General features: G+C 31.2%; 4 protein-coding genes across 8 annotated transcripts; 3 read left to right on the top strand and 1 right to left on the bottom strand.

Annotated features, from left to right (window-relative positions):
• Positions 1-1,146: 1,146 nt before the first annotated feature.
• On the top strand, positions 1,147-10,111 carry LOC110411680 (uncharacterized). Of its 3 annotated transcripts, none has more exons than XR_002444806.1 (17): positions 1,147-1,373; positions 1,925-2,052; positions 2,219-2,290; positions 2,369-2,482; positions 3,383-3,451; positions 3,527-3,583; positions 5,583-5,636; positions 5,708-5,770; positions 5,955-6,017; positions 6,123-6,182; positions 6,367-6,429; positions 7,247-7,411; positions 7,496-7,651; positions 8,692-8,760; positions 8,915-8,977; positions 9,121-9,203; positions 9,417-10,110. XR_002444806.1 is itself a non-coding variant. In XM_021421939.2 (17 exons), the coding sequence occupies exons 1-16, from the start codon at positions 1,205-1,207 to the stop codon at positions 9,199-9,201; spliced, it is 1,443 nt and encodes a 480-aa protein (XP_021277614.1). In that variant the 5' UTR covers positions 1,147-1,204; the 3' UTR covers positions 9,202-9,203; positions 9,417-10,111. The 3 variants fall into 3 exon arrangements, 2 of the variants coding, with proteins under 2 accessions (XP_021277614.1, XP_021277616.1); XM_021421939.2 differs by having other exon boundaries at positions 9,124-9,203; positions 9,417-10,111; XM_021421941.1 differs by lacking the exon at positions 9,417-10,110 and having other exon boundaries at positions 9,121-9,359.
• A 24,298-nt stretch (positions 10,112-34,409) lies between these two features.
• LOC110410947 (glycosyltransferase BC10-like) lies at positions 34,410-41,492 on the top strand. 3 transcript variants are annotated; one of them, XM_021420903.2, is made up of 12 exons: positions 34,410-34,796; positions 34,983-35,201; positions 35,492-35,998; positions 37,663-37,761; positions 38,441-38,541; positions 38,650-38,721; positions 38,911-39,001; positions 39,374-39,454; positions 40,313-40,372; positions 40,452-40,574; positions 40,893-40,931; positions 41,013-41,492. In XM_021420903.2, the coding sequence occupies exons 3-12, from the start codon at positions 35,612-35,614 to the stop codon at positions 41,127-41,129; spliced, it is 1,170 nt and encodes a 389-aa protein (XP_021276578.1). In that variant the 5' UTR covers positions 34,410-34,796; positions 34,983-35,201; positions 35,492-35,611; the 3' UTR covers positions 41,130-41,492. The 3 variants fall into 3 exon arrangements, with proteins under 3 accessions (XP_021276578.1, XP_021276579.1, XP_021276577.1); XM_021420904.2 differs by lacking the exon at positions 34,983-35,201 and having other exon boundaries at positions 35,612-35,998; XM_021420902.2 differs by lacking the exon at positions 34,983-35,201.
• A 909-nt stretch (positions 41,493-42,401) lies between these two features.
• Positions 42,402-43,715, top strand: LOC110411545 (aspartic proteinase CDR1-like). Its single transcript, XM_021421749.2, has one exon. The coding sequence runs from the start codon at positions 42,402-42,404 to the stop codon at positions 43,713-43,715; it is 1,314 nt and encodes a 437-aa protein (XP_021277424.2).
• Positions 43,716-43,848: 133 nt separating this feature from the next.
• LOC110411207 (Pentatricopeptide repeat (PPR) superfamily protein) lies at positions 43,849-52,850 on the bottom strand. Its single transcript, XM_021421259.1, has 2 exons — positions 49,366-52,850; positions 43,849-44,754 (listed from the first exon to the last, which is right to left on the bottom strand). Exon 1 carries the CDS (start codon positions 52,749-52,751, stop codon positions 49,488-49,490), a length of 3,264 nt encoding a protein of 1,087 aa, XP_021276934.1. The 5' UTR covers positions 52,752-52,850; the 3' UTR covers positions 43,849-44,754; positions 49,366-49,487.
• Positions 52,851-72,089: the final 19,239 nt, after the last annotated feature.

Raw genomic sequence — 72,089 nt, 5'->3', positions numbered from 1 at the left:
TATATATATAGATATAAAAGATTATTAAGAGTCGCGTGGGAGATAATTACTCCCATTCCTTCACCTTAGATACGTCTCTGATGTCGACGTAGTTATTCCATATCTTCTTTATTCTATTTTGAGAGTCAAAAAATGTTTTATCATTTAATTTAACATAACTCGTAATCCAAAAGAAATAAGTTCAAGAAGAATATTTTAGGTCCAAATCGCACATTTGGTTTATGGAATAAAATTGACTAAAATAGAATAAGTATTTCTTTGATAATGGAATAGAATATTTTATTATTAAATTTTAATAATTTAATATATTAATAATTGATAATTTAATTATTAATATTTTAGATATTAATATTTTATTTATAATTTCAATGTTATTATGATTAAAATATTAATAATTTTTATTAATTTTTAAATTTAAAATATTATTTTTATAAAAAATAATTAAAAATTAAAAATTTCTCTTTGGTATAATAAAATTAATAATTGATAATTTGTATATTAATATTTCACATATAATTAAATTATTAATATTTTTAATGTAATTACATTATTTAAAATTTAAATGTTATTATGATTAAAATATTAATAATTTTAATTAACATTTAAATTTAAAATACATTTTATAACATATCATTAAAAATTTAAACGTTTTTCTTTTTACAATAATATTAAATACTTGAATCATTTAAATATTAATATTTTATTAATAATTTAATCATTAACATTTTAAAATATTAACATTTTATTTGTAATTTCAATGTTATTATGATTAAAATATTAATAATTTTAATTAATTTTTAAATTTAAAATATTATATTTTTATAATATATAATTAAAATTTCAAACTTTTTTATAATAATATTAATATTTTATTGATAATTTAATCATAACATTTTAAAATATTAATATTTTATTTATAATTTAAATATTATTATGATTATTTGATTTTAACGAACAAAGAAACAAATGTTCCTTATACAGGGAATGGCTAGGTGGCACCGAAATGAAATTACTACCCACACTACGTTTCGTTCTAAGGTCCAGTAAAAATCCTGGAATGAACAGAATACACGGCAGTAAAACTTACCTGGAGATAGCTATTTATAGCTGGTCGTAGTACGGAAAAAGACTAGACATTCGCTTTCAAAGAGAGACGGAGAGCGGTTTCATCCTCTGTCATCTATTGTCTCTTTGGTTCTCTCTAATGGCCACCTCGAAAAAGCCATTACTCTTCTTAGTACTCTTACCCCTAATTTTCACGCAAATTACAGCTGACCCATCACCTGGAAACGTCGAGACTCTCTCGTCGGAACATGGAGACTCTGCTCTTAAGCATGAAGTCGACTACCTCGGCTCCAAGATTTCAGTTTTAGGTACATTTACACTTAACACACATATATATTTGCTATAACTCAACTAGATTTGTTCTAATTAATGCTTTTTTACACTGCTTTTGTAACTATTTTCTTTGTTTGGTTGCTGGGTAAGTTTAAGAAAGAAAGAGTGTAACATAGGAGGAAAATATAAGATTATTGGCAAAATGCTAAGTCTTCTATCCGTAAAGATTCTTCTAGATTCCTTTGAAGCTCATTGTGTCTACAAAGGTTTTTTCTTTTGGTTTAGATAGTGTTACAGTTTGATTAAGTTCATATAATGGTAAGAAATTGCACCCTTTTGGTTAAGTACTGTTTTCTGCAAATTCTTAATTACCTGGATTTTGCATTCAATTTTCCCTGTCAAACCCCTGCTTTTGTGGTCAAGCACTAGGTTCTTGTATTCTCTTTAATAATTTCTCTTTAAGCCGCTCTTTACCAAGAGTCTAAGACTATTGGATTATCAGACTATCAATATATAGTCAGCACCTTAGTTCGAGATATACACCTCGGTCGAATAACACCCATCCTTTTCTTCATATTTTTCTAAGAATCAAGTGTTGATGAAAGAATCCGTGAATTGAGGAGAAAGGATGAGAGTATTAGACAATTGGATACCATCATTCGAGAGAAATCAGACACGATCTCATCGTTGAAGATTGAGATAGAATATTTCGAGGTAAGGTTACAGTCTTTTCCCTTCTGTTTGTTTCTTCATCGTCAGAAATAGGTTGGAATGTTGACTGATTTCTACTGAGTTTTTCAGGAGTTATATTTTTAGTTAAAAGATAAACCATGTATAATTCCTTGACAGAAAACTTTTTCTGCGCATTTTTCTTTATTAGCAAAAAGCATCTCTAGATGCTAAGGAGAAGATGAGAAACACGCATTTACAAGCTGCTGAACTTGAAAAGCAGGTTGGTTAGTCATGGATTAACTTTTGTAGTTACTGTTTTTGAGCTTCTGTGTTCATTGAGGGCCACCCTTTCTAACAGGTTGACAATGTTAGAAAGGAAATAGAAATGCAGAATAAGAAAAAAGTGGCACTGGAAGTTCGATTAAATGTAGCTGAGGAAAAGATTGGGGGACTAAATGTGAAACTAGAAGATGTAAGTAATGCTTTTTTCTAATTGCCTTTTAAGTTCCTTATCTTTGGTGCGGTGGTTTTATCATTGCACATAGGTCCTGCTGATTTCTGATGCCATAGCGTAGCAGTTTCACAGACAGTTAATCTTCCCTTCTGTTCTACAAAATGGTTTCTTTTTTTATATATTCTAATGGGCAAGATTCTCCAACTATATGATATTTAATCTTTAAGAAGATGGAAAATTTTATTCTGTATTCCAGTACTTTGTAAATTTGCAGTTAACAGGTTGCTAGTGTTTAAACCTACTGTGACACAAGTTTGAATGTCTTATCTTTTTCTTTTTTCTCCTTCTGTCATTGGCCCTATTGAATCAGCCAGGCAGTTAGGATCATAGTAGAGCTTTGAGTGTTTGGTAAGCCCAAGGGATTTATGTTGCTCCAACCATCTTTCGGATGTAGTAAATTATGTTTGAGCTGGTGAGCTGTCAAGGGTAGAGGTCAAGTATTTATCTTAACAATTTTTTTTCATAATTCCTTCTTCGAAAGATCCTTGAGTCCCAATTTTTCATTGTCTACATTTCTTTCTTTTCTTTTCTTGGTTGTTCTAAAATACAAATTCCACCTTGAAGAGTTTGATTACCAAGCACTATATTAAGTTTCCAACTCTGTGTGTGATAAGGACATGAACTACAAAATATTTCTTATCATCTTTTTCAATTTCATGACATGCCATAAATACACCATTTCCTTAAAATTTATCTGTTCATAAAGACTACTATAAAAGTAGGATTTCTTTTGTGAGAAGGATTGGGTTATTTGTTGCCTTCACTGCCAAGTTTCTTAGCATTCTTCTTATATTATTCTCCACTGTTATATGCAACATAAGAATCCTCACTTCTTTCTGTTTGTTCTTCCTTGTCCAGCTTCAAAGGATTAACAGTGAACAGAAATCCAAAATTCAAAAGGCTGAATGGGCACTTCAACTAGCACAGGTTTAAATGAACTTACTGGTGATATTCATTGCTGCTATGTTCTAGAGAATAGAACTAACTTTGTGGTATTTGTAGGAAGAAATGATGAAAGCAATATTAAGGGCAGCTTCAGTATCTAAAGCGGTAACTGAGGTGAGGAATCTGAATTTTTAAGGTATGGCAGTTCAGGCAGCTTTGTGGACAACCTTATTGACTATTTTTTTAAAGAGGTCCAGTGTTTTATTTAGTTTCAAACTTTCAGAGAAATTGAATAAATTAAGTTTGGAATTTGACCACTAATGCTAGAGTAGTGATACTTTTCAAATCACACCATTAGTGGTGAAAACTTGTCCAATGTTTTTTGGGATAGGTCTCTAGATAGCTCAAAGTGTTTAGTTGAGAACATAGGTAGAAATGAATGCAAATCATGTTGAGTTTTTTCTTGCAGGGACAAATTTTCAGTTACATCTGCCATTTAAGACTCAATACTTGTTGTAACATTGACCAGTCTCAATGAGGTTAAATGTGGAATGGAATGAATATACCATTTTGATTACGAATGAGAGATGTTTTAGGTTGACATGATTTAGCCATCCCAATATCTATCATGAGTTTGTGGCAAAGAGTGAAAGTAGATTTAACCAATTAGGTAGAGCCAAAGTTTTTGGTCCTTCCTTTCAGTTTGGTATGACTGTCATACTGTTAGCAGCAAGCGTATTGCACAAACATAAATATAAATAATGAATATAACTAGTTTGTTGATTTTTTTTATCAAATAAGGGACCATTTTACTTGTTCATCTCTGAAGTTAAGGCCAGTTTGAGCTAAACCTGGAGTTTTGATGCCAAATTCAGAATGGCCTCTAATGTGACCTGTGTACCTTTCACACATGGATATCACAACAGTTAAAACTTTATCAAAAGTTGAAATAATTGATGGCCACCAACCAAAATTATCAAAACTGTAGGTACTGGTTATTAATTTGAGCTGTATGTATTTCAGGCATTCATTTTGAATTCGCTTAAATTAGAATGAAGGCATCCTTCAATGCTTTATTTTGAAATTTACTCTATACTTTGTTACTTATATGTTCCTAGTTGTACGGGTAGAGATGGCTGTGAGTTGGGTACCGCCAATTTTGCCTGACCTGAGCCTGTTTAGGAGTATTACGTATGTTTCTCTCAGTCCCAAAAGGTCTATACTTGTCCACTACCTGAACCCACCATCTTATCTGAAAAACGAGTTGAAGACACTCAAGTACCCTACCTGTCTGAACTCAAAGTGAGATTTAGAAAAAGAAAATTGAAAAACTACTAAACATTCTTCAGAATCTCACCATCTCATTGCTATAACAAGATCACGAATTTTGCCATCAAACTTTTAGGCACTAATGCTCTATTATGGAAAAGGGAAAATGTAATATAAAAATGACAGGTGGTCGCATAATATTTTATGAATTTATATCACAGTTTCATTCCAAGATAATTGCAAAGAGTAAGGGGCATGATTAAGTATGGTGTTTCCAAATCTATGGTAGAAGGAAAATATTGGGGGAAAAAAGGCTGGTACGAAAGTGAGACAAGATGGAAATTGAAAAGAATGGAAGAGAAAAGTGTGAGATATGCTATAGTAAAAGGAGATCAAAGAGGGAGAGAATATTTGAGACCATAAGAGCTCAAGCAAAGGAAGAGGAAAGTGAGAGAGAGAAAGAGAAACAAAGGAATAAAAAATTTAAGATAGAGGAATGAGAAGTTTGCCCATGTAGCTGTTGATTTTTGAGAAGAGTAATGGGAAGAAATGAGCCACAGAAAGAGATGTTGAAGACATCAAGAAGAAAACAGTTTGATAGCAACACTAACTGAGAACAAATAAATGGTAAAGGGTTAGAGAAATTGAGAAGAACTAAAATTTTGTTTTGCTCATTACAGCAATAAGCATCTAGGTATTTAGAGGGACTATCTTTGGCTTTCCTACCAGTATCTTGTAGTAAGCCAAAACTAGTTTGGATAAGGCTTGATTGAATTGAGTTGAATTGAGTTTCTATATTTTGTCCTACATCATCAAAGCTCCTATTTTGATGATTTTTTATTTGATTCTCATGTTCATCTGTGCTGAATTAACTTTGATTTTATTGATCGTAACCTTCAATCAGGTCCATGGAGAGTGGCTTCCACATTGGTTAGCAGTTCATTTATATCATTTTCAGGTATATTTTGTGAGTCAGTGGCAATATTTATAGTAGATATCTTTTTATCATTGATTGTTTGTTATATGCAGGCCTTCTTGGTGTCTCATTGGAATGAACTCGGGAGACCTGCTTTGGACATTACTATCCAAAAGGTCTAGTTTTTGGCCTCTTAAGATCTAAAACTCTAAAGCTGTAGTATATACTACATGCTAACTTTTGCGATTAAATATGCTTTTGGCAAGAAATTATTTTATATTTATCTGATGACCATTCTATTGCTCCAATCAATCAGTTTGGAATCTCATTACTTTTTATTTGTTTAACAATATTCTTCAGGTAGTGGAAAAGAAAGATCAACTTAAAAGGTGGGCTGAGCCCCACATTAGAAATGTTGATGTGGTAAGTCTGAACTACAGTCTTTCATAATTCCCAGGTATATTTTGTGGGTTAGAGGCAATACTTATAGCAGACATCCTTTTATGATTGATTGTTTGTTATATGCAGTCCTTGGTGTCTCATTGGAATGAACATGGGAGACCTGCTTTGGACATCACTATCCAAAAGGTCTAGTTTTTGGCCTCTTAAGATCTAAAACTCTAAAGCTGTAGCGTGTACTACATGCAAACTTCTGTGATTAAATATGTGTTTTGCAAGAATTAATTTTATATTAATATGATGACCATTCTATTGCTCCAATCAATCAGTTGGGAATCTCATTCCTTTTTATTTCCTTAACAATATTCTTCAGGCATTGGAAAAGAAAGATCAACTTAAAAGGTGGGCTGAGCCCCACATTAGAAATGTTAATACAGTAAGTCTGAACTATAGTCTTTCATACTTTTCAAGGATGTTGTATTTGCATCAGCACTCTCAAGGTTGACCCTAAGGTTTTATTACATTTTCAAGTGTCTTATGAACTATTATTTCAAAAGAGTATTTGCTGCTAAATTTAGTCTCATATCTTGAATGGTTCAGTCCATTCACACTTTAAATGAACTTGGTTTGAGATTAGAGCTTTTACTATTGCTTTCTTCAATTATACTATGTTGGACGAAATTTTGCGCATGCATAATAGGTTGGGTTGTTCATGCAGCTGTCTCATTTCTACGTAGGCCTTATGGAGACACCGGTGTAAAACATGCTCTGCTTCTTTATTGCCTAGTAATGTAAAATAATATGCACACCAGTGTCAAATGTGCACTGCTTCTCTATTGCCTAGCAGGTTAAAATAGTTTCCACAAGCATAATTTGGTAACAATGATTCCTGCTTTTGATTAATTGCCTCATTTTGGAGCTTCTATTGGATTGGGCCACTTAAAATATAATGAAATTAACTTCCTCATTTGGTTTATTTATTTATTAATATAAGTAGTCTTTCTTTTGTCTCTTCAGCTGGTTGAATTTTATTAGATAAGCAATGTCTTCTTCTCTATGTTTGGTTGCACCTTTAAAGCATATGTCATACAGTAAAAATCTTAGGCTCAATCCATGTGTATAATCTCATTTCCTCACACTTAAAACCATTGTAAGGTACCCCTGGCGTGTGTGATGATGTTTGAAGCATTTTTCTAACTTCTGTGGATTGATATGTTGAATTATAAACTGATCACAAGTTATATTTTGTGAAGCATTGGATCCCAGCGATGAAGGAAGAATGGTCAACTTTCATAAACTATCTTGAACCTCTTTGTCAGTCACTGCTTTCTAAAAGTAATGAGGTCTATCATGCATCAATGAACTCAATGGCACCACATGTGGTCAAGGCACGCATGTTAACAGATCCTTACATTCAGGTAAATTAGCATCAAGGTCAAACATATCTTGCACAGTCAACTCTATGACATTCTCTCTAATGGAAATTGCATATCTTTTGGTAGGAGGTGAAGAAGTTTGCCGAGCCATATGTCAATCAGGTTGTGATGGTGACAAGACTTCATTATGAAACAATGGAAGTTGCTTTGAAGCCCTACACCAAAAAGATGATTCACACTTATAGGAAACTTGTCAATTCTGCTAGTCTATACCACCATCAGGTAACATGTCTCATGTCTTCTATTTTTATGTTGGTGTGTACAAATTTGACCACTGGGGATTGCCATGCCTTCTGATTTTATTTCTGTTGTTATGGGTTCATGGCCTTTTGAGGAATAAGCTGATGGGAATTTTCCAATATCAATCTACATGGCTACAATACACAAAATAATGTGCTATATAATTCTGTTAATAAGCATTAATGAGTTTGCTCCATTCCACTGCCTCAAGTGTGCCAAAGATCAAACATTATAATTATTAACCAAAAGTCATCGACATACACTAGCTCAATGTTTCCTTCACTTTCATTGTCACAAAAAGTTGTGCATGAAGTATAATCCTGTAAAGAGAAATGTTATTGTCCTTTTTTGACTGTTAAAAGACAACTAATAAAAGGAAATTAAAGACTAAAGAAACAAAAGGGACACTTAAGCATGCTTTCTATGCACTTTTTACCTTAAAAAAAGGCATGCTAGGCACGAAAGGCATCTGCCTGATCAAAGGTGCCACAGCCCAAGAGGTGCAATGTGCTGCTATACTGCCTTACGTTCACACAGATAACACTTAATTGAATTGGAAGAGACAGTAGAAACCAATTTTTATTTTCTAGTGAGAGGAAGTTGGCAATTTTGGAAGTTTCACATACTATATAAATGAGTTGCTTATTAGGCTCTCGGAATATCTAGGTTCTGCTTGTTGGGTGGTGAAATTTTGTTTTTGTGGTATATAGAGTCTGATTTCTTAATTTTGAATGGTTTCAAGTGTTTCAAATAAAAAAATTTATAGCTTTGACATGTACTAAGATTTCTGAGAAACTAATTTTAGAAGTATCATTAAATTTTAATGGAGAAAATCACAGATGTGTTTGATTATGAAGGAAAATGTAATAAGTTTTCATACTTTGGGAAGGTCTGAGCACAGTAAGGTGCCTGTTAGCTTGAGCAGGTCTATTTATTACTAGAGTGAATGTCTAACAACTGTGTGAGTATATAGCTAGATCAGTGTGTTTTCTGCAAATTTCTGACACATTTTTTGTACTCAGGTCCAAGAAACTCTTAAAAGCCATGAATTAACAAGAACACTTGCAAATATGGATCTAGCATGGCTTTTGGTATGTGCTTTTTAATCATAACTTACCACCCTTTTGCTCTGTCTGTTGTGAATTTTAAACAGGAATAGTTTGGCTTTGGTATGATCCTTTATTGGTAAGTTTTCATGCTTGATGTTTATGAGTTAGCTAAACGTTCTTTCTCCAATTGTCACAGGCGATTGCTGTATTGATTCTACCCGTTATAGTTCTCTTTCAGCTGTTTTCAGTCATCTTCAGGGTAGGTTTTTTCTTTTTTTTCTTTGTGACAAAAATATTGCACGATTCAACTTTTTCTTAGATTTTCCGCCCCTAACAAAGATTCAGATAATTAAATAATTTCATCTATCATAATGCATTAAAATTTGGTTTGGCCTTTTGCAGTAGAAAGACAAAAATGCATGGTCGTGTTGCCCACACACGACAGAGGGTCAAGAGACGTCATCCTCACAAATGAATCAGTGAAGGTGAAGTACTCCCAACAATTTTGGCTCCTTGAAATTGAGTTGCTCCCAAATGTTATAGTTAGCAAGTATTGACCGAAAAAGGGCACAGCTGTTCATTTTTTATGTGCCGAAATGTAGATATTAATGAGCTCATCTATAGAAAGTTTATAATTTAAAGATTTCTTGGTTTCATGGTATTTTAGGTTTAGTCAAATTCACTTTGATTTTGTTCAGGTTAGCTGGAGTCAGGAATTCTTGGGAAATGACCTGAGTTAGATGAATCAACAGAATGCTCCACAAGTCATAAAAAGGAATCATTTTAGTAGCAATCGAGCTGGTTGAAACCATGAATTGCAATCAAATACAGCAATTGAGTTAATGTCAGCATCTGGTTCCTATCTCTCAGTGCCTCAAACAACATTATCATACAACTTTCTTCTTTAGGTTGCTTGTCTTTTTGCATATAGAAAATGAGTCTTAACACTAATCTCTTCCAGCAAAAGGGGGTGACCTAGTTAAGGGTCAAGAGAGTTGGGATTTTCTCTGCAATGGGTTTGTTTTGTTTCAGAGAGGATCTCCTAGTCTCTTTCATTTCATATTACAAAGGTAATCTCAAAAAATTAGGTAGTGAAATAAGGAGTTGGACAACATTCTGCTCAAGTCGATACTTGATCTTTACTAAATTATCTAAGTAGCGTGTCGTCATTCGCGTATGTATATGTGTGTGTTCGTGTATGTATGTGTGTATTCATCTCCGTTAGTAGTGTAGCATACTGTGAGAGAACCAAGGTGGGCTAGTGAGCACTTTATGAGATATGCATGGATAGGCTGGGAGGCACACGCTGTTGAAGTTGATCCCAACCTGAAAATTTTGTTCCACTTGCTTCATTCTGTATCCGAGGCCGATCCAACTTGATTTAAACTTGAATGCAGTTTACCTTGATTTAACTTGAAATGATCTAAACTAAACTTAAATTGAGTTTAATTTTATTTGTCAAAATATCAATTTAATTAAATATAATATATAACACATATTTAATAACTAACTATTTTCTAAAATTTCTTTCCTTTGCTCTTGTATTTTTGTATTATTTTGGATGTTATTCTTAGTGGAGTTTAAGGGATTTTAGAGAAAAAAAAATCAAATTCTTTGTGTTATTATAATTGAATTTAAATTTTACAGATACACATCATAAATAAGTCCCTTTTTTTTCACTCTTAAAAAAAAATAATTAAAATAGATAATAATAGCTTTAAAAACAAAAAGTAATTCATTAAGTGATGGGCAATCAATAATAATAAGCAGTGCAATGAAAATGGAAATTAAATATCAATCAATATAAAATTATTAATTGTTATATTCAATTATATCAGGTTTTCCTGCCTACACCCACAGCCTTCCATCCTCACACTTGTCATCATTTATCCAACAGTGGCAGGCATAAATTTGCGTGGGGAAACAGGGAGTGAGGCTTAAGTAAGGAAGTAGGAAGCATGATCGTTCTCCTTTGTTTTTAAGTTATTTGCCATGCATGCAAGTGCAACTTATGATATGATCGTTTCAACCATAACAACTTAAAATTTTTAATTTTAGATAAAAAAAATCAAATTTGAGAAAAAAAATAATCTATTTATCTTAATCTTATGTTACATGTATTAAAAAAATAAATAATAATGTATTTATCACATAAACATATAAATATTTATCTTTTTGATTGATATATGATCTCTTATTTAGAAAGTAAAATTCGAATTTTTCTTTTATCACTTTTCTATGATTGAACTGTCTAATACTAGTAATAAAAGTATAATAATTTGACCCTTAATTTTCACAAGGTTTAGCAGGGCCGGGCTCACGTTAGATTGACCCCAGACTTGTGACAAGAGCCCTAAAATTGTATCTTTACTTCCCATGCCAGAGACAAATGTGTTGTTTGCCAGAATGAGCATTTTCGTTGGTTGACTTGTATAATTGTCAATGGCTTAGGCTACAAAATGACATGGATCTAGAACATTGATTTGGGAGGCAACATTAAAACTGGAAAGAACATGAATTGGTCTGGAAATGAATATAGTAATTAGGTTTTGGGCACCCCCCATTGGCCATTCATTTGGAATAAATTGCCAACAATTGCTAACTCAAGAGACACAATCCATTGGTATTGGCAAATGCGAAGGGATGAACCAGCTCAGCTCTCACGTGAAGAAATGTGCCTTACCTGGGTTTCATCATCTACCTCCAATCATGAATTTATCCTTTTTCCATTTGTGATGAAAGGCCAGTTGTGCTGATGTTATAATAATGGGATTAACTTAGACCATTCAGATTGGATCATGGGCGCAGCCATCTAATTTATAACTTGTCTATCATCCCAACACCCTAATCCCATCATCAAAAGATGAAACATAAAATAGAATATAAGCTAAAATATAAAATCAGCACTTAAATATTTTGTTTAATGATAAACATATGTATCTCTTTTAAGAAGTTGGTTTCGAATCCTCATCTTCAAAAGTTATATTTAATAAACAACATAAAGTTAAGTATGAGTATAATTTTAAGGCATCTTATCGCTTCTCGTAAAATAAGTAAATATTTTAAATGTCTTATTTAATCAAATATGTTAATTTTATGTTACACATTTTTCTTTTTCATTTCTTTCTTTTTGAAATTATAAAAATAATAGTATGACTTTTAATAATACATAAATTGACTTTTAATATTGTTAAAAAATGAGATGAACTATGAGCAACCATAAATTGACTAGCTAAATGAACAAAATAAGCAATATCAAGCTAAGTCACTATGAGATTAGACTAAACTTCCAACAATTTAGTGGTATAAAGTAGGATTAGGGAGAGAAGTACTATCCATAGAAGTAAGTTTAACATTAGGCTCCAATAGAGTAAAGATAGACTCGTTGTCGTTAATACCAACCCAAGAAAGTAAAGCAGATGCATACTTAACTTGAGAAAGATAATAGTCATTAAAGTTGGAGAAGACTTCAAGCTCCAAGAAATGACTAAGAAACCCAAGATCTTTCATTTCAAACTGTTGATTAAGATTTTTAATTTTGGAATGCAATTTTTATCATCACTAGTGATGGTCACATGATCAATATAGGGAAGAGGTAGAACAATTCCATAAGTAATAATCCGAATAAATAACAAAATCATGAGGGTTAGAAATAAAACAAAACTAAGAAATAGTGGAACTAAATTTTGCAAACTAGCCTCTTAATGCTTGTTTCAAGCTGTATAAGGCTCATTAAAACTTAGACTTTAATAAAGAAAATGAAATAACCAGGTGGAGACAGCATGTTCACTTTTTCCCATAAATCAAGATTGAGAAATACGTTCTTGATATACATTTAAACAAGTGTCCAATGTTTGGTAGTAGCAATAGCTAAAAAACTGTGCACAGAAGTTATGTGAGCTGCTTACGTTGGAATAACACTGATGCTGCATATGGGGATTTGGAAGGTTTGATGAACTCGATATTGATCAACTCTATAAGTTGCTTCTTAACTCGGCCAACTCTAAAGAGGACATCCGATAAGGGGCTTGAGGTGGTGGTTGTGCCCTTGGCACCACCTCAACGTGATGATCAATTTCCCTCTTAGGAGGCAAGCCTAGTAAGTAGACTTGTTGGCATCACATCCTTAAACTCATCCAATACCGTAAAACTTGAAGACAGTAACAAATGTCTCCTCGTTTCATCGAGCACCATTGGCTCGTTGCATGGTTGAAAGTAGCTTGGCATCTCGGCTACTCTCGTCTCATTAACATGACATATTGGCCCTTGGCATCCAACACACAAATGCAATTTGCAAAGAGCACAAGTAAAACATTAATCTGATCAAGGAATCCAATGCCAATGACAATCATAATCATCCAAAGGGATTACATAGATAGGTTGTTTACTTTTTCAAGCACCTAAGTGTACCTCTACTGTTGTTGAGCCCATGGTTGGAACATTTTTTAAGTTCACCGTCTTGATGAAACCAACCTTTTTTGTGGGATTCAAGATCCCTCTACCATAAATAAGTCTAAAGCCCTTGTGTCAACAAGAGCCTCCACTCTTTGTCCATTCACCATTATGTCAGTAAGCATGAGTCCCCTTGCTTGAGCAAATAGTTTGGCCTTGCTTACGCCCAGCATCAAGTAAACTTGGAAATTTTGGACACGACACAAAAAGACACGGAGTTAAACAAATTCGGCGGTGCTAGTTGTGCTGGTTTTGTAGCATTCTCAGGTCTAATAGAGAAGTTTTTTGAAAGACATACTTGAGGTAACAGTTAACCTGCTTTAGTTTTGCAGACATCAATTTCTTTACAATTTAGACAAAAGTCATAGTTCACCTTCTGAATTCATCATACTTTAAGCAATTTTACTTGATTCACCAACAATAATGGTAGAGGCATATTCTGAAGAGCTCCCTTGTTAAAATCTTGTGGTTTTTTATTTTTGATTCACCATTTTTCAATAAAAGGATATAAACTCAAATGTAATTAATTATGTCTTGGAGATATTTATGTTGCTTGATGATTGATTTAAAGCTCAACTTAATGGCAGCAGCAATGGCATTTCAAAAAAAAATTATTTTATTTAAATAGAGTTATTGTCTAGTTTTGAGGTGAATTATGTTTCTGATTTTGTTGAGCATACTCTTTTGTTTATTATCTAGATTCGAAAATGTCAAACTCATTTTGTTAAGCATAAAAAATATTTTCAAATGTTATTTATATTGTTAATGTTTGCAAATAGAATCTAACAATATCAATATTTCCCTTGAATCAAATCTTCATTTTGTAGAGAAATCTGATGACTGTGTACAAATAGATAAGGTAAGACAGACAGAAGAAAAGAAGACATGCCAACGCAAAACATGAAAGTTAACTTCAAAAGTTTGGAGATTTTGTGAACATTTTTCTGAGGAGAACACAAGTGATGGAAAGCCAAAAGTGAAGTGCAAGCTTTATAGTTTGTTTTGAATTGTGAAAGCAAGTTGGGACAAGTTGATACATCATAATGAAAATTGTATCAAGAAAGACAAACGTGATATAAGTCAGATGATTTTTTTCTAAAAAAACATAGTTTAATGTTAATAAGGATTTGAAAGTTTAATCTTGAAAAGTTTTATGAATTAATTTACACCCAATTAGAAAACTTTTCATTCCTTGGATCCATGTATTATAGTTTTTTTCTATCACAACGATTGAAATTAGCCTAGAAACTTCATATTTCTCCATCTTATAATCAAAATTAGTAGAAATAATGATTTTGGGAAAATGTTGACGTGACAAATGACGTGGTCAAGACATTGCAATGTGTTGATGTAGCAGATGAAATGGTAGGTTGCTGTGGACTTGCAAGATGATATGGACAATAGAAGAGAAATACAGCAAGTTTGCCGACACATGGGGGCACACACGACATCTGATGGAGCTCCAACAAATGGTGATCGATCGATCGAGAAGAGATAAGGTGGTTGGTGGCAATGGTGTTGTGATTTGGTGGTTGTAGAGTGACATGGATTCAACACAACGTGAAATGGTGTAAGGCAAGTACGACGATCTTTCACAATTTCAACTAGCAAGGTTACACCGAATTTCTCTTTCAATGATGGATAATGGCACTGTAGTGGCTAATGATGCTAGTTGGGGGTAGTTTTTGTTAGAACTAGGTATGACTTAAATAATATGCATGCAAAGTTTTTGAAAAATAGACAAGGTGATTTTGATACTATATTATAAGAAAAGAAATTTTGTATTTTAAATTATGAATTTTATAAAGATATATATATATATATATATAATTATATTGTAATCTAAAAGAATTCCATTGATTTAATGTACAAATTGTATAATTATTATAATTATGTTAACACATAAAATCTAGTAATTTGTTACCTAGTGACTGATATAAAATATTCATAAAAAGCAGAAAGAGAAATAAAATGGCATGACTTACTTTAAAACACTCTCAGATGAAAAACAGCTTGACAAATTAAATCAAAAACAAAATTTACTCTGAAAAGAAACCAAATCCAAGAAGAAAATTGAAAGTAAATAAAAGGGAAAATCGAAATTTTAGACAAAACATCAGAAATAAGAAACATGAAGCTCAAAAATTACTAAACGAGAAATAGGAATGAGAGAGAGCTAATAAAACCAAAAACCAATTGAGAAAAAACAAAAGAATGCAACAATTACTTCTTCAAAGGAACGAAATTAGAGAATAATATTGAAGAAAAATAAAAATGGAAGTTAAATTTTCTGAAAAAATAAAAAATTAGCAAATTGAACCTAAAGAAATTTATATGAATATATTGAAGCAAGATGAAGCAAAGCAACCTGATAGAAAAAAATCAGGGAAGCATCTGAGTCAGAAAAAAGCCTTTTTCATATTAAAGCCTATTTAGCTTGATTTTTTTTTTTTTAGTTTAAAAGCTATTACCAAGCTTTTAGGAAAGTTTTTAAAATTAAACTAAATTTGTTTAGTAAATTTACTTTAATAAGTTCTTTTTTATAGATAAGCTGTTTGATAAAATAATTTATATAAATTTTAATTTTGATTAAAATTATCATTCAAATATTTAATAAATAATTTTTTATTAATCACAAATTCCTTTATTCACAATTGAAAAAAGTTAAATTTTTTTATTTATTTAAAACAAATTTTTAAAAATATAAAATGTATTTTTACTAAACATAAAATTTATTAGTAATAATAAATCATATAAAATAGAAATGGATAATGTTGAAATTATTTTTAATAGATAAAAATATTTTTGAAACAAAAAAAAAAACTTCTTCTGGAGGTGTACTTTAAAAAAAAGAGAAGCAAAAGCTGTTAGAGATTTTTTGGAAACTTTTTTTTATAAATTTTATTTTTTAAAAAAAATTTTAAAAAAATTTTTTTAAAAAAAATTCTCAAAATCTCTATTTTGCCTGATTTCTACTTTTAAAACGTAAATACGCTGAAAAAAAAAACAAACAAACAAACAGTTAATCACTATCCTAATCTTTCAACTTTCTCCCCAAAATAATCATGCTAATGACCCAGTTATTCCCTGACTACTGCAATCAAAGCTCAATTTGGCAAACTGTAGTTAATTCTAATCGCAGTTATTATGGGGAAAAATTAATTATACCGGCTAATCATGTTCAAATATTAAATTTTATATTAATTATCATCATTTTACACATTCTGTTGCTATAAGCTTGGAACACTAATCCTCATAGGCCTGGCTTTTTTTTTTAGAAAATTGCTAATTGTCCAACCCATGCTTCCTAATCGTTTTATTCTCTGCTATCCCTCTTTGACCAATCTAACCTAGCCATAGAAAGGTTTTAATCCCTCGTACCTCAAATCACCTTACTATTCTGTCCCTTTCATAGTTATAGTTTACAGATTGAACCATGTAAAAATATATTGGTAATTAATCTATCCTTCATTTACTGATAAAATTGTTAGGAATTTGCAAAATTTGATAAATTAATAATTGTTTTTCACACGTTTATTTGAATTACACGATACAAATTGCCTCTCTTGAAAGAACATGCCTCGTATGAACATAAAAAAAAAAAGCTCATTCATTGGTCTTATTTCCACTAACCAAACATTTACTTTTATAATTATAATTATAATAATAATAATAATTTTTATAACAGAGTGTAATCCACGAAACCAAAAAAAAAAATAGACAACTAATTTGACGGTCCATGTTTGTTTTTTAATAAATGGAGTCCGTGGTCCATATATTCTTCCTATACCGAAATAAAAGCCTTTACCTAACCTAATCTAATCCAGGATGATGCTGTACATGTTTTGTACGAAAAAAAGAGAAATGAGTAAGGGTATTTATGTCAATCCGTTTTCTTAATTCTCCCGCTCTCCTGGAAGTAAAATGGATACTTTGGTAATTAAGCGACCGCCTGCAACAACGTTATCTACATATTTTCAGGTAAACCTACGCGCCTCGCAACTGGCTAGTCATACGGTAGGAAGGATAGTTTTGTCATACTCCCCCTTTTGGGCAGCGCACCAGTTGATCCGCTCCAAGCCTCCTAGTACATGCTTCGTTTCTACATTACAGGAGGTTACGAGCTAGCAATGTTGAAGCCCATAGAAAGATATTTCCACGCCCCTTGGTCTCACGTGAGTGTGATCCCTTATACTACTCTTCTGTTCCATACCATTATAAAGAAATGTTTCTGTATTTCATTATGGAAAATTACAAAAAGGATAACAGACCGAAAACAATTATTAAGAAGGAAATGATATTTTTTTATTTCTTTTACCTTTTTTATTTCTTAACGCATTGAAATTTATCGCATTAAATAATTGACTATTATATTTAGCATAGAAACATTATTAGAAATAAATTAAATTCAAAAGCATTTAAATCATAATTTTTTTAAAAAAAATTAAACTTTTAATATAAATCTATATTAAAATTAAACTTTTTTCTTTAATTTTCGTGACGATCAAATGGAATCAAACAAAAAGAGGTATGGAAATTATCTATTTACATCTATACCATTTATGAGTAGCCCTAAGAATTTTCATTGGGAAGTTAAAAATACAATTTCTCTATCAATGCTCCATTAATTAGATTCTAATAAGGAGCATTTTTGTATGGTATTTTTTAAATTTGCTTTTGTGTTTGATGTAGTGGCTTGATCAAAAGAATTTTTATGTAGGAATTGATTTAAAAGATATATTAAGACTTTATTTTTAAAACATAAGTTTTTTTCCTCTCCATGATTAACCTATTAACTATAACTACAATGGGCCTTTCTTTTAAACGTGACCAAATTTTCGGATAATTGAGCATAGGCATTTTTTTGAAAATGAAAATTATAACTATATTAAAACAAATTTTAACTTCCTTTCAATAGAAAAGTCGATGAAAATGTAAAATAAAAACAAATTAATATAAAATTAAATAAATTCACACAGAATAAGATTTTGAGAGAATTAATTAGCAACTAATTGTAATAGAAATTACAAAAAAATGTAAAATCTTAAAATACGCAATAGTTATTAAAAAAAATCTTTATTTTATACTTGAAACGTAATCAAAATTATTTATGTAATTTTTACATAAATTTTTTAATTTAAATTATTTTTACATTTTTGTTAAATATTAAATTTTTAATATGATTATTTTATAAATATTAGGTTGATCTCAAACGCGAAAACCTGATTTAGCAGACAATAATAAAACTAAAACAACACTTTCTTATGATCGAAACAAAGGAAGACTTAATGGACCGCAGTAAAGAGGAATTAAAATTGCCTGTAATGATGATTCTTTGTATCTTTACGAAGTTTCTTATGAGTTGCGGGTTATTAGTTTCCGAAAATGTTTATTCTTTAAAATTATTGTTTCGGGTCTGTTTGCGTGGGATTTGGGTTGGATCTTCCTCCTATTTTTGTTCTTTCTCATGTGTTTCCAGTCTTCGTGATTTTCAAGTCAAATTTTCTAGAAGCGACAAATGAAACAAAATAAAGTTCCAACCCTCCAATTTTGAACAACCCCTTGTACCTATATTGACAACCTTCTTTTGTTTCTTACAACACAAAAAATTAAAAAAAAAAAAATTAATTCTACTAATCTTAGAAATTACTTTTATTTTGGCACCTGATAAAGATATCAAAATAAATTATTCATATTTAGGTAGTTAAATAAGCTCGACATATTTTTAGGGAAGAGAATGTGTTAGCCGACCGCATGGCTATCATATAGTTGATGACTATATGTTTTATATTGAGAATATGTTTCCTTTGTTTGATTAGAATTTAATAAAATTTGATTTTGAAAAAAAAATATTAAAAAAAGCTTTGAATATGGATATTAACTTATTGGGTATGTCAATGTAAAATTAATTATTTGATAAAGTAATTAAATCTTTTAAATATTCCATTAAATTATTTAATTATGACTTGAACTCGTTTCCAGCTGCTCTATAAATGAGAATTGAGATTTAATTTGACAATGATATTTTATGGTTGAATTGAATTTAGAGTCAACGAGCGTGACGTTCACGAATGAGAAAGAGCAGAGCAGGGATATCGTTGGAATTGAAAAGCCGAGAAGAGTGCATAATTAGGGCAACTGTTTGACTCTTGTCCTAACCTAAAGACAAAGTGGAGGCGGTTACATGCTGTATCCTTCAAATCGGATTTCCTTTACATGAGTTGTGTCTACTTGTTACTTTTCTTTTCAACAAAGTTAAGTTTCACCACTCCGTGCCCATCACTCCATTCATCAGACAAACACAGTGTTGACAGGACACTACAAGAAAAAAAATAACTGTAGCTTTTTTTTTATTTCTATTTGTAAATTTCATTAATTTTCTTTTATTTTTTATAAACCAATGAAAATCTAATGTGTTATTTAATAAATTGAATTTTCAATGCTTAAAAATTTAAATGTTGAATTTTAGTCCTAATATATGTTACTTTAAAAATCGTTTGGTATACCATTGAAAATTATATGTTGTGCCGATTTTTATTGAATTCATTTTTGTGAAAGAGAATATATGATTTTATAGAGATTTTACGTTGATAAAAAATTAAAAGATTTAATTAAATAAAACAGTTTTCTTAAATAAGATTGAATTAACATTTGTATTTTTTTAATAGTATCAAATGATATTATATATATTTTTATTTCTAATAGTATTAAATAATTAATATTTCTGAATTTCAATTATTTATGCTTCAAATATTATTCTTTAGAAACATTTTTATATATAATAATTTAAAAATAAATAAAATAATTCACATGTAACACATGTGAACTCAAGTGCTAATTATGCTTGAATTCATAGATCCTTTAAAAGGAACTAAATTTTTCTTAAACTATAAATTTAAGATACTTGAATGAAATAGTTTATCCACTATTTAAAACGAATCAAACATGTTTACACCAATATTTATACATTTAATGGATTCAATTTATATCTTAATATAATGAATCTGATGTGCAGAACTTTTCATGGTCTGACATTTGTATTTGTCTTTCGATGTTTTTATAAAGATGTTTTTAGCTTTTCGCATAGTTTTTTCCTTTTGTTATCTATTTTTCGATTTTGTCATCCCTATTTCCTTGTAAAAATAAAGTGAACTCAAAGTTTAACTTAGTAAATCCAGTTCTAGTTACAATCCAGATAGATACAGCTTTTCCTTCTCACAATCACCAAAAGAAAATCAAAAAACTCAAAACTATTCTATGCCCAAAACACGAAAAAATAAAAAGAGAAAAATAAAACAGAAATAGAATCTCAAAAACACTATAAAAAAAGGTCCAAAATAAACAAAGCTTTGAACAATAATATCAGCTAATTATTAGCCAATGTCAAATGTCATGAGCTAACCTTGTATCAGATTATGACAGTTTAAAGTTGCTTAAGAAATTGAGTTTTTTGTGCTTGTAACGGAAATGTCCTACTTTTGAACATTATAATGGCTTGTGGTTACATCTCTAGAAATACTTATTAAGTTTTTAGGGGGAAAGACCCTTTAAGAAATAAATATCCTCAATTCAAGCATTATAATAACTATTAGTAAAATACTTGTAAAATCTCATAAACTCTTGTTAGAAGGTGAACAGTCAACAAATTATTGGGCTGCCTCATTGGTAAAAGTATGTTTGTAGCGGATCATTTTCAGCTGTCTCTATGGCCCGATGATGGCGTGTCTTGGTCCTTTTGTACTCATTTTCATATTAATAAAACAATTTTCTTTTTATGGCTCAATAGTTGCGTACATGGCATTCGGTATGCCTTATGATTTCGATATGCATTGCCTTATTCTAATTTGTTACTATTGATAATGTTTGATTTTAACTAACTAATTCCCTCGATTAACCAATTAAAAGGCTTTTGTTTGTAACTCATTTTGTGACCCTTATTCTGATGAGTTTTGGTGTTTGCTTTCAAGTGATTATTTCATTAAGTGACATACATTTTTATCTTGCACACTCAAGTATAATTAGACATTAATAAATGAGAATGTTTTGTTATCATTAAAAACTCAAGAAGTTAACACTTCTATCAATTGTTATTGTAATTAAAGCTAAATTATTATTTAATGGAAAGATTTACTTGGGTATTTGCAATGAAACAAAATCTCTGCATATTTGACTAAAAAGTTCATTGTAAGTATGTGAATAATAGAAACAGTTAAACTATCAATATCTTTTTTTTATTTTCTTTAGGGGGTTGCATGAATTGTCACTATCTTTGTCATTTAAGCCACTTTCACAATTACTTCATGGTCTTTGTAGGTGCAAGGTGTGTGTGTTTAACTGATATGATGGCTACAACATATTGGGATTGCCTATGATTTAGGCAATGATGATTAAAAATAAGTGAGCAGTTTTCTAATTGTGGAGTGAGCTTCATTCATTACCTGTCAAGCTTCCTTCTCCCCCATTGTTTTAACAAAATCAAAATGAATACACATACATGCAACCATCGATAAATATTGCTCATAAATGCATGTGTAAACTCAGATTAGAGAAGCCAGACCTAAAGAAAAGCATTACAGAGCACATTGACCATTGTTGTTGCTTACATTTTGGGTGGATTGGTGCCACTCCTTTTTATATGTTCACTCTAGGAGTTAGGGATGCTGTGGTAATGCATAAATGTGAAAATTACTAACAAGTAGTCGTTTATGAAATCTTGCTATATTTACTTTATTTGCTTTATTTACAAGATTGTGTAAGAGGAGCTTTCAAAAATAAGACTATTTTGCTTATACCCATCAAGTAGACTTTTTGCATAATGTTGATTCGATCATATATCATATGTTTATTGGAAAAGTCACAAGCATGCATGTTTATTCATCTACAAGAATATCTATGTTTCTAAAAAATTCATGTGTAAATTCTAAGTTATGCAAGATGGGATAATAGTAAAATATAGAAAATATAATAATTTACGACACTCTGGCATGGATTTTGAAGCTCTGATAGCTGTGCATGAAACAACCATAAAACTTTAGAAGCAAGCAACACTATTCCTGGTGAAAATTCCCCCAAAACATCAAAATCTGCTCAAGATGTTTCAATTTTGGGGACGCATATGGTGAAAATAGGTCTCAAGATCACCCAAAATTGTCAATGGAGGTTCTAGGCTAATCAAATATGAAAGAAAGGAAAATTGGTAAAGTCAGCTTGCATGTGTATAAAATGTACTACACTAAGCTTTTTGGCTGTTGGGGAGTAGCAGCAGCGTTGTTATTATCTCTAACATGACAAGTTTCTCTTATAGCTAGTGATTATTGGTTGTCATATGAAACATTAGCTAAACATGCAATTTCGTTCAACCCTTCACAATTCATTTCTATTTATGCCATCATAGCAATTGTGTTAGTTGTGTTGATTGTGTTTAAAGCCTTTTTTGTTCCATTTATGGGGCACAAAATAGCTCAAATCTTTTTAGGCATATTCTTCAAAGCTTCTTGCATGCCTCTGTGTCTTTTTTTGATATCATACCTTTAGAAAGAATTTTAAATTGGGTATGGTTTCAAACATCCACCTAATTAATTTGATTAAAAACTATATTAGTTTTTATGTTGAATATAATGATAGTTTTAGGATTGTGTAATTAAGTTAGCATGTAACTTGGTTAGCCCTTTCATAATGGCTGAACTGATAAATTATGAACATTATACACCTTAATTTATATATGTATAATATAATATTTATAGTTAATCATAATATATTATATATTAATGTATAATATAAAATATGTAATATATTATTTTGTTCATTATATTATATATTACTTATGACTTAGCCTTAATTAAATATATTATTTTCTAAAATATTACTTACTCATATATCAATATCTATACGTTTCATATTAATATTATAAGTTTTCTCCAAATATTGATTGAGAATAGTAGATAATATATATTCCTCAAGAATGTTAGGGTCATTTTCATGTTCTTTTTTAAATATGAGGTTAATTTTAGGTTTTAACTTATTTTCTTTCTTATTTTCTTCTTCATCCTGTCAGTTGCGTAGGTTTCTTTGTTTTCTTTTTCTTTTTCCTTTCAACGTTTTCTCACAACCGTTGGTATCCTTGGATATTTCACCTTCTCTCTATTTCTGCTATCCACATTCTCTCACTTGTAACGCCTTCTCAGACTGGTTCTACTTTCCATATTCTCAATTTCTTCCACCTAATTTTACTCTTTTCTTTTTATGCATTTTTTTTTGTTTTTTCATGTATTAAATTTGTCAATTCTATTTTGGTTTTTAATATCTTTTGTACATTATTTCCTACAGGCATTGTTGGTGTAGAAGTTTTCTCTCATTGATGACAATGTTTCTTTACGTCTTGGTATTTTTCTTTTATAAGCTTTTCCACAGCCTGTGTGTGGTTTTGAGTTAAAATTTTTAGCATCCATTAAAGTAACTATAACTTTGTGATTATTTGAATTTGGAGCGTGAAGGTTTAACGCTTAAATATTGCATATTGTTAAAAATTTGTCAATTTTGTTTTGGTTTTTAATATTTTTTGTACGTTTTTTCCTAAAAGCATTGTTTGTGCAGAGGTTTTCTTTAGATGACGATAATGTTTCTTTGCATTTTGGTATTTTTCTTTTCTAAGCTTTTTTAAAGTTTGCATGTGATTTTGAGTTAAAATATTTAACATGCATTAAAGTAGATATAACTTTGTGATTAGGGTTATTTTGGAGCATGGAGGTTTGAGGCTTAAATATTGCTGATTGTTGTTAGTTTATGAATTTCGTTGTATTAGAACAATCTTTCTTTCATTGACTAGAAGTTGGACGTGTCTGTTTTGACTGAAATTCTTCGATCCTATTGATTCATTTATTTTCGTAAGTGTTTTTAAACTGCACGGTTCACAACTTTTGCTCTCGCCTATTAATTACAAATTTTGTTCATTTATGTTTCTGGTTTGTCTATTGTTGAATTTTGAATGAGGGAAATGTGACTCTTGAACTTTGAAAACTAAGCCAGAGGGAGTTTTATTTTTTGTCTTCAAATGAATCTCTTTTTCCTTTTATTTACTTTTCTCTCAATATTTTCTTATCTACTTTCATATATTTTCATGAAAAGTTTTTCTTTATCATTTCATGAATTATTCAATAAATGACTAGATTAATTGTAAAAAATATTCAACTCCTTTATTTTATTGAAAGATAAATATTCAGCTCTTTCCATATTTTTTTCTTACATATCATTCTTAATTTTCTTATGGATCTCTGATTGAATTCATAATTAAACAATTCAATCATTGCAAGTGCTTTTGATGGATTGTCATTACTTTATTCACAATGTAAATAATACCTATTATTACTTAATTATTGTCATGAATATTTTATTTTCTCATTTATATTCAACCATTATAATTTCTTACGTATTGATCTACTATTATCACACCACAACAATTTTTTAATTCTTTTCTTGAAAAGCATAGCTGTAAATAGTAAATTACTATATGTTCTTCATTTTTATTGTAATATATACACATATAAAATTTTAACTATTTATTACGATTAAATGTAGATGTCATTGGCTTGCTTATCTCCATCAATAAAACAAATTCTATATATGTAAACAACAACCTAAAATAAGTTCCAAAAAGAAATATGAGATTGCAAAACATCAAGTTTGTTCCATACCTTCAACTGCACTACTCCATTTGTTATTTTTATATTTTTTTTATTTTTTGTTACTACTCGTTGTTGCTTATAAACTAATTAATTTCCTTTCTTTTTCTCGAGGTACAATCATTAATAACACTATGGGGAGATTTGGCATACGTTGTAAATGATGACATGCTTGGCACAAAAACAAAATCTGTCATGATTTGAGCTGGATTTACAACTAGTGAATACTAAAGTAAGCAAACTAAATATGTTGTATTGATTCTGATTCAATGATTCTCAAGACTTGATTGCAAATTTTCATGACCATATAGACAAGGCATCTATTATGTCCTGTTTTGCTTTAAAACTTTTTGTGAATTTGGAATTACCTATCGTTTTTAAGATGAAAAGCAGGTAAATGTCAAGTTTATATTTTTTATGCACTACATTTGTTTCATTTTGATATCTCTATTATATATAGATGAAAGTTCATATTAATCGCAACGATCTTTATCTCATCTTTAATGAATTCTCATATTTAATTAAATAAATGCACTAGTTTTGCTATTGGAGATTCACAATCGACCACAAATACCGCTTAATCTACAACAAACTCAAAATCATATGCTGATTCAATAGCTATTGTAAACAGATCATTCAAAACTTTAAGTAACAACATGTTGCGATCATTGATATGAAATGATTCAATTATATTCATTTCCTTTTATGTCACCCATGTACTCTATCAGAAAAAAAAAATTGACCACAGGGGAACACTTTCACTTACATTATAAAAATCAAAGACTTTGACTATGTTGAAAGTTGGTATTACATTGACTGTAAAATATGCATGAAACATTACTACAAATAGATAAAAGTATTTGATGCCTAGATTTAAACCGCGAAGAACAAACCCCACATCTATGGTATGGTATACACAATTAACAAGATATAATACATAATAATTTAAACATTTTACAAACTGATGTCTTTATTCTTCCTTAATAACAAACTCATCATGATTGTGCAAGGCGATACAGAGAGCACAACTTTTATGCTGTTGGAGATGATGGTGAGAAAATGATCAACACATTAATAAGAGAGCTTGTTTGTTGAACCGAGTAGATAGATATGTATTGCTTGAACTTGTTGTGAAACTTATTGATAAAAAAAAGCTATTCACTGTCACTTTGGTTACAAAATCATTGGAGACAAGAAACCACAACTTCAGAACCCAAAATTGCAAACCTATTGATGAATCTCGTGATCTAGTATTCACAATTGGACAACTGTTTACTTATAAATGAACTACATCGTCACATAATGCAAAAAAAAAAAATTCTAGCATAGAAGAATGCCTTTCTTCCCCATTAGACAAGCAAATCTAAAATGACCTCTTTTCGGAAGAATCACCCTACCAAAAAACTGAAAATCAAGTAATTAATCTGTTACAATATTTTTTGTATACCTTTAAACTTTATTATTTGCTTTCCTATTCTCCATTTCTTACTGTTTTCACGCTGTTGGTTTGGTTTCTATTTCTATAAATAACCTCTATGTGTATGATCCTTTATATTATAACATGTATGCTTGATTTTGTGCCTTAAAGTGTAGTAGGGCTTAGATAGAGGTTGCTTTGACTTAGTGCAATGGTGTAGATGACCTTGTTAGTGACTTATTAGATTAGAGTTTAAATCAGTATTAGTTAATGAACTAATAATTAGTTTCCTTTTTTGTTATTGCAAATATATAGCTTTGTTGATTCTATTACCTTAAACTCACTTCCAATTTCGAACGTTATTAGATTAGGATTGTCTAGAAACTTATGTTGATTCTGTCATTAGCTATAATCAATATATTTAGTAATGCAAATATGCTAAACCAAATCCTTAATGAACAAATACTAGAGTTTCAGCAACATTTATTGAGGAATGAAATGGTTGGATTGGATAACTTCATGATTGTTACTTCTGACTGTTGGATGATGAACAAACCTCCAATTTTGAGGTGATACCTCTTTTACAATAATTTGATTTATTTTCAATCAAGCCTTGCTCTATCCTCTTTAAGGGTTATTACGTCTTTGGTAGGTCAACACATGTACTCTTTATCTACTTATGCATTCATAGCACAAGACTTTACTACTCAAGCTGCGTCATATATTTACTTCTTTTCACAATTTGTTTCACACGTACTCAAATATTTCATATCCTCTGGATACACTATTAACACCACCATTACCATGAATACTTTTCACTTATATATGCAATACATAGTTTAACGAATTAAAGAAATGTTTATAGAGTAATCTCAAATATTGTTTTTTTAATATTTCAGCAAGGGACGTGGAAAAGCCAAGCAGCTTTAACAACTTTATCTCAACAATACCAGCCTAATTTTTGTAATGGTAATCACACTCACAACATTTACATTTATAAGTAAATTGAGTTTCAAAATTGATGAGACTTCTTAAACTATAATCTTCCATTTATTGCAATGATGGCTATATATAGTACAAGCTATCTTTAGAAAATGAAAAAAATACTATCATTTTATTTTTTGTTATATATTGTGTAGCGTACTATGTTTCTAATGTGGCGTAAAACATTATCATCACCTTTTTGGATCTACCCTATTTTGATAACATCGCAAACATAAAAGAAACATTTTTATGTTGTATAAATGCTGACTGTGTACAAATAAAACACAACTCGAATGTTTTTGCAACCTATTATATGACTGTTATTAGACAAGTTTTAGCTACTTTAACAAAGAACTTACATCTTCCACAATTGTTTATTAAAATTTACACACCCGCTATATAGTATAGACTTTATTCTAGTATGTAATTAATCCAATCCTTTAAAAAATCTTTCTTAAATAATTGTATCAGAATGTGTTGGTAGTCTTTTTGTTTTTTTAGAGAAAAGGAATTCGAATCTATATTGTTTAAGTAGAGAGATTATATACTAATTAATGAGTCAAATACTCAGGTGTATAGTAATAGTCCTCTTAGTAAGAGAGAGACAAAGAAGAAATAAAATAAGTAAAATAAAAAGGGTGAAAAACTTATATTCGGTAGAACATAAATTGAGAATTGGAAGAAAATTTTTTAATGTATATATGAATATTCTATAGTTGTTGAATCATACCTTTCATAATAAATGAAAACTAAACACTTAGGTAACTAAAAGTGTATGTATATAATGATTTATCCTTTTATTATGAGAGAGAAGATTTTGATTCAATAGTTTGAGTAAAAAATAAATGTACCTATCACTCCACAAAATATTTGAGATTTTACTTTTTTTATATATTTTATTCTTTATATACCAAACATCTCCAAGGAAAATACTTTTTTTTAGATGTGATAATTTATGTTTTCGTATTTTAATTGTGTCCTGTAAACATAAGGCATTAACAATTATATTAGTAAACACAAATACAGCATAATTATTGAATCATGTAAGGATCTTAAATACATACACAGATACGTTTGATAAACATGAAACATGATACGATATAGTTAACACGTTTATTACACGTGTCAGGTTAAATTTTTTATAACACGACAAGACACGATTTGTTTAAATAATTAACACAATTAAAATTTATGCTATGTATAACCTGTTTACACGATTAACATGATTGATATGATTAATATACGATTAACATAATTAAAATGATTAAATTAAAATATATACAAATAAAATATAATTTATTAACCAAATTTACAATAAAAATTATAATATTTATTAAATATAATTAAATTTGGCATCAATAAATCTTAATCATCATAAAAATATTAGTATATATATGGGTCAATAAACAGATCTTAATCATTCATTAAATGTGTCTACCCTCCTTTAAAAAAAATGTGTCTACTCGACATGTGAACATGACTAAATAAATAAATAAATGGGTCACTGGTTATATGAATACACGATAAATCATGTTTTAAACAAGTTAAGTGAATTTGACATGATTAAGACATGATTTATTTTTATCTAAACTCGCTTAAATCCTCATGTTGTGTACAAATTATCATATTTACTTTTTCTTCCCCTTTTTCCTTTTTTTTCTATCATGTTTAGTAAGAAAAAAGGAAAATTGAAGAAAAAAAATGAGAAAAGAAAAATTAAAAATGATGTTTGGTACTTTATAATGTAATGTGATTGTAATTAATGTAATTACAAGCAATGTAATTGTAGAAAAAATAATATTACAGTGTTTAGTATATAAGTAAAGTCATGATTAAAATGCAGGGAAGATAACATTATACCGTTTGGTTTATAAATACTTTGCTAAGAATATAACATCAATTTTCTAAATTCTCCCTATTTATTAAAATGTAAGTTTAATATACTTATATTTTTTATTATTAATTTTTATATAGTATCATCTCTTAAATATATTTTTAATATCATACCATTTATTTTCATTTCTTAATATAATTTCCTATATTATATATTTTATTTTATTTTTATTTTTTTAAAGATAATATAAATTTTATTGACGATTACCAACAAAGAATGACTACCGAGAGTAACAAAGAGATATCTCTCAAAATCTATGCAAGAAAAAAAAATTATAACATTGTAAAATGTCTTAAACAAAATAACAAAGTTGAAGGGTAAAAATATCTTTAATAACATTACAAAATATAATGCAATTTGATTGCATTGGTTTTGAACTATAATCACATTACAAATAGTGCAATGTAATTTAATTAGGTACATTACAGAGAATGTGCTGCCACTTCTCTCATATCTAATGCTACCAAAGAGAAAGGAAAGTTGTTTTTTGATTCTTTGTTTGTTATAAAGGATTGAAAGTGAATATATTTTTCTGATGATGAATATTCTGTGAAAGTTTTTTATTTAGTTTAATTTAGGATTAGTTGTCAAATGAATTTATTATTTGTTCAAATTTTAGGAATTTAGAGTAAAGTTGTGCTAATTTTTTCAATGATTTTCCTATTCAATGATAATAACTAATTGTCTTGAATTCTTTTCTTCTGGTGAAAAAGGTTTTTGTTTGGATTCATGCTAAAAGTCTTTTGTTAAGTATCATTGTTAAGATGTAACTTCCACAATTTTGAGTCCATATATTTCACTTTGAATTATTATGAATATCTAGAGAAAGTTTATATTGATGTGAATCGTAGATTATGCTACGAATTCTAGAATTTGCTTGATTTTTCTCGAGGTGAAATCCTAGGTAATATTTAGTTAGGGATATAATGTAGGCCATCTTTGGATGATTTGAGCCTAAAAAGCCTACCTTGTTAAATTTTTATCCCTAGTATACCCTTTTTGAGCTTAATTTCCCTTTTCTTTGTTTAACTATATAATAATTGAGCATAACCTTAAAATTAATTTTTCAATTTTGCAACCCTCACTCCTAAGCATGTATATTGTTTTAGAAAATTTAAATTGAGCTAAATGTTGAAAAAGGTGAAAAGGTGATGTTGATAAGAAAAGAAAAAAAATGTTCAAGATATTAAAAATCACCCCACTACCTACAATACAAAGAAAATAAGTTTGAGAGTGTGAAATTATGAAATTGTGAAAAAAAATTATATAAAAAAAACAAAAAAAAGTTCAAATGTGGAAGAAAAAGTATACTTGGAGAAAGAAAATACAGCTTTATAGATAGGTCATAGAATAATCATTATCTTTAATCCTACCTAGACCTTAGCCATGTATTACAAGCTTTATAAAGTCCTATTGATCCCTAGCTTTGTATTAGCCTACATCGGTGGAGAGAGAGATGAAAAGTAAACCTATGGAGTTCTCGTACTGATTTGAAATTTGTATTGGCATAAACCTATTCGGATGTCATGATATTCTTGGTAAAAGATTTCACACACACACGAAAATCCATTTGAGAACGTACATGCATTGGAATTGAAATAAGAATTTGAATAATGCCTATATTTTCCTTAAGTTAATGATTGATAGATATACTTTTGAGGAAATTATAGGCAATCATTGAGTTGGTGCACTTTATCTCTAGTAGTAATAGTAGTAGTAATAGTAACTATATTTATTTTAGTTTTCATTAACTGAATTTGATTTTTATAAGCTAGTTTCTTTTCTATGTTTTGCCAAGGACTAGCAAAATATTAAGTTTGGGGCTGTGCTAACTCTCTGATATAGAATTATTTGGACTTAATTTTGATAGTATTTTAGGTTAGTTCTTGTAGTAATGTATAAAAATTAATGGGTTTTATTTAATTATTTTAGGCTAATTAATTTAGGTGAGTCAATCTAATCTTAGTTAATTTTATACTTAATTTGGTGTTAATGTGATTAAGATAGGTTGTTGTTAATTTATTTGTGCTTTTGTTAGTGTTTAATGAAGGAAGATTTTAGTGGAAGAAGTAGAGCAATTTTGAGATGCAGAGTTTCACTACATACGTTTAGGTATTTCGATCATAACTCTCTCTACAAGGTTTCAAATGAAATGATTTTTCAACCATTGGAAAGATAAGAGAAAATTTTGTAACTTTTATGGTTATCATTTTACTTGGTTCAGCATGAAAGGTAGTGAAAAATCTTGTCAAAGTTGAAGCACTATAGCAGTCTTAGAACAATTACAATTTTTACTATTTAAATGGTCAAGGTTGAGGCTTTAGAAGAGCTAGGCTATGGCCCACGTAGCCTGATGAGGAAATGGTGATTGGAATTGACTTCTTTCTCTACTCAAATTGGCTTAATTTTAAAACTTTATAAAAATAACCTTTCAGAGGACTTTTAGAAGCATGAAACACTTGATTGAAAGCTAAGAATCAAGCCACAAAGTCATTGAAGCTGAGAAGAATTTGAAAGATTCAATGAGATTTGGAGATTAAGAATACAATTCTTGAGTTTTTCTATCTTTTTTTAAATTCTCTTATTTTCTTGTCTTTGTTTTTAATGTATAAACTTATTTTGATGATAATGTATGATTTAATGGGGAACTAAATTGTTTATCTAAGATTATGATTGAATTCAATACGCAGTTTAATTTATTTATCTCTCTTTTGTTTTTGTTTTATGGATTTAAGTTATTTATTTTATTCTATTTTTAATGCTTCTATTGGATTGGCCACTAATTAAATTGAATTGAAAATCTAAGTTAAATCTTGATAAAAGAGATTTAGGTAGACATAGAATAAAATAGTATATGATCAAATACACTTTGTTGATTAGGTAATTTGATTTGCATATAGGGCAGTCATACACCTATAAGTCATATGTAGTCAAAATTAGAACAGGAACTTAATGAATTTGTCTTTAATTTAATTTATATAGACATATAGTAAGTTAATTGAGAAAGATATTTTTATAAGAAATTCGACAAAGACTTGTAAATAATTTAAGACTCTAGATTAGCAACTTAATCCATTAATCTAAGTTAAGAGAAAGAGATAATAATCAAAAGAAGTATTAAGGGATATCATAATCTTAGGTCTTGTAGTCACTCAAATTTAATAAAATAATTTTATTGATAAATTTTAGATTAGTTTTAGTTATTAGTTTCAATTTTTTCTTTTAATAATTGGTTGTTTAGATAAGATTAAGGTGTTATAATTTTAGTAGTTAGCAATTAAGAATTAATTCAATTCTTTGTAAGAACGAATTCTACTTTCTATTATAGTGCTTATTAACGATACGTGCACTTACTTGAGAAATTAACAACAAGTTTTTGGCATTGTTACTAGGGAGTTGATTTTTAATTCTTTCTTATTAATCAAAAACTTTCTGTTGATTTCTCACACAAGTGCACGTATCGTTAACAAGTACTATAATAGAAAGTAAAATTCGTTCTCATGGAGAATTGAATTAATTCCTAATTGCTAACTGCTAAAATTATAGCATCTTAATCTTATCCAAACAACCTAATTATTAGAAGGAAAAATTGAAACTAATAACTAAAACTAATCTAAAATTTATCAGTAAAATTATTTTATTAAATTTGAATGACTACCTGACCTAGCATTATGATATCCCTCAATACTTCTTCTGATTATTGTCTCTCTCTCTTAACTTAGTTTAATGAATTAAGTTGTTAACTTAGAGTCCTAATTTATTTACAAGTTTCTGTCAAGTTTTTTATAAAAATATCTCTTCTAATTAACTTACTATATGTCTATATAAATTAAATTAAAGATAGATTCATTAAGTTCATGTACTAATTTTGGCTACATATGGCTTATAGGTGTACGTCTACTCTATATGCAAATCAAATCTCTTAATCAACTAAGTATATTCGATTATACGCTGTTCTATTCTAGGTCTACCTAACTTTCTTTCGTCAAGGTTTAACTTAGGTTTCTAATTCAATCTAATTGGTAGCCAGTCAACTAGAAACATTAAGAACAGAATAAAATAAACAACTTAAATTTATAAAACATAAGCAAAAGAGAGATAAAAAAATAAGACTACGTATTGAGTTCAATCATAATCTTAGATAAAACAATTTAATTCCCTATCAAGTCACACATTATCTTCAAAATAAGTGTAAACATTAAAAACAAAACCAAGAAAGTGAGAGAATAAAAAAAGATAAAAAAACTCAAGAATTGTATTCTTGATCTCCAAATTTCCTTGAATCTTTTAAATTTTTCTCAACTTCAATGACTTTGCAACTTGATTCTTAGCTTTCAATCAGGTGTTTCATTCTCCTAAAAGTCCTCCAAAAGGTTATTTTTATAAGATTTTAAAATTAAGTCAAGTTGGATGAAGAAAGAAGTCAATTTCAATCAAGATTTCCTCATCAAATTACATGGGCCGCAGCCTACTTCTTTCAAAGCTACGGCCTTGACCATTTAAATAACAGAAATTGTAATTGTTCCATGACTACTGCATGCTCCAACTTTGACAAGATTTTTGATCACCTTTCAAATTGAACTGGACTAAGTAATAAACATGAAAGTTGTAGCATTTTCTCTTATCTTTCCAATGATTCAAGAATAATTTATTTGGAGCTCTGTAAAGAGAGTTATAATCGAAATATTAAAATATATGTAGTAAAAGTCTACACCTTAAAATTACTCTTCTTTTTTCATTAAAAGTCTTCATTTATTAAATGCTAACAAAAGTATAAATAAATCAACAACAGTCTATCTTAATCACATTAACATCAAATTAAGTATAAAATTAACTAAGATTAAATTGACTTACTTAAATTAATTAACTCAAAATAATTAAATACGGTCTATTAATTTCTATACATTACTATAAGATACTAAGTTAAATTACTATTAGAATTAAGTACAAAAAACTCTATATCATAGAGTTATCAATAAGTTAAAGCATAAAATTACAAATTACTGTATTTTTTCTTTCCTATTTTGCTCTTGAAACAGGAAAGCAAACAAATACTATTTCCTTTAAATTTTCTTCTTACCAAACATAGATAAAATAATTAGCCCCCACAAGAGCAATTGAGGAGACATTGAATACGGGTTGAACACGCGCTCGAAATGCGACTAGGCCTTGACATGTGACCGTAAAATAATAAAAAAAAAACAGCATTAAATAATTGCCACATTAAAAAGGAGAATTAAATTAAATTAAATTAAATCGCCGGCTTTGTTTTGTGTTTGGAAGGATGCACAGTTAGCTAAAAAATTCCACCCCGCCTGCTTCCTCTTTGGCTCCCTCTCCTGCTTGCTCTCCCTCTCCCTCTCCCTCTCCCTCTCCCTCTCCGTCTTTGACAAACAAGAAAAGAATACAAAAATATAAATAAAGATAAAAGAATCCAGAAACAAACACATAAACGAATCCTCTAAAGAATCAGAAACCCATTTTACAGAGATTATTTTTTTATATAAATACACACCCAATACATATCTCTTTCTCTGTTTCTTGTTTCGTGCTCTGCCTGCCCTAGATCTTGATATACTTTTGATTCTTGGATCTTCGAAATCCCAAGATTTTAAGATCTCTTTCATTTACTTCAGTCAGCTTCATTCCTCAGGTAATTTGCTTCTCATTTCTTTTCGTTTCCAGTGTTTTTTTTTTTAATTTTTTGAAAAGAAAGATATGGTTTCATTCTTTATGACTTTTTTCTTTGGGGGAGGGGAGGGTATTGGCTGAGGGGGGAAATTGAGTGTAGAAATGTTCTTTCTTTGTTGGATTTGAATGAGTCTTTGGCTTTTGGTAGGTTGGACCAGCGAGGTCGTCGATTTGGGTTGACTTTTTTCCCTTTTTTTATCCCAAGTTCCTCCTTATTGATAGAAATTGTTGAAAGAAGCTGCGTTTGGTTTTAGTAGTTAGGCAAATCCCGAACTTTGCATTTTCTTTTTTCAATTCATGCTATCCGTTTTGAATAAGTTGAGAAAGTGTTGCTATTGAGCCGTTTGATTACCCAGGAAAATAAAAGGTAAATTTTGTATTCTGGTGTTGTTCTTTTGGAAATGCGTACAACATAAGGTTGAGTTAATGGTTTCTCCATACTAGGCATTGATATTTAAATTTGGACAATTTCTTTTTTCTTTTTTAATTATGATTCCATTCCAAAAGTTTTATGGTTAAGGATATGATCGGTTTGTTGCACTTCGTATTTAAGCTGACCTTGTTGACCAAGTTTTGTCATTTCATCTCCTGTGTTAAGGATACTTGTGTTGCAAACTAAGTCAATGTAATGCTTTTGCTTATGGTTTCCTTTCTCAGATCACATTACATAGATCAATTGAAGAATCTGTCTTTGGTTCTGGAATACTAATTCATTTTTGAGAGAAAACTGGAAAAAAAAAGAGTCACATGAATATAAAGCTGTGGTGTTTGTGCTAGATGAAGGCAGGTCAGGCGTGGCGACTAGGCAGCATGGGTGATATGCAGATCTTGCCTGGGGCTCGCCACCGCCCTCCTTTGAAGAGGCCGATATGGATAATTTTCTTGGTTTCGTTGGTCAGCCTTTTTCTAGTTTGTGCTTATATATATCCACCACGAGGCAATGCTGCTTGTTATGTATTTTCTTCTAGAGGTTGCAAGGCTCTTACTGATTGGCTTCCTCCCGCTCCTGCAAGGGAATTAACTGATGAGGAGATTGCATCACGGGTTGTGGTTAGGGATATTTTGAATACACCTCCTGTCCGATCTAAGAATTCTAAAATTGCATTCATGTTCTTAACTCCAAGTTCACTGCCTTTTGAGAAGGTTTGGGATATGTTCTTCCGTGTAAGTTATCTTTTTCACTGCTAGTTAATTTTTCTTTTTATAATCTAATGTCTTTATATTCTTCATGGATGTTTTAGTATCCCATTTAATGTTATGATTATTATCCCTGAACTTGGCTTTCATGAACTACAAGGTTTGGTCCTGTATAACAAGGTTGGATGATGCATCATATACAAAATCTACCACGCAAAAGTTGTTTGCTAAGAAAAAAATCACATTTTTGTGTCCCAACGCTCAAGTACCATGCCTGTTTTGTGCTACTTTTTTCCCTGAAGTAATTTGTATTTGTTTATTAATGCATCTTTGTTAGTATAGAATATAGATACAAAATTGCCTTTTTTTTTGGTTGAGAAATACTTGGATGAGGGGTGAGGGTTTACAGGGGAAATGTTGTGCATAGCAATGACATTGCATTAATGGCAGGTGGGAAAACCTGCTAGAGATTTTGGGCCTGGACCATAGTGTTCATAGGGGTGAAAGCAAGGACCGTGGGTAATAAAGGTGCTTTTTTATGTCTGTACCTTTGGGTAATAAAGGGAGAATATGATATTGTGTTTTGCAGTACTCTACCTACCTTAACTGGAGATGTTAGATAGTTTGGATTCTTTCTTCAGGTTTTGTAATTTTTGTATTGTTATGTTTTTAAAACCTATTGCTGGAGATTTCTTGGTTTAGCCTATTAGTAATAATATTCACATTTGAAGGTTTCTTGCACCTTAATGCTATAGATAGCAGGGCAGATATGAACTATTATATGACTGGACCCTATCTGGAAATGTATTAAGTGTTATTTTCATATTACTTGCCAAGAATTTGTTATATAAAAACATACTTTTTGCAATAGGTGTTGTTTATGCTACAGAAGGATGCAGTTTGCATGTGTGGTTTGTAAATTTATGACCATTATCTGAAGAAAGTGCCAGTATTTGGTGATTTATAACCTCAACATGGAAATTAAGAAGCATTTCAGCTCATACATTAGATCTAGAAGCATGAGAAATACAAAGTTGAGTAGGACAAAGAACTGAAGCTGTTGTATGCTATACATGCAGGCATTCATAGCGAAAGGGGGGGAAGGTTGGAGTACTGTTTTAATTCCTATGATAGAATTTTAGTCTGTTTGAACTAACTAGAGACTTATGGTATAAAAAATTTCTGGTGTAGGCAACACACAGTGTCTTATAGTATTACTTAAAAGCTTCTGGCTGTATGAAGCCTATTTTTGAATCAAATAATACATTTGTCGCTAATGGTTGATTCAAATGAAGTAATTTAGGTTGGTCACTTAACTACATTTTGTGTCAGGTTGGTCATTCTAGTAAACTGCATTTCCTTTGTTGACTGTGGATGCAAATATGGGTTAATTTGTATGGTGGAGGTACTAATGATATCAATCTTGCATATTGTGAATGAATACAAATGTAGTGTGGAGATGGAAGTTGGCAGATTCCCTGCTTTGCATTCATCAGGATGTCTGTATCAAAAAACTTGTTAGTTATGCTTGACTGTCTGCCTCAGTTCATACTGTTTCTGTTGAATTTTTATGGAAAGGAATTTATGATCATTTTTTTCTATTTCTTTTTCCACATTTGTGGCTTTTACTAACTTTTAAGATGTTATTTTCCCTGTATATTTATCAAAAGTTTGCGCATTTTTCCTCGCAGGGGCATGAGGGCAAATTTTCTGTTTTTATCCATGCATCAAAAGGAAAACCATTGCACGTGAGTCGTTACTTTCTTAACCGGGAAATTCGCAGTGATGAGGTATGTTTCTTAGATTAATTTTGCTGATAGATAGTTTGCTATTTCTCTCTCTTTTTCCATGCTTCTGGATTTGTTCTATAGATTTGGTAGCACATGCTAAGTATCCTGATTTTACAATGGTCATTAGAAAAATATATCCACTATGGACTTGAAAATGGCTCCAGCAGAAAAGCTGGCTGTCAACTACTTAATTTTGGTCTATCAGAGGGAAAGGGGTAGACTGCCCTATATCCTTCCATGTCTACGATATCGAGAGTCTGTCTCTGTTCATGTTTCTGCTTTACGAGGTCTGTCATAGTTTAGAGTCCAAATTTATTTGTAGTTTGGAAAATCTCTCAGAATAGAAGCCGAAAGACATGATTATAGCAGTTACCATGTCACTAAAGTATTGTGCTAAAGATTGTTACTAATTATATGCTCCAGCATCATTTTACATCCCACTACTATTAGACACAATTTTTGTACAGTTAGGTGTGTGCATGTGTGCTATTTTTAATATCAAATTTTGTAGTCAAACTTTGTGATCTGATAAAAGGCTATTTCAACTATTATTGTATGGTTACTTTATCTATATATATATTGATGTGATTGTCACTTTCCTATCCTATTTATTAACTATATTACTGTACTCTGTTATAATTTGATGAGCTAGTGATCTTTAAATTCACTGAATTTGCAGGTTGTATGGGGGAAAATTTCAATGGTTGATGCAGAGAGACGATTATTGGTACATGCTCTAAAAGATCCTGATAACCAACATTTTGTATTACTTTCTGAGAGGTAATATAGTATGTCTTACTTCCTTCAACCCCCATCGCATCCCACAAAGGATATTTTTTTTGACTTGTACTATTATCAGTATCTGAAGCAATCATCCTGGCATTGCAGTTGTGTTCCGTTGCATAATTTTGACTATGTCTACAACTATCTGATGCATGCTAATATGAGTTTTGTTGATTGGTAAGTGAAATCTTCTAATGTATATGCCTGTACCAGGTACTAGCTCTTTTGTAATTTGAAACAGTTTATTTTGCCTAAATAGCTCCTGGAATAGGGGTTTTGAATTAGAGAGTATACACATGCACACACTTGATGGACTTTTTGTACTGTTTTTACTCATTTGACATGTATCCCCACCTTGTTTGCTAGCTTTGTGGATCCTGGACCACATGGAAATGGTAGGTATTCAGATCACATGTTACCTGAAGTAGAAAAGAAAGACTTCAGAAAGGGTGCGCAGGTATGTCTTAATTGATATGATATAAAGACCATTTATTGTTAGATAAAAATGCATTACAATAGATCAATTGGAATGACAAATTGTAGCTGGGATGTGTGAATGAACTTTACCAAAGTCAACTCTGCTTGTGACAATGTGAAGGCCATGCATCACTCCCGATGTCTTATATTATGACAAATTTGGTCACCATAGTTGATGCATTCGTGTTTCCTTTTCATTTTGAATATTAACTGTTTTCTTTACCCCAATTTGTTTGAGTCATCTCCAGATACAAGTCTCTTGTTATGAAATATTTCAGCCTCCTGCATACCTTTTAAGCAAACTCATGTAGTGTATTTTTGCAGTAAGTTTAAATGAGTGAATTTTGTGCAGTGGTTCTCCATGAGGCGGCAGCATGCTCTGATAGTTGTTGCTGACAATCTTTACTACTCAAGGTTCCGGGATTACTGCAAGGTGAATTTACCTTAAAATGTAGTTCAATTTACTGTAATCTGCTCAATTTTGAATTTACCCTCTTTGATTCACGGAGTTGGCTCACTTTAATTTTCTTTATTTTTTAATTTATTCTTCTCTTCAAAAAATAATATTGAAACATATGAAGAAAATTAATTTGAGTTTGCCTAGGTGAAATTTTTTGGCACATGATGCCAAAAGCAGCTCTAACTACTCTGGTTTTTTGAAGTATTATATATTTCTTAACATATAGCAGCAAAAGTGGTAGCTAAACTTGATTTCAAATTTTCTGATCTCTTGTTTTCTTTCTTTCCAATTCAATGCTTCTAGTTTGTCAATCAAGAAAAAAGCTGAATGTGTTTCGAAGTAGATTTGTGAATATCATTTGCTAACTTTATAAAACATTTTGGGGGATATAATTGATGTGTCTGTCCTCTAACTATTATACCTGTCAGTTAGACTGGTCTGAATTTGCATGATCAATGTTTATCACTCGGTCTTTTTCTTGCTTAACTGTTAGTGTCAGAGAGAAGGCAGAATATTTCTAGATGTTAATGACTTGACTGTGAGCTACATAAAATAAGCTCCTTGTTTAGAAAGTATAGTTATTTTCTGCTTAAACAAGACGGCTTGCGTTTGGCCTGGTAATTTTTCTAGCTTTCCTTGAATTCCTTATACTGTATAACAAGGGCAGGAAATTGTTCTTCTTACATGTGAATTGACAGAATTCTCGTCATGGAGATGATATGTAGATATAGTAAATGGTAATTATAATCTGTGGAAGTTTTAAATAGATAGAATTCATGAACAAGATTTACGTTGCTGACTCATTGGCGTCCTTGTTCTTGATTATTACAGCCAGGTTTGGATGGCAAAAATTGCATTGCTGACGAGCATTACTTGCCAACATTTTTCCACGTGAGAATCATATTTTATATCATGTTTCCTACTTTTCACTTTGGCCTCTCCTAATCTTTTTTCGTTTGTGCGTCCTCAGATGATTGATCCTGGAGGTGTTGCAAACTGGTCAGTAACACATGTTGACTGGTCTGAGAGAAAGTGGCATCCTAAATCATATAGGGCTCAGGATGTTACAGATGAGCTTCTGAAGAATATTACGGTACACGTGCTTATCTCTCTATTTTTTAAGCAACCCTTTATCAATATTACTGTCCATTTTTTGTTGTTTGATGCTAATGAGTGTGGTGTAGTATGTTTTTTTAGGAAAACATAACTTCATTTTTGCCACAATGAAGGGATAATATGCCAACACTCAACAACTTAACACCTTTCCTTTTAAACTGATAAAGTGAAAATGTGTGGTTCCTGTGTATGATGGTTAAGTCTTGCATTTGTCATCTGGGAACACTGGAGTAGATTGTGGTTATCAATAATGATGAATTTAGGTTCTGACGAATTTTGCATTATATTTTTGCAGTCAATTGATTTGAGTGTCCATGTATCAAGTGATGAAAAGGTATACATTTCAAACACAATCTCTCATGCTTTCAGAAGTTGGTAAGATTAGTAGATTCTCAACCTGGTTGTCCTTTGGTAGAGTGAAGAGCAGGTACAGCCTTGCCTATGGAATGGTATCAGACGGCCGTGCTACCTATTTGCGAGGAAATTCTATCCAGAAACCGTAGATAAATTGATGATGCTCCTCAATTTTTGACTGTGAATTTTTTGGTCAGATAGTGTTTACTCGATCCCTTCTCTTCATCCTGGTTTCACATATATAGATTACACAGTTGTATATGGCCGCTTTTCTCAACCGCAATTCTTGAGTTCTAGGGCAAACTGGAAGAACAGTTAGGATGATTTGAATGAGGCTGGAGGCTAACGAGTTGTTAGTGTTGCTTCCTTCCAGATGGGTAATTTCTTGTCCAATTTTTCCCCCCATTTGTGCTATCCAAACATTATTATATATGTGAAAGAATATTGGGGGATTCATTTTTTTTTTCTTTCTTTTGTAAAAGGTTGAAAAACAAAGACTAATGCACTCGTTTCAGGAAATATGGGGCTTTAGTTGTTAAAATCTGTGGGTTGAGAGTCCATACTTGGGTCATTTTATTCCTCAGTTCCCCACCCCTAACAGTATATGAATGAGATTCCATTTTATGATGGAAGGGTGATATCCAAGGGAATGTTACATTCGCAGGCATATAATCATGCCAAATATGGGAAAATTGCATTTTCAAATATATATATATATATATATATATATAAACAATATTAGTTTTGATTGTTGGTTTTTTAGATGATTTAGGGCTTTCAAAGGGATCTCTTTTTAATGGGCTCATATGTGTACTACAAGATCTTGATTTGGTTTTTTGGCCATGAGTTGTAGGTGACCTGTTAAAATATTGAATAAAGGCCATTACATGTTTTTATTAACAAAAACCCACGAATGAAACTTGAAATATAAACAATGTTATTATCTTTTTTAATTTATGTATATATATATATATATATTAACAAATTAATAGTATAAAAAGCAAAATATCATATCAATTTGGTTAATCTATGATATTTATTGTTAATTTGATAAATAGTCAAGGATACCTACTCAAATTGTTAAGGATGTTTATTCAAAGTGGAGGAAGGATTCGTTCACATGCTGAACTTGACCTCTCATCATAAAAAAACAAAAAGAAAAAATAATGAGTGGTAGGTCAAGTTTTAGTTGATTTTAGGGCAAAAAGATCCAAATATATAAAGGAGAAGCAAGATTGGTGCTTATGCTCAAAGAAAGATTTTCCTTAAGCAATTCTGATTTTGTTCACCAAATTTCACTTACGTAACCCATGCACTCCACGTGAAGACGGTCTTATTAAATCCTGTAGCTGTAGGATTTCCCAACTTGATTGCACTTGCACTACTCTCAACCTCCATGGATTCAACACCACCTTCATTCGCGGTATTGTTTCCCTTGCTCTTTTTAACCATGACAAATTTCTTAGCATTGCCTAATTCCGCCACGAGGATTGCCTCCACCATGAAACCTCGACGCCTACATGCTAAACTTTTTCACTACAACTCCATTTTCTCTCCAACCTACAACCCTGCTGATACAGTAGCAGATCATGCAACCTACATGGTGCAAAATTCAGCTGCTCGTCTTGCCTACATACGATCAAAAGTTAGGACGAGTTTAGCCAGCAGTAACGATGTTCAAACCCATCTTGACATCGATAGAGGAATCTTTCTTGTGAAATTTTCTATAGGGCAGCCCCCTGTTCCCCAGCTTGCTGTGATGGATACTGGCAGCACGCTCTTGTGGGTTGAATGCAAGCGTTGCATGAGCACAAACGACTGTTTCGATCCTTCCAAGTCCTCCTCATATGCAACTACGTCATGCGAAGATGCAAAGTGTGACTCTTTGCCTCGCAAAAGCTGCGATACTGATTCAAATCAGTGCAAGTTTTCGATAGCATATGAAAACCTCTTTTCAACTGACGGAGTTCTTTCGACCGACCAATTTACCTTCGAGACATTTGATGAGGGCAGCGTTGTGGTGCCTAATGTGAGTTTCGGCTGTAGCACTACTGGAGCCATAAGAGGGAGGAAATTCAATGGGATTTTCGGACTTGGTGATTCTCCAACATCTCTAGTCACCAAGCTGGGAAACAAGTTTTCCTATTGCATTGGAAACATGAACGATCAGGAGTATAGGTACAATAGGTTAGTTATTGGTGATGGGGCAGACATTGAAGGTTATTCAACGCCTTTCGAAATGTACAGGGGCCTTTACTATGTTACCCTTGAAGGTGCAAGTATGGGGGACTTAAGACTTCAATTTGATCCCAATGTATTTAAGAGGACTCCCCAGGGCTCTGGTGGAATGATAATCGACTCTGGAGCAGAGTTGAGTTATATACCGGAAACCGAGTACAGTGAACTATACGGCAACATCCGTCTCTTACTAGATGGGTTCCTGCAACGAGTTATATATGAAACAGAGCGCTGGTCATTGTGTTACAATGGAAGTGTGAATCGAGATCTTGTCGGATTTCCCGCTGTGACATTTCATTTGGCAGAGGGAGCTGATTTGGTTTTGGATACAGGAAGCTTGTTCTATTATAAAGAACCACAAGTATTTTGCTTGGCTATCCATCCAGTTAGATCCTTTGACATTCCTGAACCTGATATCCTCTCTATAATTGGAATAAGGGCACAACAGAATTACAATGTGGCTTATGATCTTACCGGCCAAAAGTTATATCTGCAAAGGATGGATTGCCAACTTCTTGATGATTGAACCTCTTTGCTTTGTTTTTAGTACACAGATTTCCAGATTACCCAAGAGTGGAAGGCAACTTAATTAGTTTCTCATCTCAAGTGTTGCACACCCCAGTTCCTCTAAATAATAAAAAAGTTCAGACTGCATCAGTCTTTGTATGCCTTTTAAGAGTCATCACTTGTCTATAATTTAAAATACGATTACTACATACTCAATAGGAAAATAGCTGAAAGCCCCATTTTTTATTTCACAGTAATGTTTTATTGATACTAATAGCCTAGATGTTGACAACCTACCACTACAAAATAAACAAGGATCATGGGCAACATCACCGTATCTTCATCCAGTAGCCCAGTTGTTGAGAAACTGTTTGCAAGATTCTGCACCAGCCTTGAAGATGAAAGTCGGATATGTCTGGGAATACAAGCTTAAATCATCTAACACCAAGTGCCCTCAGCAAAATTAAAGGCCACCATGCACAATCACTTGATTGCACCACTGGAATGAATCTTCCTGCAGCACTTGCACCAGATGATCACGTTTCATCTTATCTTGCATTGATGATCAACCCACCATCTGGTGGCTTTCTTTTGGAGAACTCCAGTAGTAATTTCAAAGTTTCTTCTTGCCCATACTTAATAACGTCCATTGTCAAATAATAAATGTCACATAGTTCAATTGATGTTAAATGGCCTTATTTGCAACCTATCTCCATAATAACCAACCAAATTTGTGCCCACATTATCATTTCTGCCAAAAATTTTGATCGCCATGACTGTATAGCAACACAGCCCCTTCCTCATCAAATGCCTCAAACGAAAAGTTCTTTGAAGGCAATTTTCCTCAAGTTCAGTGCCATCAACATATAATCCAGGGCAAAGGCACTACCCATTTGAATCATGAAAATAGAACAGTCGCCAGGCTATGTTACCACACAGGGAGAACTTTTCAGGGATCAAAAGAAAGAAACAGCCTGATCAACATGTGTGATAGTTGGTAACAACAGCAAGCATAAAAGGAAGCTGACAGTGCCAATGTTTGCTGCCAACCAATAAATCTGCAAGAAATTGTATTTATTTGTCAGAATATCAAGGAAGTCCCATCAGTTATTACTGTAAGTCGCAGTCATTAAAGTAATTATTACAATTACTTTTATTCTAATAAGAACAGTTTGAAATTTGAATAAAGAGATTCTGGCCACTTATAAGACAGAAATTGTCAGTTTAGAAATTTAGTGCTTATCATCCCTGGGACAAGACATAATTTACCTGTGTAGCTACACAGCTGCAGCTGAATAGATGGATGGCTATGTTTCTAAGGCTTACTCCAGTAAGATGGAAACTGTTGAAGACTCCAAGTATTATTAGACTGTCTACCACAGAAGTCAGTATAGATTCCCGAATCATTTTTTAGATGCAGGAAGTCCTTTAATAATTGTGTGTTACATAAATTCACTACTAAAACCTAGCAGTCTAGCACAGCACTAAATTTGACTCACACTGAAGTTCAAAAGTTATGCAAGACTGCACATGTTTTTTTTTTTTTCTTAATTTGTTTCATGGCACAGATTTATAGATGTGAGGTCCCTTGAGGAATGGGGGAAGGGGGCAGGTGAAGAAATATCAGCAACTCCAACTCTATGGATAATTTAAATTCATCAAACTAGAAATACACAAGGCCTTTTGCTCCAAATCAAGCTGCGATAGTGACAACGGTGACAACTAGAAGCCTGTGTGTTTGTGCACAGCTTGTGGGTGTGTTTTTATATAAGTAGGCATGTTCCAATTCGACACTGGATGTAAAGATATTCTGTCCCCCAAGGAGACATCTCTGCATTTAGAGCTTAAAACTCCATTTTGGAGGTCTCAAACCCTAGGATGGGCAGGATCAGATTTATGCGATTGGGAAAGGGCTACCTCCATTGTGTAGCCTCAATATCACATGTACAAGAAAAAAGGGAGCACATATTCTTCATTCTTTTACTAGCTTCTTCTTTTAATAAACTGTTACCATCTATTTTTGTTCTTAACAATTATTTTGTTCTCTCTCTCTTACATATTACCTAACGTTTCTCTTAATTAAAGACAACTTATCATTAACAAGTGTAACTTGGATTTGGGTGATGAACCATCTAAATTTGTTAGTTTTAAAACTGTCTTACAAATTTTAAGTAAATTATTTTGAAAATTCCTAAACTAACATATTGGCAAAAACAATGAAGATCCAGCTATTAGACATCAAAACAATTCTAAATTTCAGCAAACAAGTAAAAACTAAACTAAAACTGCTGTAGATATTTCCTTTCAACCTACCAAGTTTAAATATTAAAAATGAAAAATAGAAAGAAAGCAACCATCCAAAGAAGTTTAAAATCTCAGAACTCATCTAAAACTTGAAGCAACTCATTCAGCCAAAATTGACTTGAAAAGTCTAAGTTCCAAAATCCAACCCCAACTTGAACCTAAACACCATTGCCATCTCTAGTAGAGTAAAAGTGAGAAGCAAATGTGAAGTTGAATGACTTGAATCAACCCATAAGTAACCCATACTGAAGTGACTTGAAAAGTCAACAAGCCGAACCAAATTGACTGGATACCAGAAACAACCTGAAGCTGACCACCTTGCTCAATTGCCACATCTAGTTATATTCTTGACTAAAAGCAACATAAAAATCACTAAGAAGAAAAACAGAAATATGTTTTTCTTTGTTACTTAGAGAATGAGATATATGTTACTGCAATGTATCTTATACCTGAAGGTCTTATAACTACTTTAGGAGATAACATTTTTACAACTAATAACGATTTTAATATTTGCAAATATGTAGATCATGCATGCCAAAAGTTATGACCAAAAGTTTGAGCTATACCCTCTGAATTCATATAAACATCTGATCAGCTTCAAATATGAGGCAAATAATAAATGAAAAACATAAACGCAATAATAGATTTCAGGAAATATGTACCACAGAAAAAGGGAAAAGAGGAGGGTTCCCACACTTAACTTTGGTTGATGCACTAACAAGCACACATTAAACACGCAAATATTCAAAATTGAGAGAAGTAAAAGCACAGGGCAATATAAATATGTCAGGATGACAATATACATGCATGCAAATTTGAATGCATATGTGTTCTGTTTCTGTGTCTATGTACATTTACCATTCATCTTCCATTAATTTTCAAATGTTTCTATAACTATTATTAAAGGCACTTGAGACCTAAGATAATTTGTTGTGACTTATTTTGGACTGTAATGCATTCAACAACTTCTCAAATGCCTAGCCCTAGGTGGATTAATTTTTTTCTCTACTCTCACTAGACTAATCACTCAATACCACTAACCATTCTCTATATCAAAAAATGGAGACAGAAATTAGAAGAAGTTTTGTCACCAATGAACTTGTCAACAATCAAAGAATATGGTGGCTTTGTAAGAGAGTGAAAGGGAGAGGGAGAGAGCGGAAAAGGATATGCAAATTCAATCAAAACATAAACCATGCAACTCATAGTAAAGAATTTTAAAAAAATGGGCAACATGAAAAGAAAGAGTATGTAATGGAAAAGATAGTGGAAGCTACACCAAATGAAGAGTTTAAAGATGCAAGTATTGGGTATTCCTTTTACTTTTTGGAAAATTTTCAAATGAAACATAAAAATTTAGATGTGTAGAGAACAAAACAACAACACTAAAATGTGAGCAGCACAAACAGGGGAAGAATGATAAAGGGGGAGGGGAGGTCGCCGTGGGGGTGATTCTCAGTGGAAGGGTACAAAGTTTTTGCTATTAACAACTAATTGGAATTAAGTGCTACATCTAAAAGTAAGTTAGTATAAACAAAACAATCTTCATGAAAATGGCTATTATGTGCAAGCCATAACTAGTCATAGCTGATAAATTATTTTAAAATGAATACAGGTGCATAATCCCAACTCTTATCCATCTAATATTATACATTTTAAGTTTTGGATGAGTTGTTAAGTATTAGAAATAAATCAACTCATATTAACTTAGTATCTCATGAAAATAGGACATGGCATATAACTAGCCCTTGATATACATGCACACGTGCATACAAATCTATCTATCTATAAATCTATATGTGAGTCTGAATGAGCTTTAAGAAAACTTTGAAATATTTCCTCACTTCCAAGCCTCCACTCTTGCTCTTTCTTTGCTTTTAGACCTGAACCATGTGGAGTACATATATATAGATGTGGACATATTAGCACAATTCCTCAGTGATATATTGAGCAGCTAGAAGCTGATGCAATTATAGTCACCACTGTTGCAGACAGAAGCGAGCACGTATTTTTCTGTTTCTTAGTTTAATTCTTTGGTAGCTTAACGATAATAATTTCCTTTCCCCCTTCGATTGCATGGAAGCTAATGCAAAAAACAGTGTGCAACATTGATTTGCACCAAAAAAAAAAAAAGAAAAAGAGGAAAAAATGGTCTAGAAATATGCATCAGGGACCAATATCACAATTGGCAAGAAACAAATTAAATTAAACCCTTATACCTGGAAACATCACCAAACCTTGGCCTTTTTTCCAACAAGACTGAGTGTTGCGCTATGTCCTAGAAACCTCAATATAGCACTCTAAGACCCAGTTGTTTCCAACACAGTTTTCTGGTAAATATTTATCTAATGAGTTTTCCTAGTACTATTCAGACACTGAAAAACAGACAAAAGTCTGTATTATAGAATTACTTTTACTGACAAGGTAATTTAACAACAAAATCGAGAGTAAGAATGACAAAGTACAGCAACTATAAAAGCAAAAATATTGTTAGTCTCCAACATGTTCCTGAATCAAAAGCATTACAACTCTATCAATTTCAAACAAATAATTGTTAATTTAAAAAGTCCAGGAGTCTATTCCAACCACCTATATTGTCAATTTAAAAAGTGAAGGAGCCTACTCTCTTCACCTCTCTCTCACATCTCTAAAGCTATTTCTATTCTTCAAACAAAGGATAAATACCTAAGATTGTGAAAGGATAAGTCAATAAATAAACAAATCAGGCAGCCAGAAGGCTACCATAATTCAGCCAAAGGGTTCTCTCTGCCTAGCAACCCCCTCCCACCCCCCTGCTCTTGCTTCCAATAACAAATAACCCCCTCTCGGTCCTTAATTTTTTAAGCCATCCTGACTCCTTTTCTTACGTCCTTTCTTGACTGATGCCTCTTAAATTAAAGATTTTGGGTGTTGGTGGTCAAGGATTTGGCATCAATTTGGTAATGCTGGTGGGTTCTAGTGTTGGTTTGGTGATAGTAATGACAACATTATGGGTTTTTACAAATGCCGATTTAGAGAAGTAGTTCATGACTGGGGCAGAACTATGTTGCAGCTTTTAGATAAAAATGTTTTTATTTATTTCCTTGAATCAAATATATAAATTGAAAATTATAGATGGGCAAAAGAAATACAACTCTGTATTGCCAGTAAGTTGAAATGGTGACTGACCCACCAAGTAATTTTCCCTAATCAAACACTTTACAGTAGTGAAGGTATAAGGTAAGCTTCATAACCAAAACAAAAAAAAAAAAAATAAAGAAAGAGCAGCAGCAGCAATTAAGTCCCAAAATCTTAAGAACACGGTGCTGACAGATTTTTGCCAGGAATAATAAGTATATGCAGAACAAAGAAAATGTGAAAGTTACCTCTTTGAGGACCATAAGAAGCTTAAATGACATGATTATCATCGGCTTTAGCTTCTTGTCCTATCTTGGAGGCAGAGAGAGTTTTAGGTTTTGTCATAGCAACCAAAAACTTTGTAAGTTGACTACAGATCTCCCTGCAAACTTGAAAGCATTTCATTCATATATTTATTTGCCTTGTGCAGCTCCCCTTTTGAGCAGAGTGAACTAAGTAGGGAATAGTTAAAGCCAAAGCCACAAAATTGGGATTCCTCTTTTCCAACATCATAATTTTTTACTAACTTCCTTATTTGCCGTGGGTCATGCAACACACAATCTAGATCAGATTTTTTATTGGGTCTTGCTGATGCAGTGGGGACTGCAGAAAGAGCTTCACTCTTCAAACATTTGTTTGGTGCTTGAGATTCTTGATAAGCAGTAGACGACCTTTGAATAGGAAAAAGTATAGACCCAATTTCACTAAGAACTACCAGAGCTTCTTGAATACTTCCTTGCTCACACAAGCATGCAAGAAAACTTTCTATTGACTCCGACTCAATCTCAGTATCAATTCCATTTATCAGCTGCATAACAGATTTTGTCTGAAGCATTTCTCTCAAGATACTCCTTGCCTCTTCCATCCTTCCTTTTGCACTAAGACCCCGTATCATATGAATAAAACCCAAGAAATCAGGAGATATACCTTTCATTTTGAACTCAGAAAAGAATGTAAGAGCCCCTTCCATGTCACCTTTCTTGCAATAGCCATATATTAGAGCACTAATAGTGAAGTCATCAGGCTTTATACCTTTTATCTCCAGATCAGACATAAGTTTCAAGGCTTCATCCATTTGACCAAACTTACAGTAATTGTCAATTAATGAGTTATAAACACGTATATTTGGTTCGCAGCCCTTGCAGATCATACCATCAAAAATTTTTTTGGCTTCTAGCAGAAGACCTTGTTTACATAAGTTGTCAATCAGTGTTGCATATGTGACTCTAGAGGGAACCAAGTCAATTCTTTCTAATGAGTCAAACAGTCGGAATGCCTCAATAAAACACCCCTGACGACACAATCCATTTATGACAGAATTGTATGTGACAATGTTAAGAGTAATCCCCTTATTTTTAACAAAAGAGCACAGATCTAAGGCCTCATTAAGGTATCCTTCCTTGCAAAGGGCATCAACCAGGATTGAGTAATCAATCACATCCATAACAGTAAAATTTTCACTGGCTTCCAAGACAAGTTTATATGCATCCAATACTCTACCATCCTTTACAAGTTTTCTGAAAACAGAGGAAGGCAATGTGACTATTGATACTTGCTCCTTCATCTTCTTGAGAAACTGTAGTGCAGTATCCATATCCTTAAGACACAAGTAGTGTGCCACAATCTTGTTAACCATAGACTCAACTAGGCCATACTCTTTCATGAAGAAATTGAGAAAAGGCCCCACTAAAGACTGTTTCCCATCATCAATAAGTTTTTTCAATACCAAATTGTAAGAATTTTTTGCCAAAGCTAAACCTTTCCTCCTCATCACGGTGTACACTTCAGTTGCATCTTCAATGAAACCTCTTTCGCAAAAGAAACAGATAGCATCATCACATATACTTTTGTAAATGTCTGACCCAAATTTCTCAAGTTTGTAAACAAAACTCCTCACTCCCTCTGCACCTCTTTCAGCGAAAGTTGCCATGATCAACATCTTAGAGATACCCATGTCCAAAGCCAAACCTGTCTTACCAAGTTCAAAAAACACCTCACTGGCCATATCAACCATTCCTCTTTTGCATAGCCCACTTATGATGCAATTATAGCATGCAACAGAAGAAACAAAAGACATCCTACACTCATCAAATACCTCAAGTGCCTCCTCAATTCGACCCACTTTACAGTAGCCATCAATCATTGTGCAATAAGTAATCGAATCTGCATTCAAATCCATTTCTGGCATTGTTTTGAAGAGGGCATGGGCATCTTCGAATGCACCAACTGTAAATAGTGCTTTGATAAGTATGTTACATGCAATAACATCCATACGAAGCCCTGCTTCTTCCAGTTTTCCTTTTGTCTCAAAAATCCTCTTCACATTCCCATCTTCAGTGTACCCATGCAACAGTATACTGTATGTTACAATATCACCCTCCACCTGTTTGAATATATTATCCGCTTCAGATGTCCTACCAACTTTACACAACCCATTAATGACCATATTATAAGTAACAATACTTGGTTTAATCCCCTTCTTCTCCATTTCATCCAGCAGATGAAAGGCGGAATCAAAATCTCCTTTCCTGCAAGCTCCATCAAGCAACGTTGCATACATAAACTCATCCCCTTCAATCCCCATAGCTTCAATTTCCTTGAACAATGCAAACGCCTCCTCCAATTTCCCTTTTTTGCAAAATCCTAACATGATTGCCGTATATGTAACCACATTGGGTACCACCCCATCTTTGAACATCTTCTTCAAAAACCCAACTGCCTTTTCCACTGTACCCTCCTTTGAAAATCCATCGATGAGAATAGTGTAGCTAAAAATATCCGGGTTTATTCCTCTTTCCACCATCTCTCTATGTTTTTTTAAAGCCTCCATTAAACACCCATTTCTAAAGTACCCACAAATCCAACTGCTATAAAGAATAACATCCAATGCCAGTCCTTCTTTTTCCAGCATAGAAACCAAATCACAAGCCTCATTAAATCTACCCAACATATTAAAGGTGCTTAACAGAGCTGTATAAGTAACAACATTAGGCCTTAAAGCTCCTGACTTCATAGCATTTTTGAAAAATCCAAGTGCAAGTTCAGGTTTCCCAATCTTACAAAAACCAGCAATCACTGAACTACAAACAAAATTATCAGAAGGGTATCTAACTTTGTCATCTATCATCAATTCTAACACCTCAATCGCTCCATTCATATTTCCTTGAGATATAAAACTATGAATCAATGAACAAAATGTAAAAGAAGAAGGCAATGTACCATAATTCCCTAACCAATGCCGTAACAGCAAAAGACCCTTTTCTGGGTTGCTTTGGATGACACCAAATCCGTGAATTAGAGAATCCCAAAACCGGGTTTTGGGAAAATTTGAAGAGTTTGACAGCTGGGTAGTCATCAACTGCTCCGCTTCTTCAAATTTGTGCAATTTGAGGAGAGCCCAAGTGAGGATTGAGTGAGTTTGGGAGTTGGCTTTGATATTGTTTGACTCCAACTGAGAGAAGAGATGCATAATTGAGTTGAATCTTTGGGTGTGAGAGAGAAAGAGAAGAAGTCGGTTAACGGACTTGAGAGTGGGAGTGAAGCCCTTTTTAAGTAGTGTTTGAATAGGTGGAATTTTATGAAGGTTATCAAAAGAAGAAGAAAATGAACGAGAGAATTTTATGGGAAAAGACATGGCTGTCGCTTTTTCCTAATGTATTTTCGAAGTTTGCATTGCTTGGTGGTGCGGAGCAATGGGTGCTTCTGCAATTTTCTTTGTTACAGCCATTTTGGGAGGTTTACTGTTTATTCCTTCTTTCAGTAATGGATTATAAAGGGCTGGGGGTCTTTTAGGATGATTAAGTCTCCCTTCATTATCATTAATCTTTGGGAGCAGTGAACTAATTTTTTACAAGATAAATTTCACGTACACCCACTTCTTTCACATAACGTTTGAGAATTTTTTTCCGTACAAAGCTCTGCGTTTTACTGTTCTCATAAGAGATAATAATGCTAAATTTTCCCTTCAATTTTCACAAAAAAAACAATGAGACTTTTATATTTACAAACTTTATTTCCTACCTTTGAATCTTAAACTTTGTTCACACAATTCACATAACCTTCCTTCCTTGTTATTGCAGCAGTCTTAGAAAAGCTACAACAATCAATTAGTTAGGTATTCAGCTTACTGGTGGTATGCACTATAGGAGTGGAGTATCTGCTTTTGCCTTCTTTGTCCTAAGTAGTACTATCTGTTCATATTCTAAATCAATTTTCAAATTGTCATCATCACACTTCTCTACCATCTTGGCCAAGCTCTTCAAATTCTTCACAGGCTTACCATTAAATCCTAAGTGTTAACAATGTCCTCTTATTGCTTCTCAAAAAAATTCTTGAGATTGATATTCTTGTGCCAACCTCTTGCTTGTATGAGCCTTTACTGGAAAGGAGAAGCCAGACTGATATTCATGTGTGCTGGAACTCGTGAGTTGATAGTAATATGCAATTGTTCCGGTCGACTACAAAGTCCATGCCTCGCTGTAGCAATGGCAACAAGGAGATGAACTATGGTAATTCGCGTTTATGAGAAATTGGATTAGTCTTCTTTTGTTGTAAGAAAACTTTCTTTTGTCATCTTCCTACAACTACAACCCAATGATTTTTAATTTTTTTTTCTTTTCAATTTTGAGTTGATTCTCTGTCTAGAAGCAAATCTGAAAATAGTAGGTTCAATCTGGTTTCTCTCTTTTTGAACAAGAAATGCAATAAATAAGGCTTTAAAATATAAAAGATTTATTTTTTTTAATAAAATTTAATTGAAAATTTAACACTGTTATCTTGTGAGCTCAACGTGTTATATGAAAAATGTCATACTACAAGGAATCTATATAGAGTTTATCTTTTTTATATATAAGATTAGACTTTTACAATTTTTTTTTTTGAAAAGTAGGAAATGTATTCAAAATAGAACTTTACAAAAATCTACCCCACAAAAACAAGGTAAAAACAGGATATGGGTTCTATCCCTATCACTCTAGAGACACAAACTGTCCCTATCTCATTTGGTAACTTGTGAGATGAAGATAACGTTTCTATCCACATCTCATAACATCAAGAGAACTGCCAAATCTCAGTCAATACAAAAGTCAATAGTCGTTAATAGTCCTAGAAAAATCTACAGAGAGACCTAAAGGAAACACACAGCATGGAGATCTTGGACCCATTCTATCATCTAAAAATCAAGAATGTTCTGTGCTTACTTCCAACAACTCTATGCTTCCGAATCATTATTGATCTCCACTAAATCAACCTCCCTATTCACACCTTCTTTGGTCAAAGTATCAGCATCATTGTTTCCTTCCCTAAATATGTGTTTGATCTTCCACTCATTCGCTTTTCTTTTAAGTGCCTCAATTTGAAGCATTCATTTCTTAAATCTCCATGGAACAGAATTTGGTTCGTTCACCCATTTGACTTCAATAGTTGAATCACTTTCAATAATAAGGCTATACTTATCAACCCATTTAGATTCAAGAAATAACACAAAAGCTTCCCTAATTGCTAAAATTTCAGCCATTCTAGACTCACCAATGCTAATGCTTTTAGAAAATCTAATTAACGTTCACCTTTTTCATTTCTTAGTAAAACCACTTATGGCTACCTCCCTCGAACTCCCATTTGCAGCCCCATCCACGTTGAATTTAACCACCCTAGCTTCCAGACTTTCTCTTGAAGTGTTAGGCCTTTGTTGTATCTTCTTTTTGCAATTGAAGGTCCCATTCGGTTATCGATAGATGTCTAGCACAGACCCATAATCATTTGGCCATCTCGCACAAGCCCACATGGCCACCCTAAGCTTGATAAATCTCTATAGTATCCCACTTCTTATCTTGGAAAACCACCTCATTCTTACTAGTCCAGATGGTCCATACCATCACAAAGATCGCAATTTTCCACACTTTATTTTCATCTCCCACCTCAGTTGAGTTCCATATAATCATTAAGTCTTTAAATTTTCGTGGCATCACCCAAGCAACTTCCCATTCTTGACACCATGCGCTCCATAATCTCCATACTCCCATGCATTCAAGAAATAAGTGTTCCATAGTCTCCACTGTGTTTTTACACACCAAACACATAGCATTCCCCACCCCTAACAGACCTCTTTTCACAAGCTCTCCTTTTATCACAGCTTTCCCATGGATCAATTGCCATACAAGGGTTCAAATTTTGTGGGAAGCAATGCCCCCCTAGATCCATTTTCAGACCCTTTCATTAGTCCCTCCATTATTGAACAACTTTTGAAAATTTAAAGCTAATAATATAAATATATGAAAAGAAAAATATTATGAAATATAACTTGAAAAAATAACTATAAGAGAAAATATTTAGAGAGAATAAGAAGAAGTTATTTGAATGGGTATTTACAAATGAAGTAAAGGGCTTATTTATAGGTTGATAACCCTTAATCTAGATAAAATTTATAAGATAAAAAAATGTTAACGGATTTAATTTGGACATAATCAAATCTATATATACATAATCAAATATAAGATTTCAAATTAGACTAAATGCGTATGTCTATCTTGTTAAGCTGTTTGGTTTATCTTGGTTGCCTAGCCTACTCTAAACTCTTAGGCCATGATATAATGAACATTCACATATTTTTATAACACTCCTCTTGAATGCCCATTATGCTAAAATATGCCCTATTAAAACCTTATTAGGAAAAAACCTCATGAGAAAAAATCTAACTGAAAGAAAAATATATATAATCATTTTCAACAATATGCTTTTGAAATACTGTTTCATTAAAAACCTTACTAAGAAAAACCTAATTAAAAAAACCTTGATGAAAGAAAAGAGTATAATACGTATTTTGCTTCCCTTGATGATATTATTATTTAAGATCTTTAAAATAATGTATTTCAATCGCTTGTAATAACTTTTCATATGTTGTAGTAGAAAGGGATTTGGTGAATAAAAATACTAGATTGTCACTTGAATGAATTTATGTAACACTAACATCACCATTTCTTAGAAATTATGAGTGAAGAATTTTGGTGAAATATGTTTTGTACTATCACTTTTAATGTATCTTCCCTTTAATTGGGTTATGCAAGTTGTATTATCCTCATATCACATTGTTGGAATTTCCTTTTTGGTTGACAAGCCATCCGTTTCTTAAATATGTTGAGTCCTAAATCTTAACTAGACATATTCACGACTTGCTTTATGAATTGTTAAAATTTCTACATGATTAGAAGAACTAGCAATTATAATTTGTTTTACATAACCTCATGAAATTGTTGTACCTTTATATGTGAGTAAGTAATATGTCTATGATTGAGTTTTATGTGGATTAGATAAACTTCTTACATCTGTATAATCAATTAAATTTGATTTTGATGCATTTGAGTGATATAAGCTCACATCATTTGTTCTTTGGAGATGTTAAAGTATATGTTTAATTTTATTCCATTGTCTTCTAATTGGAGAAGAACTATATCTTATTAATAAATTTACAGCAATTCATATATTAGGTTGTGTATTGTTAAAAAGATACATAGGTGCTTCAATTGCATTAAGATATGGTATTTTAAGACCAAGAAGTTCTACATCATCTTCACGAGGTCGAAAAAAGTCTTTTTCCATATCTAGTGACCTTACAACCATTGATGAACTCAATTGATGTACTTTGTTTATATAGAATCGTTTTAGCACTTTTGCTATATAATTTAATTGATGGACAAAAATTTTATTTGTCAAATGCTCAATCTAAAGACAAAAAAAAAACTTTATTTTTTTTTCAAAGTCTTTCTTCTCAAATTCTTTCTTTAAGTAACTTACAACTTTGTATAACTTTCAAGAGTTTAATGATATTTAGGTTATCAATATAAATAGCAATTATGACAAACTTAGATTCAAATCATTTTATAAAACACATGGGCATATAGGATAATTTTTATAGCCTTTTTTTAACAAATATTCACTAATGCAAGTATACAACATGCTTATAGATTGTTTAATCCATATATATATATTTATTTAATTTGATTGAATAAATTTCTTGAGAATTGTGTGCTTTAGGCAACTTAAATCTTTCAAGAATTTTTGTGTAGATATCACTATCAAATGAGTCATATAAATAGGTTGTAGTTGCATGCATAGAACGCATTTCAATCTTTTCAAGTATTGTCAAATTAATTAAATATAGAAATGTAATTACATCAATTATAAGAGAATATGTCTTTTCATAATCAATATTAGGTTTTTAGGTAAAACCTTGTGCGACAAGCCATGCTTTATATCTCACAATCTCAGTTTTCTCATTTTGTTTACACACGAATACCATTTCAAATCCTACCAATTTTATAACATTTGTTGTATGGACTATAGGTCCAAAAGTTTCATGTGTTGTAAGTGACTTCAATTCTGCCTTAATTGCATCTTTTTACATTGGCTAATCATTTCTATATCTACTTTCTTCAATATATATAGATTCAAAATCTTTTTTTTTTCATAATATTGAGTGCTACATTATATGTAAAAATATTGTTGACTTTTATTTCATTTTGATTCCATCTTTCCCATCATGACATAATTTATTGAGATTTATTCATTTGTAATGATTTCAAGTACCTGAATTTCTTTTTAAATTTTATGAATTATGTTAAGGGTCTCTTCTAAAGGTTCTGTTTCCTCTTTCTGATCATCTTGAATATTTACTCTTTTTTTCTTTCAAGAATTTTATTTTTGAAACTGATTGGTTTCCCACGCTTTTGGCTTGTCTTGTTCTACAAAGACATCAATTTTAATAAAAGCATTTACAACTGATATATGAGATTTAGTTATTCTTTTTTGATCAGTAAATACATCTAATAACTAATTTGCTATATGTTGTAAATGAATTATCTTTTGAACTTCAAGTTCACATTGATTTATACAAGGATTAAAACTATATAATGATAATACATTTCTAGAAATTTCTTATTTTAACTGCTTATTTTCTTCTCCTAATTTTGAAAAAACTATTTCATCAAAATGACAATCGACAAACTTTGTTGTGAATTAATCTCTTGTTAATGGTTTAAAATATTTAATTATAAATAGAGATTCGTATCCAATATATATTCCTAACCTCCTTTAATAGCCATATTTATGTGTTGTGGTGGAGCAATTGGAACATATACCATACATCCAAAATTTCATAAATGGAAAATATTTCGTTCTTAACCATAAACCAATTGTATAGGTGGATTTATGATAACTCGTTGGCTTGATGTGTCTAAGTGCTGCTACATACAAAATGGCATACCCCTCAAGTAGAAATGTGAAGTTTAGTTTTCATTAGCAATGGTCTTGCAATCAGCGAGAAGTGTTTAATAAACAATTCTGTTAGACTATTTTGGGTATAAAAATGAGCGATAGGTTGTTCAACAGTAATTTCAACTAATATGCAATATTCATTAAAGGCTTGATATGCAAATTCACAAGTATTGTCAAGGTGAATAGTTTTGATTGCATAATTAGAAAAAAGTACTCGCAAACTAATGATTTGGATGAGTAATCTTACAAATGTCAAATTACAAGTTGATAATAAACACCCATGTGACCATTTAGTTAATGTATCGATTAAAACTTTATTTTTATTTAAATGATTCATATAGTGGATGTATGAATGTAGAAATATCACCCTGAATACATTTTAAAAATGTAAGGTATTCAGTCTTAATTTTAGTTGGTGGTAGTTTTATAATTAATTTACTTTGAGAGTAAGCAACACATGCGAATTCATCAAATTGAAAAATCTTATAGTTTTTCATTAGATAACCACATGAATTTTTAATAACTTTTTGCATCATTATTGATCCAGGATGTCTTAACCAGTCATACTAAACATAAAAATCATTAGAAAACTTATGGTTTACTATAACATGAGTTTCAATCATTCTAATATTTGAGTAGTACAATCCAAAGAACAAAATGAGTAATTTTTTCAACGCATACTTCATACTCGAGATAATAAATGTAATATAAAAGTATTATATATCTCTTTCATTTGTTGTCTCAACATGATATCCATTTAAACTAATATCTTTAAAACTTAATAAATTTCTTTAACATTTAATAAAAATAATACATCCTTTATTATGAACTTTGTTCCTTTGAGTAATAAATTATTGATTCTTTCGAAGCTTTCAATTAATCTTGTATTATCATATAAATATCAATATTTGTATTCAATAAAATAAGATATATAGTGAAAAACTTACAAGTTAACATAAGAGAACATTAAATATAGAATTAAAACATATAATAAGAACATATCATTTTAAATATAATGAGAACATTTGAAAACATCTTCATGATAGAGTTATAGTAAAATATGCCAACAAACTATTAAGAAATTTCATTCTTGGATGTTTCTATTATCAGTCAAATAATCAATTCCTCTTTTAGGATGGATAAGAAAATTAACAATATCTTGATGGATTAATCAACTTGGCCATAGTTAAAATCATCTTGAATAAAATTTATTTTAATATTTTTTTTGCTTTTAGTATTCAATAATGCTTGTTAAAGCTCAACAAAATGTTTTGATGTCTAATAGGTACGTAACTAATAGCTTTTCAAGCCATATTGATGACAAGACATTTTCTATATTCTTTTTATTCTATCCACTTTTGTCTTTTTAGTGTACCTCTTCACTATTCATCAACTTCTATTGAGTTAAAATGTATTCATCCACTTATGGGTTAAAAGTATTCATTTACTTATGGTGAGTTAAAAAGAATCTTATTATTAGAATAGTGATTTGTGTAACTATCACAATTGTAATAATTATAGTGACTTTTTCTATGTCTGTGATCATAATTATTAAATGATATCGCATTTATTTTACGTAATGGACAAGGTTCATGATTTTTCATTAATAGCTCATTATTTTGCTCAATCACAAAAAGACATGAAATCCAAAACAAAATATATTTTCAGATTACCTAAAATATAGTTTTTTTCACTTGTTACAAAATAGATATCATACAAAGACAAATATCTTACAAAGTTAATTTCATATGTTCAATTCAAAATGTCTTATGCAAAATCTTATAGTATTAAATATAGATTTACATATACTAAGCATAATCATATTAGAAATTCAAAACAAAGAAATCATATATTGAGCAAATCATATTCCAATACCAAAATAAAGCATCATATAATTATATATATTTGTATGTTCAATCTAATTTAATAAATCAAAGAACAAAATATAATACATACTACATGATAGCAAATTCACATTTCAATTTAATAAATCATGAAACAAAATATAATACGTAATACATGATAGCAAATTCACATATAAGTTCATTTTCAAGGGTGAAAATATTGAATAGATATCAAGTCACTCACCTAATTTGCTAAAATCAAAAACCAATCATTGAAATCCTTTTGAAGCTTGAAAGAACTGGAACTTCGACTTTAAGATGATGATGAAGAAATCTAAATGATATCAAATCTTGAAAGACTAGAGAACCATGCTGATAACGTATTACGAGATATTGCTTAAACGAACAACTATGAGAGAAAATATTTAGAGAGAGTAAAAAGATTTTATTTGGATGTGTATTTACAAATAAAGTAAGAGACCTATTTAGAGGCTAATAACTTTTTTTTTAAGGTAGTGGTTGCATTACTATCTAGTTATTACAAAAATCACTGTGGTGGCCAAAGAAACCTTTTCCCTGTACAACCCTTTATCTAAATAGAATTTATAAGATAAAGAAAATGCTTATGTATTTGATTTGGATAAATTAAATTCGAATCTTAAAACAATCTAATTTACATCTAAATCTATATATACATAATCAAATATATGAGTTTAAATCATATTATATTCCTATATTTGACCTATAAGGCTGTTTGGTTTGTCTTGACTACTTGACTTAGTTTGAACTCTTGGCCCATAATATAGTAGATATTCACATATATTTATAACAAAAAAATAATTATAAAACATAATTTTCATATTAAAAAATATTTTCAATGAATTATATGTTTAATTACGATAATAAACATAGAGTTAAAATTTTTAGAAACTATAAGATCAAGGCTACTTAAATTTAAATATTTGTTACAATTATTCAAAATGTCAATGTTGATAGAGCCATTTCCAATTTATGGCAAAACAAAATAAAATTTAATCTTTTCTATTTGATATAGATAACCCGATCAAGGATGATTCATGTCCTAAAAAATTCAAATAAAAAATAACAACATAAATTTGGTTGCACAAAAGAAGCAACCAAATTAGGGAGATCATCAATAAACATATATAAACAAAACATCAACTATTGTTCACTAGAGAAATAAATCACACATCATAGATGAAATGGAAATGAACAGAATACTTTATCAATTATTGTTCACACATTGTATTCTTGTTAGACTTATAGTTGGAAGAGTAATTTTAGGTAAATGAAAAAAAAATGAAATTAAAAATCAATGCGATCTTATACCTATTAAACTATTACATTAAATTCTTAGGTAAAATCCTAAAATCCTCCTCAAATGACCTTAAAAGGACATTTTGGTCTCTTTTTTTTCAAAATGATATTTTTCGTACTGACTATTTGTATTTTAATTAACAATTAAGAAAAAATGAAACCCAATACCACATCATTCATTATATGTCAAACAGATATTTTAAGACAAATGCTCCTCTAGCCTCTCCCCAAAATCTTGACAAAGAAAAAAACCAAACTAAAGGAATTTTGTTTTGTGAACCCTTCTAATTTGGAAAGACTTTGATTGCCCATCTTATTACAAATTGAAAGGGAAAGGTGAGAACAATAGAGAATAGTTGTCAAGAATCATTTGAAGCAATGCATAGCTTAATCCTTAAGAAAAATGAGATAAAGGATGACTTTATAAGTGGTAATGCACCATGGTATATCATGAAGTTCCTTTTAGTTTAATTTTTGCTTGATTTTGTTAAGTGTTGTTGTAGTGAGCTTATCATAACTACGACAAATTTTAACAACCCCCATTCTGTCTCTCTTAGAACCTTATAAGTTTCCACCTCTTACCTTATTTGAAAAGTTTACAAACCCTCAATTTGGAGTATTAAACTTTATGTTTTTTTGGGTTTTTCAAGGAATCCAGCCAATTGAGCTAAGTAATAAAGTATCTACTGAGGAATCCAACATTGGTCTCTTCATGGAATCTAGGTGTTAGATTCATTCTTAGAATTTCAATTGATGGAGTTGCAGTTAACAAATTGCTTTCTTGTAGATTAGCAATTTCATAATTATGTGACAAGTGCTAAATTTCCTAATTGGCTAAATATTTTCATAAAGATGTTATAATGAAAAGGTTTTTTTTTGTTTGCAAGAAAAAAGAACAAAGAAGTACAAAATTTAAACAAAAATAGACAAAGACTACGAATCACATAGGGAAGTTTTATAAAAAAAATTTGTTGAAAAATATAAAATATAAATAAAAGATTTATTTTTTTTCTTACCATGGTCCATTGAAATTTGAATGATAAAAGAATTTTTTGACAAAATATGTCCTTAAAAATTATGTGTCATTTTATTCAAATTAGAGCTAAACGTATTTATAACAAAATAGAATCCTCAAAAAATTCAATTAAATGTGTAGTCTGAATTTTTAATATTCTTTCTTACTTATGATTTTTTTTTCTAATTAGGGAGAGCATCAAAAGTCAGTCTTTCTTGCTTATGATTGATAGCATTTGAGTTGTTTATTTCAATCCTTTTCTTAATGCATTTGATTAATTAGCCACTAATTAGATTGATATGGTAACCTCAACGGAACTGAGAGAGGGAGAAAGCCATGGATGAAATAGCATATGTGCAATATCAATTGTATAAGATCATCGATTGATTTGTGCATAGGGTATACATACACCTACATGTTATTTGTAGCAAAAATTAGAGTCTATTTTTAATCAATCTCTCTTAATTTCAATTTGTATAAATATATAGTAAATTAGCTTAGATAGATATTTTTACAAGAAACTTGATGAAAGCTTATAAATAAATTAGAACTCTAGGTTAACAACTCAAGTCTATCTAGTAAGTAAATGTTACAGACTTTACATACAAAAGTGTACATGTCACACAAGTAATTCAAAGGTAAGTAAGTATTGTATCTTACGAGGAGTTGTATATAAAAATTTGCAAAATACTAAAATTAATGCACATTAGTTTTATCCAAGTAAACCAAAATTTTTAAAATTAGTTAAAGATAAAATCTACTTAAAAACACTAATTTAAGAAATGGAAACTAAAATTAATAAAAAAGTAGTGGACTAAGAGTCTAAGATTATAGTTTCATTCAATATTTCATTTGGACTAAAATTTCTCTTAATACTTAAATCAATGGGTGGTGATGCTAGTATAGAATTCACATTTATGTACAAGTCTCTGTCGAGATATTGGACAAGTACCTAGTCTAATTGGGTCTCTATATGTCTATAAGAATCAATTAAGATAGATTCTTTAAGCTTGTGTTCTAATTTGATTGCATGTGGCATTTAGACATATATCTACCTTAACTACTAATCAATTCGCTTAATTTCTAGGTGAAATGAACACACACTACTCAAACCATGGTTTAATACTTCTTCAAGGCTTGTTTCAGTTATTGATCAGGCAATCAAAGGCAATAAGCTTAGATTTGAATAAACATCACAATACCTCATTAATATTAAATAAGAAAGAATCATAATATCCAGACTACATGATGAAATCTATTACAATCCTAAAAAAATCAATTTAGCTCACAATACTTTCAGCAAACAACAACATCTTACGAAAATTAATCTTTTTTACAGCACAAGAAAGAGAGAGAAAGCTAATCTAGTGAGAGAAATAGCTTTAGATTATTTTGAAAGCTCTTTTTCTTTGATTTCTCCTATTTTCCTTTTTTGTAAAAAACTTCTTTTTTTTAAAAAAAAAAGCTACTTTACTTCATCCTTTTTTTTTCCTACTTAAAAAGTCATATATATACTCCTCATTAAAAACCTTAGGTAAAAAAATCAAAAGTGTAGAAAATGTGAAAACATGTGCTAGCATCACGGTGCCGAGCTCTTTACCACTTAGTGTGGGTTGCATTAAGATATCAAGGTGCTTCAGTGTTGGTGGTCTGGTGTCGAGGTGCTAGGCTCTTTGGTTTGATGTGTAGCGGATTTTAATGTCGCGGTCATAGCCACTCAAGAACGCAGCACTAACTCTCTTGCGTTGTCCCCGTTGCAGTTCAACCACTTCCAACGTAATTCTAACCATGATTATATTAGAACGAGGCAAAGTAATAAACATGGAAGATGTAGCCCTTCTTTTTAGCTTTCTAGAGGTTCAATAATCACGTTGATTGTTTGTATCGCAAGTTATGCTCGAGATACCGTAACATGTTCGGTGAGAGTTTGCACCTAGCCATCCTTGCATGGTTCATCATTCATTAAGCTTTAGGCTCTTAAGAACCTTCAAAAACAAAAGTTGAATTAGTGATGGCACAAGCTAGGACTTTTAACATGAAATTGCACTAAAATTACTTGAAATAAAAATGATTCAATATGCATTAAACTTATTAATGAAAAACATGAAAACTACCTAAAATCAATTTAAAAACACAAGGATTTAGTCATTTTTATGTTCAAAAATGTGCAAGATAACTCCATATAATAGAGTTATAAATAAAAAGGGAATAAAAGAAATTTAGATGAAACATTAAAGTGATATTGTGGCTTTAGACTTTTGATCAATTGATTTTAATTCAATTGTTACTTTTGCTTTCAATTTTAGTTTTAATTTTAGTTTTAATTTTAGTTTATTCAATTTTTAGTAGTTTTAAATTTGGTTATGTGGATAAGATTTGGTCGTTTTAATTTTAGTAATTAGAAAAAAGATTTGATCAATTCTCCATGGGAACAAACTCTTATTTCTACTATTACTTATTAACAATACGTGCACTTACGTGATAAAATTGACAACAAAAAGGAACCACTAATTCGACTTTATACTATCAAGGTGGAAGTTTAAAATTGGTTAAACATAGTGATGCTGATCACGTTGGTGATAAAGATGTCCAAAAGTCTACTTCAAGATATATTTTTGTACTTGGAGGTGGAGCTATCTTTTAGGGTAGCAAGAAGCAGCTTTGTACTGCTCTCTATACTATGGAAGTAAAGTATGTAATATGTTATGCTGCAATAAAAGAGATGGTTTGGTTAAAAAGATTCTTATAGCTTGAACATTACTGGACATCTTCATGAAGTTGTTGTACTATGGTGACAACACAGTTGCCATAGCTTATACAAAAGATCCTAAGTCCCATGGAAAAAACAAAAACATTGATATTTGCTATCATTATATTCGTGACATCATTGCACAAGGTCTTATTGTGTTAAACTACATCTCCACAATTGATATGTTAGTAGACCCGTTCACTAAACCTATTACAAGAAAGACATTTTAAAAGCATATTGAGGGTTTAGGATTATTACACATTTGATATTTACACACTTTTTTTTAAATAATTAATAAATTAAATCTGTGTTGACTTATTTGATCAATGTTGTTAATTAATTAAAGCACATATCTAAGATAATTATTATCACTTAACTTTATAGATTATTCCTATCACGCAAGATAATTGTTTCAACAGTTTGGTAGCATGTGGGAAGAGACTTAAACCATCACAAGGTACCAAGTGTTTTGTGATCTCCTTAACACATGAGTTGCAAGCAAGGATGTTAGCAATGTCACCTTGACGTAGAGTCAAGATAAGGCTCGTAAGAGTCAAACATTGAGATTACCCACACTCTATGATGCTAGTCATAGACAGATTCGAATCTTAAGAGATTCAAGTCAATCCTTTTTGTAGGGATTGGATCAAAATTCGTATGGTGGTTTTGACATGACAAACCCTAAGTGGAAGATCCACCATAGCATACATTTCATACTATTAATGCTATTAGTCTATCGATAAAAGAAAATGATTTAAAAGATCCCTACTCTATCACTATGTGAGCCCTAAGGACTTATATAGTCCAAATACCAAACCCTTTAGCACTTGAATCTATGATATCAAGTTGGGATTTGGTGTTACCACTTTAGCATAATCACCAAGAGTTAAGAATAATGTGATCTAGCAGAATATGACTAGAAAAGCAATCAAATCGTAATGGATTAGCATGAGTATCCAACGAAAAGTCATTAAACATTTCACATGCATGGTCTATAACTCATTGCTCAGGCAATTATAAATTATTGGTTTTAGATATAACCATGAGTTTGGATATATAAAGAGATTCTGCATAGTTCTTATATGTAAGAGGGATTAGAGATGCAAAATCTTGTGTGATTAAGGTGTAACTAAGGGTGAGAAAATGGGTGGATTAGGTAGTTTGATCCACCATACTTAAGGACCAAAAGGACCAATTATTGTAAAAAAAGCTGACCAAATATAATGAGAGACCAAATCAACTAAATATGGAATTAGTTTGGTTAGTTTGGTTTTGGACGAATAGATCAAAATTTTATCATTTTTTTACAAATTATAATATTAAAACTTATAAACTTCATTCATAATTTTAAAATATATATAATCTAAATATAAAAAAAAACATACATTTGTTCTTTTCCTTAGATAATTATGTCTTTTTACATAAACCATTAAATTAACATTCAAGATTCAATATTACAAAAAGTCTAAGATAATAAAATTAACATCCACAAAATAAAACTAACACAAAACCTTTAACTATTACAAATTATCAACTTGAATCTCCTACATGACTTGGCTCTTCATATTCACTCACACAGGTTATGTAACAATTAGAAGAAAATAAAAAATACAATTACTATAAATTTTTTTGATAACAAAGTTAAAAAAGATTAAAAATGAAAAATTATGTAAAAACTTATAAAATTGAACATTTACCTCAATTGAAGTGTGAAGAATGCATTTGTAAACTCTTCACTCATCAACAACGGAAATGGAATCCATAATCCCAATCTTTGACATCTATAAAATGCATAAATGAAAAAGAATTAAAAGAAATAAAGAAATAAGAATTGAAAAACTAATTAAATGAAAAACTACAATTACTTAATTCAACTTTTTCAACGTCTGTCATATCCAACTCAATTTCATTGAAATTGAAAGATGAAGATTCAAGTAACTAATCTTAGGTAAAAATAAGGGCTTGTACAAAAAAAAAACTCCTATATGCATCAAACACCCTACCTACAATGCTAAAAGTTGATTCAGACGCAACTGTGGAAGTTGGAATTGCCAACATATCGTGTGCCATTTTGGCAAGGACAGGAAACCTTTCATTATTGAGTTTCCATCACGTCAAACATCAAAGTCATATATAACTTGTAATTTCTTATTAATGCAGATTTATAAATAAATAAATAAATATAACTAATATTAAATTGTTATGATAAAGATTTGTATACATATATATAATCAATTAATATATTTTAAGTATATTATTAATTAAGTTTGCTATCAATTATTCTTAATATATATAAAATTATTATATATATTAATATATATTTAGTTTAGTTTTCTTCGTAAATTGGTCTAAAAATTTTAAAGCTAAGAACCAACTAAAAAACCTATTGGAACAAACATTTTGGACCAATCAACCTAATAGACCAATTAGACCAAACCATTTTACCTAAATCGTATTTGGTTTCGATGGATAATTGGTCTAAATTGGTTGTGCTTACCCCTAAGTATGACAAGAACTTGAATGGTGTTATATTAGTAAGATAGCAACTTAATATCTCATTACTCATTAGTACCTTTTTTTTTCTCGTTGGTTGCATGTTCCATTTCCCTACATGACAATGAATGGACAATGAGTTAAATTAAAAGTGGTACACATTGATGTCAATGTGTACAAGTGGGATATTTTGCATTTAGATGTGGTGTGGCCACATAGCATTCAATTGTGTTAATTATTTATGAATACTTAACAAATATATAATTGATTAATGTTAGATATTGTTATGATATTTTTTAATTGAATAATTGAAAAAAGTTTATCAAATAATTGGGATAGGATATAAATTTGAATTCAATCTATTTAAATTTAAATAAAGATAATCCATGTAATAATTCATAACAGATAAAGTTCCCAAGTCATTTAAGAAACAAAGATATTGTATGTCTTTATCCCAATAGAATAAAGATATTATCTCTATATATAAACAAACATACTAAAATTCTAAAAAGAGAAAGAAACATCAATCTTTTAGTAAGTTGGAAAAACAAAAGCACATTCTCTCATTCTTTGCATTCTTGAGGCACTATCAACAAGGCCTAAGGGTTTTAAAATGTTTAATTAAACATGGAGGACTTTGGTAGCCACTCCATAATAATAAGAACAAAGACATAATTGTGTAGCGATTGCTTGCACATGTGGAACTTGAAATAAAATTTAGAAAGTAAGTCTTTTCATTTAGAAAGGGAGAACAATATTCAACCAAAAATAGGTCCACCTTCCAACACATCTATTAAAAAAATAATAAATAAACAATATAAAATTGATAAAAACCTCTTAAGGGGTACGTTAAGAAAATCCTACTCACTTGCACCTTTTCACGATAAACCCTAGCCTTCTTGTGTTTCCCATGGAGGCTAACTTGTTAGGAGATCCTCCGCTATCAACTAGGAATATGGGAGAAAAATCTGATGTCAATGTGGGTTCAAAAAGCACGTGCATTAGAATGGAGAATATTTTATCTCAAAAGAAGTCTATCAATTTTGCTGATCAAGAGCAACTTCCAATACAAAGAGAAATTGTGAAACAATTTTATAGAAATATTTTATTCCAGGAAGATAAGGAGGTTATGTCTGATGAAGAAAATGCGGAAGAAGAGGGTGAGATAATAGAAGAAGAAGTCTTAAATAATGATTTCGAGCCTATTGTTGGAGGCCTTTGTATAAGGTTGTTAAAGGAAGAAAAACAAAGGATTTAGAAACCCTAAAGGATACTCTCATAGTAAAACTTTTAGGGCGTGATATAAGTTTCACTTATTTGTGTAACTGTGTGAAACAATTATGGTCCCTTGTTAGGGAATTCTAGGTTGTCGATCTAGATAATGGATTTTTTTTTTGATTTAGTAATAAATTTGATTATTATCATGTTTTAATTGACAGTCCTTCAATTATTGCATACCATTTTCTAACTATCAGAAGATGGTCTCCAAGTTTCATTCTAACGAAGCATCAATAGATTTTGTGGCGACTTGGATTTGTTTACTTAGCATGCTGTTGGAGTATTATGATTGTGAAATATTATCTAGGATAAGGAATGAGATTAAGAAAACGGAAAAGGTTGATCGAATTACCTTTTTCACTACAAGAGATAAATTTTTCAGAATGTGCTTTGATTTAGATCTACATAAGCCTTTAGTGCCAAAATTTTTTATTGGAGGCAGATGGCAAATTGTTGAATATGAATGTTTAAAGATGTTGTGTTTCTATTGTGGAAACTTTAGGCATAGTTATGAAAGGTGTCTAACGAGATAGAAGAACGTTGAAAGATTCTCAAAAACACAAGCTGTGAAAATGGTAGAGAACAAAAAGATTATTGAGAAAGAATATTGAGTCTTTGAGGTTTGGACATTTGATGGCAACTAAGAAGAATAACAGGAAAATTAATGGGAATCATGTTGATGGAGGGAACAAAAGAAAAAGCAAGGCTACTAATCAAGCTAGATCTTTAACGATGGGGGCACAAGTAAGGTTTAGTTTAATTTTTTAGAAAAGGAAGAAGCTAGTCAAGGAAAAGTTATAGTTATTCTAAAGACTTTTGGACATCAAATTCCAAAGCCTGCTAAAATTAAGACTAACAACACTTGAGACTCTGCCAAAGATAGAGAAATTTTGAAAAAAAATCTTCAGGAGTTTGCCAATGTATCTAACAAAGTTATTACTTTTACAAGAGGTAAAGGAAAAAGCTCCCTAGGTGCGATCAAGTCAATTTCTTCAAATACTATAATGAGTGATAAAGAAGTTCAGAACAAAAAGAAATAATTTTTATCAAATGAATCTAGCGTGCAGCTTGTAGAGGACTATCATCATGTAATGAGGGAGGGACATTTGCTTACTAGTAGTTTGCAAGATACTAATGCCAAACTGACTCTTTCTTCTTCATAAGATACTAGAGGAAAAGAATGAAGTTTAGGCATTGGAATTAATAGGGTGACATGTGAAAAGGGTGTTAATGTTATGGATGTCGATGGCTTGAGTGAAAAGAATGTTGAGCCAAACATGGTTAATATGGACACTAAGACAGATGAGGTGGATATTATGCAGACTTAATCTATTACAATTCTCTCTTCAGTGATGGTTTGGTTACTTTTTACCTGTATAATTATGTTTAATATCTTAAGTTAGGATATTAACGACGTAGCTTTTCGTAGGACTATCAAGAAAGTTAGAAATTTGATTCGATTCCATAAATTGCATTTGGTGATTAATCTTGAACCAAGGATTGCAAATGCAAAAGCCAATGATGTTTGCAAATGCATTGGTCTTCTTAACTTTTTTTGAGTACAAACTTCAGGATTTTCATATGGTTACTATGAGACAATGTTTTTGTGGATGTGGAAATTCTTGCATACTCGTCCCAAATGGTTTATGCAATGATAGGCATGTCAAATAAAAATTGGCTACTAACAACAGTATACAACAACCTAAATTCATATGAAAGAAGCAAATTATGACAATCAATTTGTCTAGCTAGTAATCTACATAGTATGCCTTAGATGATTTTAGGTGATTTTAATTAAGTTATGTTACTTGAAGAAAAAATAGGCAAAAGAGGTACGATTTTTAACCTCTATAACCAAATGCTAAACTACTTGAGTTACTGTAACATTTCAAATTTTAAGGCATCAAGACCAAAATTCACTTAATGGAATAAAAGAAATGGGCTTGCATTCATTAAAGTGAGATTTGACTGAACAATAGCAAATGAATATTGGTGCACTTTATTCCCTCATGCAAAAGTCTTAATCCTCCCTCAAACTGACTCAAATCACCATCCCTTATTGGTTTAGTTGTCAAGGTACTTTTTCTAGTGGCCTAACTGGAAAAAGGCTTAAATTCGATGCTTCATGGATGACCTATCTAGATTTTGAAGAGTTTGTGAGAAGCAATTAGTCTTCTAGTAGTAATAACATTACGTAAACCTTGAAGAACTTGGTGGATGCATTAAACAAATGGAAATATGATGTTTTTGGAGACATATTTAAGAGAAAAAAGAGACTTCTATCCAAGCTAAAAAGGATATAGAAGTAGTTAGAAAAGGGATCGAATGATTTCCAATAGAACTTTGAGGTATCTTGGGTAGAAAGTCACAACCTAGTAATTTATCAAGAGGAATTGATGTGGCAATAGACGGTGAAAATAGATTGGCTTAAGCATGGTGATGCAAATCCAAAGTTTTATCACTCTATGGTTAAAGGGCGAAAGAGAAGGAACAGGATTTCAACCTTAAAATGAGACGATGGCTCCTGGTGTTATGACAAATATGAGTTACAATAAATGGTAACAAATTTCTATGCCAACTTGTATTCAAATGATGGAGAATTACAGTCATTACTTACCAACCCGACTTGTAGACTTAATGAAGACCAAGTTCATGAGCTTTCAAAGCCTATTAGTGGTCAAGAAGTTAAGGAAGTTCTTTTTAGTATAAATCCCAATAAAATTTTAGGTTTTAATGGTTTTCCAGCATGATTCTACCAAAAACATTAGGCTTGGATTGGTTCAGACATGCAAAAGTTTGTTTAGGATGCTTTTGCTTTAACGTCTTTTTCTACTAAAATGAATCATACCTTAATAACATCGATACTTAAAATGTAAGACCCAAAGTTGATATATTAATTTAGGCCAATAAGCTTATGCTCATTGCCTATGAAAATCATTAGTAAACTATTGGTGGACAATTTGAAGACTTTACTTGATGGCATTGTAG

The sequence above is a fragment of the Theobroma umbraticum genome, unplaced genomic scaffold (assembly GCF_002168275.2).
Source record: "Theobroma umbraticum cultivar Fairchild unplaced genomic scaffold, ASM216827v3 scaffold_56.0, whole genome shotgun sequence".
NCBI lineage: Eukaryota > Viridiplantae > Streptophyta > Magnoliopsida > Malvales > Malvaceae > Theobroma > Theobroma umbraticum.
This window is presented reverse-complemented; position numbering and strand designations above follow the sequence as displayed.

Excerpts from the sequence above, each read along its gene's own strand:
- LOC110411207 (XM_021421259.1), bottom strand. The coding sequence starts at position 52,751 with ATGTCTTTTCCCATAAAATTCTCTCGTTCATTTTCTTCTTCTTTTGAT.
- LOC110411545 (XM_021421749.2), top strand. The coding sequence starts at position 42,402 with ATGACAAATTTCTTAGCATTGCCTAATTCCGCCACGAGGATTGCCTCC.
- LOC110410947 (XM_021420904.2), top strand. The coding sequence starts at position 35,612 with ATGAAGGCAGGTCAGGCGTGGCGACTAGGCAGCATGGGTGATATGCAG. Across the intron at positions 38,542-38,649 it reads TTTGTATTACTTTCTGAGAG|TTGTGTTCCGTTGCATAATT; the intron begins GTAATATAGTAT and ends CTGGCATTGCAG. Across the intron at positions 38,722-38,910 it reads AATATGAGTTTTGTTGATTG|CTTTGTGGATCCTGGACCAC; the intron begins GTAAGTGAAATC and ends CTTGTTTGCTAG.
- LOC110411680 (XM_021421939.2), top strand. The coding sequence starts at position 1,205 with ATGGCCACCTCGAAAAAGCCATTACTCTTCTTAGTACTCTTACCCCTA. Across the intron at positions 2,053-2,218 it reads TTGAGATAGAATATTTCGAG|CAAAAAGCATCTCTAGATGC; the intron begins GTAAGGTTACAG and ends TTTCTTTATTAG. Across the intron at positions 2,291-2,368 it reads CTGCTGAACTTGAAAAGCAG|GTTGACAATGTTAGAAAGGA; the intron begins GTTGGTTAGTCA and ends CCTTTCTAACAG.